General features: G+C 45.9%; 2 protein-coding genes and 1 long non-coding RNA gene across 3 annotated transcripts; all 3 read right to left on the reverse strand.

The window, feature by feature from the left end:
- Window positions 1–6,408: 6,408 nt before the first annotated feature.
- On the reverse strand, window positions 6,409–7,905 carry LOC101939339 (olfactory receptor 4M1-like). The gene has a single exon (XM_065566747.1). It carries the CDS (start codon window positions 7,359–7,361, stop codon window positions 6,423–6,425), a length of 939 nt encoding a protein of 312 aa, XP_065422819.1. The 5' UTR covers window positions 7,362–7,905; the 3' UTR covers window positions 6,409–6,422.
- A 5,551-nt stretch (window positions 7,906–13,456) lies between these two features.
- Window positions 13,457–20,203, reverse strand: LOC101937422 (olfactory receptor 4Q2-like). The gene is made up of 2 exons (XM_008176638.3): window positions 19,983–20,203; window positions 13,457–17,513 (listed from the first exon to the last, which is right to left on the reverse strand). Exon 2 carries the CDS (start codon window positions 17,471–17,473, stop codon window positions 16,529–16,531), a length of 945 nt encoding a protein of 314 aa, XP_008174860.2. The 5' UTR covers window positions 17,474–17,513; window positions 19,983–20,203; the 3' UTR covers window positions 13,457–16,528.
- A 16,179-nt stretch (window positions 20,204–36,382) lies between these two features.
- Window positions 36,383–39,907, reverse strand: LOC135975240 (uncharacterized). Its single transcript, XR_010592175.1, has 2 exons — window positions 39,350–39,907; window positions 36,383–38,032 (listed from the first exon to the last, which is right to left on the reverse strand). It is a non-coding gene; the product is annotated as an uncharacterized LOC135975240 (long non-coding RNA).
- Window positions 39,908–72,089: the final 32,182 nt, after the last annotated feature.

Genomic DNA, 72,089 nt, shown 5'->3' on the forward strand with positions numbered 1-72,089 from the left:
GTCATAACTATAAAGGGAAGGGTAACAGCTCTCCTGTGTACAGTACTATAAAATCCCTCCTGGCCAGAGACTCCAAAATCCTTTTACCTGTAAAGGGTTAAGAAGCTCAGGTAACCTGGCTGACACCTGACCCAAAGGACCTATAAGGGGACAAGATACTTTCAAATCTTGGGGGGGGGGGGGGGGAGGCTTTTGTTTGTGCTCTTTGTTTTGGGGGTTGTTCGCTTTTGGGACTAAGAGGGACCAGACATCAATCCAGGCTCTCCAAATCTTTCTGAACAAGTCTCTCATATTTCAAACTTGTAAGTAAACAGCCAGGCAAGGCGTGTTAATTTACCTTTGTTTTCTCAACTTGTAAATGTACCTTTTACTAGGATGTTTACCTCTGTTTGCTGTAACTTTGAACCTAAGGCTAGACGGGGGTCCTCTGGGCTCTTTAAGTTTGATTACCCTGTAAAGTTATTTTCCATCCTGATTTTACAGGGAAAATTTTTACCTTTTTCTTTAATCAAAAGCCTTCTTTTTAAGAACCTGATTGATTTTCCTTGTTTTTAGATCTAAGGGGGTTGGATCTCGATCCACCAGGAGTTGGTGGAAGGGAGGAGGGGGGATGGTTAATTTCTTCTTGTTTTAAGATCCAAGGGGTTTGGATCTGTATTCACCAGGGAATTGGTGAAGGTCTCTCAAGGCTACCCAGGGAAGGGAATTAGCTTTGGGAGTGGTGGCAGCGGACCAGATCTAAGCTGGTAGTTAAGCTTAGAAGTTTTCATGCAGGCCCCCATATTTGTACCCTAAAGTTCAGAGTGGGGAAGCAGCCTTGAAAGGAGTCATAGCAGGGTTGGGATAGCAGGGGGCTGTGGGTCGGGAGTGAGGGGCACTGTCAGAGTTGGGGTGGGGAGCCCAGGGCTGGGCTAGCAGGGGCTGTGGGTTGGCTTGAGGAGAGCTGGCAGAGCCAATGCGGGGGGTTTAGTGTAGGAGGGGGGTTCTGTCGGGCCTGATGGGTAGCCAGAACTGGAGAGGGAGGGCTGGTGGGGACAGAAGGAGACGGGAGGACAGACTGACACTCACCCTGCACTGCTTCCCACGGCCAGGTCCCATCTCCGTTCCCGCCTGCCTCATGGCCCAATTCTCTCATTCAAGCCCCTGCTATATTCCCTCTGGGGCCCCCATGGGAGCTCTGGGAGCCGGCCGAGGTGGGGAGTGGGAAGCGGGTGTAGCTCAGCATCTAGGGGTCCTCATTAGCTGGGACTGGAACTACATTGCTAGGCTGCAGAGCTGTTCCTCTCACTATCCCCATGTTTGCTCAGGTGGGAACTGAGTCCCTGTGACCGGGGTTCCAGGGGGCCAGGCTGAGATTGCTCAATTAGGGCAAACTGCAAAGAATGGGGCAGACAATCCCCAAAATTGGTGGTTATTCTAATACTTAGATTCACCAAGTTAGAAACAAATCAGCTTCTGTAATAGCTCACTGGTTACTCAGAAGACAGAAATAAGTTCCCTTAAAGCAACCCAGCCTTGGGTTCCCACCCAGACAGCCAAATCAAATATGATGAAGATTACTGAAAATCTTGTTCATTATATAAAAAGTTCTACCAATCCCAAAGGATCGGACACAGTACCCACCAAGTTAATGAATATCTTACCCAAATAAACACTTACAGCCAATTCTTATTAACTAAACTAAACTTTATTAAAAAGAAAAGAGAGAGAGAGAGTATTGGTTAAATGATCGTTATACATACAGACATGAGTAGAGTCCTTAGGTCAGTTTCATCGTAGAGGTGGTGAGCTTTAGAGATGCCAAAAAACTCTCCAAGATCAGAGGGGCAGTTCACACCTCATCAGGGCATGTATGGGACAAACCCAGCCCAGCCTCACAGGAACAAAGGACACTGGCCTAGGCAGCAACCAGAGATCTGTTTGACTCTTGAGTGAGTCACCCCCCTTCCTTTTGTCAGTTTGGACTGCGAGGAGGTAATGCTCACCTGACCCTAATGGGGGGGGGGGGGGGGGGGGCGGGGGGAGGGCAAAGCCAAGAGGGAAGAAAGGACATGATAACAGGGAGAGATGTTTGTCATGCTCTTCCTCTCTCTCTTCCACCTCCATCTACAGACATCACCACCAAGCGACTGAAGTGCTGATCAGAGGGGACAGCCTAGCTGAAGCCTGTGGTGAGGAGCATCAAAGTTTGTAAAAATACTGAAAGTGTTAAAATCAGCTTAGAATGCGTTTTGCTTTTATTTCATTTGACCAAATATGACTTGTTATGCTTTGACGTATAATCACTTAAAATCTATCTTTGTAGTTAATAAATTTGTTTTATTCTACCTGAAGCAGTGCATTTGGTTTGAAGCATGACAGAGACTCCCCTTGAGATAACAAGCCTGGTACATATCAATTTCTTTGTTAATTTGACGAACTCATATAAGCTTGCAGTGTCCAGTGGGCATAACTGGACACTGCAAGATGGAGGTTCCTAGGGTTGTGTCTGGGACCGGAGATATTGGTTAGTGTCATTTGGTCTCACAATCCAAGGAGCAGCTTACATGCCAGGAGTGGGGGTTCTCACAGCAGAGCAGGGGAAGGCTGGCTCCCAGAGTCAAGGATTGGGGTGACCTAGCAGATCACCGCTCCAGATAACAGCAGAGAGGAACATGACACCATCTTCAGTCATTTACAGGTTGTTAACTATACATTTCAAAGAGAAATACAAACAATGATATTACTACATTCACAGTTCATCTAAATGTTAACAGAATACAGTGATAGGAATTGTTTGGTTACATTGTCAACCACTGAGAAGATATAGGCAAACATAGACGGCTACCATCACTATCTTCTTCCAATTCTTTAACAATACAAGTTTACGTTCCAAAGCTCTAGTCTATCTAACATGGAATGGCCCTAATTACCACTTACATATTCTTTAATATGTCTCTAAAGGTTGAATCTGGGTCAATTAGACTGCTAGTTGTGTATCCCTTTCTGGCCCTGCATCACAGTCCTGCTGTCCCCAGATGGGGAAACTGAGGCATGGAGCGAGGGAGTAAAGTCACGGCACCCCAGGAATGGAACCCAGGAGTCCTGATTCCCCCACAGACAGATCACCACTCCCCATTATAACTATTAACCAGGGCACTCAGCTAAGTACAACTCATTGCCCCAAATCAAGCCAAAGGGGGAATTTGAACTGCGGGGGTGGGGGGAGGTCCAATTTCCTAGGGGAGCGCTCAACTCATGGGCTCTGAGCTATAATGACAGACACACTCAGACAGAGCAGGGCTCACCCCACCAGTAGGGGCAGCAGGGACACCCTCCCCCCGCAGCCAGCCATAAGCCCCCCACAAAACACGCCCAGGGACTGGCTGCAGAGACGAATGAGCCACAGCAATGCCTATCTGGAGGGTCCCACCCTGGCCAAGCTGTGAGCTACGGCTCCATAGCCACATCAGGACCAAGATGCTTCCACACACGCCCACCAGCAGACATTTCAGTGCCTTAGGAATGTTGCTGGTTGTTACACGTAGCTGCCTAAAGGGGTTAGGTGCCTCCCAGGTTCAGTTGCAGCTGAGTGGGGGAGGGAGGTGGAGTTGTCAGGATCTCATGTAGCCTAAATGTGAGAGGTAGGCTCCTAAGGTGGCGGCTGGGTGCTGGATCTAGACGCTAGTGCCCTCAGGAGACACCACAGCCCACAAGTTGGGGATGTTTGGGGTGAGATCCCCAGGGGTATCGAGGCTCTGTCTCCCCGCAGGCGGGCTTCACAAACTCAGCCAAAAAATCTCTAACAAAGGAGCTTCTACCAGCTGGTCAGGAGACCCCACAATGTCCTGGCCACCCACAAACCCCCTGGTCAGAGTTATCCAGGTGTGATCTAGAAGGAGAAATGTCCTGTATGGAGGAGGAGGACTGAAGATAGGTGGGACGCTCAGCATGGTGGAGGAGATACTGGGAGATGCAGAAGACCCCCAAGGGTGTTCCAGCAGGAATCAGGTATTCAAATTCCTTAGGAGGCTTCATAAACCCACCCTTGGGATCTCATTGCAAAAGCTGACAGCTCTGAGCAGTTAAGGAGAAGATCCCTGTCAGAAGGGAGCTGCTGGCCCCTGTCTATTACCTTTGGTTGTCCTGGTATTTGGAAATTGGAAAGTCCAGACCCCCACTGAGGTTATTGATCCATACTGGAACAGCTTCAACGGGAGACATTCCCACAGCAGGTTATCCCATTGCCCAGTGGTGTAACTGTGCTGCTATAAAGCAAGAGACCTGGCTTCCTATTCCTTCTTCACACCATGGAGATGGGGGTCTTGAGTCTGGGGCTTTCACATTTCATTTTGCGTAGAATGAATATTTCCATCTACCCTCCCACTCCACATGCCCCCCCCCCCACAAATTTCCAATTCACTTAGTATTTTATGGAATTTTTCAACTTGGTTTCGGTTGTCCCAATTTCAACCCCACCCCTGCTTTTTTCGAAACAGCCAGCAAACTGCAAAATCAGTGATTCACCCAGTTCAGTAGCCACAAGGAATACTGATGTGATTCGCCCTCCTTGAGTGCATAGTGCCCACAACAAGAACAACAAGAACAACCCAGTATTGATTTAGGTACGGTAAACACCTGGCTATGCAGCACCTGGCACAACGGGGCTCTGATCTTGGTTGGAGTCTGTGCAGCACCTGGCATAACAGGGGCTCTGATCTTTGGGTGCTTCTTTATGTGATACTCTAATAGAAATAAAGATTTCAATGGAACTTGGGCAGTTTACTCCAGCTGAGTATCTCTCACAGTGGTTTGCAAATTTTTTCATTTGTGAAACTCTGAAATACTTTGAATGGAGGTGATATAGTCTACAGACCTCCAGGGGTCCATGGACCACAGGTTGAAAACTACTGATCTATCATATCTGTGGGTGGTACAGTGAAAGCCATGTAAAGGAGATGGATGGGCCAATTGCATTACAGTTACTGGAACCTGGCCAGGCAAATTCCTTGGTGGCTTTGAAAATCTGACTCATGGGGGCAGAGTTAATGCTTTGAGTGCAACATTTTCCTGAACTGCATGTCTTTAGTTTTGCTGTCTTTATGTTCTCTTAATGTACAGTTGTGGGATGGAGTGTCCTATGCCATTAAGCAGGGAAATTGGAGAAGGAAAAATAGAAGAGGAAGCTACTTTGCTCTCTGGGGCTTTGAAATCTTGCTAGGAATTGGCACATAGGACAGAGTAAAGGTTACATTTGAAGGGATTTTTTTATTTGCTTAAAAATAGTTCCATATTGACAGTTCTCTCTCAGTCCACCTCATGCTCTTAATGAAATTCTCACGCACCCATATTCACAACTATGTAATTCCTCACAAGATACTCCAGAGATAATCTAGATTTACCCCACATAGAATAAATAATCAGTACACGGTTGCTCCATAAATACTACAGAGCTATTCCACGGATATGACAAAATTACTACATTGTTATTACTCTGTAGATACTACAGAGTTAAACAAAGTTACTATCTATATAATACTGATTTGCTACACAGTTCTTAAACAGATTTTATAAATTTAGTACATAGAGTCTATACAGTCAGTTCACATTTTTCGCTGAGGTACTACTTATGTACTATAGAATTGCTCCACAGATACTAAAGAATTACACAATGTATCATACAGGGTTAGTATATACTTATTCCATAGACATTACAAAGTTACTACTGAGTTGCTCCACACATAATACAGAGTTCATTCATAGATGCCACAGAGCCATTAAAATGTTACTCCATTGCTATTACAGGTTTACTCCATATATATGAAAGAATAAATCCTGAGGTACTACTGTATTTCTATATAGATACTACTGAATTACAGTTACCCAGCCAATAGTGTATGCTTACCTCACATTTACTACAGAATTACTCCCTGGCTTATACAGAGTTACTAAAAAGTTACTTGATAGATACTATAGACTTACTGCTGAGTTTCTCCACAGATACAGTAGAGTTACTCCATATGTAAAATAGAATTACTACAATGTTAGTTCACATATACTACACAGTTACTAAAAAGTTACTCCTTTGACATGGAAATTTAGTTTATAGGTATTACATCGTAAGTACATAGATATTAAAGAGTTACTACAAAATTGCTCCATAGATATCATAGAGTTACTCTGCAGACACTACAGAATTACTTCACAATTACTCCATAGATACGTGAGACTTGCTCCATCATTAGTCCATAGATCGAACCACATTACTCCAGTGTTACTCTAGTGTAATTCAATGCAGATTCTGGCTCGTCACATTGATAAAAATGTATAGATTCATCAGTTAAGAGCCCAGAGGAGACTGTTGGGATAATCTAATTTGACACATGCCAGAGAAATTCCCTGAAATAATTCCAAACCCTGCACTTCTGTATTTTGACTTCCTCCTATTTCCCGCTCCAGAGCCCATGTCTACTCAGCAACCTCTTCATTGCACTGATGATCTCTTTGTTCCTGAGTGTATAGATCATGGGGTTCATGAGCGGGAAGACAACAGTGTGGAACACGGCCACCACTTTGTCCAGGGGGAAGCTTCGGAAGGGCCGGCAGTAGATGTAGATGGCTGGGCCAAACATGATGAAGACGATGATGATGTGGGTGATGCAGGTAGAGGCCGCTTTGCTCATCTCCTTTGAGGGGTCACCCGCACGCAGCCGGACCAGCAGAGCCCCATAGGAGATGAGCAAGAGGAGGAAGCACATCAAGGTGGCCAGGCCACTGTTGAAGAACATGAAGAACTCCAGCATGTAAATGTCAGTGCATGCCAGCTTGATCACCTGGGTGATGTCACAGAAGAAATTGTCCAGCTCGTTGGGGCCACAGAACGGCAGCCGGATAATCAGCGCCACCTGCAGGATAGAGTGCGTGAAGCCTCCGGCCCAAGCAGCCCCAACCAGGGCACAGCAGACCTCCCTGCTCATCATGCTGGCATAGCGCAGGGGATAGCAGATGGCCACGTACCTATCAAAGGCCATGCCCATGAGCAGAAAAACTTCCGCCCCTCCTAGGAAGTGTAGGAAGAAGAGTTGGGCCATGCAGCCCCCATAGGAGATGTTCTTGTGATGGGAGAAGAAGTCAGCCAGCATCTTCGGGGGGGTGACGGAGCAGTAGCAGATGTCCAGAAAGGCCAGGTTGGCCAGGAAGAAATACATGGGGGAACCCAGGTGAGGGTCACCCTGGATGGCGAGGATGATGAGGATGTTGGCTGGGAGGATCATGGAGTAGAAGATGAGGAACAAGACAAAGAGGAAGAGCTGGATCTCCCGGGTCTGGGATAGCCCCAGCAGCACAAACTCCGTCACCCCTGTGCTGTTTCCACGCTCCATCCCTGTAACACACCCACATGGTACATTATCATTGCTACAATTGTTGACTCGAGCAGTTAGCCAAACATTCAGTGTTTAGTGGGAATTTCTGGTTGGGAGGGGAATTTGTTGACGGAGTCAGGAATTTCTTTGATGCAATCCTGCATATTTACAGAAAACATACAAGTACTGTTTCCCTGAGCACAGGAGGAACCAAACAACAGGAGAAAGTGTCTTTGATCACCACTCAAATCCTCTTTCAGCCGGCATCCTAGCCTGAAATTTTGCTCAGTCTCTCGGCTTCTTTCACCTTCAATCTCTCTGTCCAGCTCCTCATTCAAACACACCCCCTTACCCAAACAATACCCAGCAAAGCCATCCACCCACATAATTCCCATTCCTGGATGGACTAACATTTGCCTTTGTTTTCTCTCTCACACCTATCCTAAATGAGGGGCAGCACTTATTTCCCACCCATCGATACCTACAATCCAACACCGGACGTGGCCTTGCGATACACAGACATCCTGTACTAGGCTTGGAAGTTTGAGATTTTTATTGTCCAATGTCTGTTGATGTCGATTTCATCAAGCACACACACAAGCCAATGAAAAAAGATTTTCCATCAATAATAATGAAAATTTACAAAGGCAAAGGAAGAAAAATGCTGTGAAAGAACGTATTTGAATTTGACTTAAGGACATTTACTTTGTATATTTTCACATGTGATGTTGACCATTTGTATTTTAATAGTTATAAAGATTTAACATTTTGAATCTCAACATCTGCTGTCATGAAATAATTATTATCACCATTGTTTGATTCCCCCCTAATTTCCTGTGTGAAAATGTATATTGCTAAACATCCAAAAATGACTTCAAAATAAACATCACTATTATCTGTGTAGATTATAACAAAATAAAAATGGAATTCTGCTGAGTATGTATAACACAGGCCATAGGAGTTCACTGGATATGTTCTGGTTTGAATTAGAGCAGATCTTTGAGAAAAACAGCCCCTCTTGATTTAAAAATTGTCCCTGATGGAGAATCCCCCACATACCAACAAGATTTAACCCATCCAACACATAATTATAATTTATTAATTGTATTGGGGGCAGGCATTTCCATGAGTATCGCAAAACATTCTGGCAAAAAACTAGCACTAGCGGAATCAATGGAGCCCACGTTATATGGATTGATGGCTAGCGGACAGATCTTAACAAGTAGTCATCAATGGCAATTCCTCATCTGGTGGGTTGTTTCCAGTGGAGTTCTGCAGGGATCGGATCTTGGTCTGCGGCTATTCAACCTCTTTAACAGCAATAGGGAAGTGAATATAAAATCACTGGTGATCAAAGGCCGATGACACCACTATTGGGAGAGTGGTAAATAATGCTGAGGCTGGGGCAGTCACACGGACTGAGCCGGATCGCTTGCTGATCCGGCCCCATTCAAAAAACTGTTGGAGTACAGCCAAATTGAAAGTTATACATCATGCCTACAGAACGGGGGACTGTGTCCTGGCAATTAGGGACAGAGAAGGATTGACAGCTCAGCATGGACGAGCAATTCACCTTGATGTATTAAGAGGGCTGTGGTGAGCAGGAACCCAGCACTGTACTGGGCATTGGTGAGAGCGATACTGGAATCCTACGCCCAGCTCTGGGATGCACGTTTTTAAAAGGATGCTGGCAAATTGGAGGGGTGGGGGCATAGAGAGCCACAAAAATGATCTGAGGGCTGGAGAAAATGTCTGGCAGTGAGAGATGTAAAAGGCTCAATCCTTTTAGTGACTGAAAAAGAAGATTAAGAGGTGATTTGCTCACGCTGTATAAGGACCTTTCCAGGGAGAAAAGACCAGCCACTAAAGGGTTCTTTAATCTAGGAGAGAAAGGCAGAAGAAGAACTAATGGCTGGAGGTTAGTGGTGGATTGTCCATTTTTTGGTTTCTTCAGATCCAGACCTTTCTGGAAGATGCTTTAGTCAAACACAAGTGATGGGGTTCAATACGGGGGCAGTTGGGTGAAATCCACTGGCCTGGATTATACAGGAGTTCAGACTGGATGGTCTAGCGGTTGCTTCTGGCCTTTAAATTTATGAATCTAAGAATCAATGAATGTATGAATTATGGTAATGTTTAGGGGTTACTGAGGTCAGACCTCCAAATATGTCGGGCGCTGCATAGACCTGACCAAGGTCATGGCCCTCCCCATTATTTATGTATTCTATTATTTATGTATTTATAAATTCCTTTATGTATCTGTTCATTTATTTGTTCCTTCTCCGTTTCTCTCTACATTCGTTATTTACCTGTCCATTTATTTCTCTTATTTTCTGATTTATTCCTGATGGCCATCATGTCTGGCTTCCATCACCTCTGTAGTAGAAATGGAGCCTGAGACATAAGCCCTTTTATCAGAGGGCCAGTCTGAGGCCCGAGGCCTGAATTAAAGTAGTTGTCGAGCCTTGCTGACATAAAGCAAAGTTAGCAAAAGTCAGGCTGTGAGTAGACGTCAGACTATGCCTGTGTGCACACTCTCAGAACTTGGCAAGAACAGGGCTGATATTGCTGAAAAACACATTCCAAAGAAGTACTAGGCACAGGACACTCATGCAAACACACTGCAGAAGTGTGGTACCAGAACATCACGATACTAAGTATGGTACAAACACACCCTCCCAAAGATAACAAGAACACATTGACCCCTGCTAAAGGTAAGGTCAGGATGACAGGGTGATGGATAGAGATGTTTTGATTGAACCAAAATATACAAGGTAGAGGTAGTAACTAATGACGTCAGAGGGTTGTAATTGATGAGGGGCAATATGTTACTTGTTTGTATTAATGTATAAAATGGAGTCTCAGAGGGAGTGTCTGTGGCTGGCCTAGGGGGCAGTGGAAAGTCCCGCCAGTGAGTGAGCTGGTCCATCGTGATGGGCATACATGTGTTAGTGGTCCTGTAGAGTCTATGGGATACTAGGACCTGCTTCATTGACAATAAACATGGCCAGGTGCCTTTGCTACTAAATGGGTCTGTGGTTATCAGGCACTTCAATTGGAGCCTGCTGTAAGGGCGATCTGGCCACAGCCAGTGCAGCATGCAGAGAGAACTGATACACAGCCAGCATCTGACAATAGCATTGACAGCCAGACATTCTTTCATTTCTTCTTCCATTCGTTCATGGATCCCGCCATGCATTCATTCTTTTAATCACAGATTCATTGTTTCGTTTCTTAATTAAAACCTTCCTTCCCTTTAATTTATACCTTCCCCATTGATGTGTTTAGTATCTTTCTTTCTTTCCCTCCCTTCTTTGTTAGTTTAACCCCTCAATGAGGAGAAGTTCAGCACACACATACAGCCAGGCATCACGCTCGCCTTGCTAGCTTCTGCTTTAGCCATGTATTAATAAATGCCCTCACATATTTATCCCTCCATTGGCTCATTCATTCCCCAGTTACCCATTCACTGCATTGACTGAATCATATATACACACGGTGGCAGTTCAATGGGAACAGCAACCCTAAAAGCTCCCTGACATCCTCTGTCACACATGCTATGAAACCTGAACTACCCTCTTGAAGCAGCATACAAGTCTGTTAGCAGGGGTGGGGTGGGGGCGGGGGGGGGGGGGGGCTTTGGATTTGGATTGAGAGGCACTGGCAGACCTGTGGGGGGGGGCAGGGCTGGGCTAGCAGGGAGCTGTGGGTCAGGATTGAGAGGCACCGGCAGAGCTGTTGGGAGTGGTGGCAGGACTAGGATAGTAGGGGGCTGTGGGTTGGGAATGAGGTGCACCAGCAGAGCAGTGGGGCGGCAGGAGAGGGGGGAAGCCCTGGGCTTGGCTAGCAGGGGCTGTGGGTCAGGAGTGGGGGGCTCTGGCAGAGCTGGGAGGAGCCCAGGGCTGGGCTAGCAGGGGCTGTGGGTCAGGAGTGGGGGGCACAGGCAGAGCTGGGAAGAGCCCAGGGCTGGGCTAGCAGGGGCTGTGGGTTGGCTTGAGGAGCATTGGCAGAGCCGATGCGGGAGGTTTAGCATAGGAGGGTGGTTCTGTCGATCCTGAGGGGCAGCCAGAACTGGAGAGGGAGGGCTGGTGGGGACAGAACAAGAGGGGAGGACAGGCCGACACTCACCCTGCACTGCCTCCCACGGCCAGGTCCCATCTCTGTCCCCGCCTGCTTCATGGCCCAATCCCCTCATACAATCCCCTGCTATATCCCCTCTGGGGCCCCCATGGGAGTTCTGGGACACGAGCAATGATGGGAGGGAGAAGCAGGTGTAGCTCAGCACTCAGGGGTCTCATTAGCTGGGACTGAAAATACATTGCCACTCTGCAGAGCTGGGTCAGGTGGGGACTGGGGAAACTGAGGCACAGAGCAAGGGAGGGAAGTCACCGTGCCCCTGGAATGGAACCCAGGAGTCCCGAATCCCCCGCAGAGAGATCCCCCTGCCCCATTATAACTGTTAACCAGGGCACTCAGCTAAGTTCAAGTCATTGACCCAAATCAAGCAGAGGTGGGATTTGAACTGGGGGGTTTCCCACTTCCTAGGAGAGTGCTCAACCTCTGGGGCTCTCAGGTATAAGGACAGACGCACAGAGACAGAGCAGGGCACACACCACTAGCAGGGGGCAGCTGGGACACCCTCCCCGCAGCCAACCACAAAAATCTCCCCCCCCCCCCGAGCACACCCAGGGACAGGCTGCAGAGACGAAATAGCCAGAGCAATGCCTAGGTGGAGGCTCCCACCATGGCCGAGACATGAACTACGGTTCTGTAGCCGCATCAGGACCGAGACGCTTCCACACCCGCCCACCGGCGACATTTCAGCGCCTTGGGAATGTAGCTGGTTGTTACACGTAGCTGTATAGTGTGTTTAGGTGCCTCCCAGGTTAGCTGGCAGCTAATTGGGAGGGTTGTCAGGATCTCACGGGCCTAAATATGAGACGTGGGGCCTAAATATGAGACGGCTGGGTGCTAGATCTAGCCGCCGGTACCCTCAGGAGACACAACAGCCCACACGTTCGGGAGGATGTTTGAGGTGAGATCCCCATGGGAATTGAGGCTCCGTCTCCCCGTACGCTGACTTGTCAAAACTCAGCTGAAAAATCTCTAGCAAAGGAGCTTTTACCATCTGGCCAGGAGACCCTGCAGGGTCCCAGCCATCCACAAACTCGCTGGTCAGAGTCATCCGCGTATTATACACGAGGCACGACATCCAGCACTGAGGGAGAGGAGGTGCCTGGAGGAAAACAGGGTCTATTCATAGCACGGGGGTATCCCCTCAGCCCTGCTCCGGAGAAGCTGGTGTCCGGTGTGAATTCCTTTCACCTCAGAACAACACCGAGTGGGCAGAAAATCAACCAAGGGCTGAGTGAGGTGGGGAGAAAAACACCCAGAGACACAAACACCAGCTGAGCCTTGGAGCACTTGGACATTCAGCTGAGAGAACAGAACTTGGGGCTGACAGGATGACAATGCCCTGGCGGGTGGGGCTGGGTGGGCTGGGGGGAGGTCCCCAAACCACCATCCTGAGGGATGCGCTGTCTGGGATGATCTTGAACTTGGGGGATGAGAGGGGATGGAACTATGTGGTCTCCTTTCTTTGCAACAAATTCATTGTCCTGTCCCGAGTGCCTGTTATACAGCCTAGCCACCCCTACCTCTCCCCTCATCGTCCGCCAGCAGCAGGAGGTATGGGGTGTGAAAAGGGGGCTATACTGTATAACAGGCACTAGGGGCAGCAGAGGGTGGAGGTGTGAAGAGGCGGCTATACTGTATAATGGGCACTAGGGGCAGCAGAGGGTGGGGGTGGGGAAGGGGCGGTTATACTGTATAATGGGCACTAGGGGCAGCAGAGGGTGGGGGTCGGGATGGGGTGGCTATACTGTATAATGGGCACTAGGGGCAGCAGAGGGTGGGGGTGGCAAGGTGGCAGCTATATTCTAAAATGGGCACTAGGGGCAGCAGAGGGTGGGGGTAAGGAAGGGGCAGCTGTACTGTATAATGGGCACTTGGGGCAAGTGGTAAGGGGTGGGGAGGAGAAGGCTTTATGGTTTACGGGGGACTAGAAGCAGGAGAGAGAAGGAGAAAAACTGGCTAAAAGCTGTAGAAAGAAATTACAGATCCATACAACCCAACACATGTGATCCTACCCCCCATCCATCTCCTCCAGAGCAGGATCGTCCCTGAAGCCATGATATGCAGACCCCCATGTTTTGTCGCATCTGGCCCCATTCCCCATGGTAGTATAAAAAAAAAGGGGGGAAATACAGTCTGGCTGAAATTCCAGTGCACAACTGGTATTTAAAGAGCAGTTATCAATGCTGCACTGTCAAACAGGGAGGACATGTTAAGGGACCCTCCAGGGATTTTCATTAACATCTCAGATGAGGGAGCGGAGAAGATGCTTATAAAATCTGTGGATGACCTCAGGTTGTTAGGGGTTACCAGAGCATTGAAGGACAGGATTAGAATTCACATCGTCTTGAGCAATTGGAGAACTGCTCTGAAATCACTTAGGGGAAATTCAGTGAAGACAAGTGCAAATTAGTGCACTTAAGATGGTAAAATCAAATACATGACTACAAAATGGGGAATAACTGGGTAGGTGGTAGCATTGCTGTAAAGGAGCCATGGGTTATCCTGGCTCACAAACATGAGCCAAAAATAAGATGCAACTGAAAAGAAGGCTAATATTATTTTGGGGAGTATTAACAGGAACATTATCTGTAAGACATGGGAAGTCATTGTCCTGCTCTACTCAGCACTGGTGAGGCCACTGCTGGAGTACTGTATCCAGTTTTGGGCACCAAACCCTAAGAAAGATGTGGAGAAATTGGAAGAGTCCAGAGGAAGACAGAATTCTGGGATGGACCTTTGGTCTGACCAGTATGGCCGTTCTTATGTTCTTCTGTTCTCAATTCATGGCTGATCTCCTTCGCTGCTGAGGGCTGTGGAGTTTTGCAACCAGAACCCATCCGTGAAGTTGACAAAGCCACCTAGGGGATCTGAACACCTGATTCCCATTGGAACATGCTTGGGATCTTCTGCAGCTCCCTGGGACTGATCTTCCCACCTTGGTGTGTTTCACCTGGCTGGGTGGCAATCTCTTTGATCACCTCGTTAATACTGAACAGATACTTCTGTCGATACAGCTCCAGACAGAGGCAGCTCATAGTAAACTGAGGGGTGTGTTCTCTGGTCGGGGGATATACTGATTTCTTTGGGGTTGGGGGACATGGGAATCTTCACATCTTCCAAGGTTCAACAGCACCTTCTGTCTTTGGCTGTAGTGTCTCTAAAGTCTCTATGAACTGCGGTGGGATTTGGCATCCCAGCTCACTCTAGAGCCTTGGAAATGCCCAGCCTCTGGCTCTAACCTCTTCCCGTGGCTTGCGGCCACCACCCAGCTTCACTGGAGCTATTAGTGCTAGATTCCAGAGGGGGATTTAGGCTGAGTGTCGTAACACCCAAAATTTAGGCACACTGCTGTTGCACAAATGAGACCTTCAACTGCTTCAACAGTAGAGAAGCCCACCTTAGAATGTCCAAGAATCCAAGAGGTTAGGACGCTCACCTATTATGTGGGATCCCCAGATTCAACTATGCACTGGATCAGAGTGGGGCCTAGGGGTGAAGGGGGTTGGGTGGGGAGCTCGGGGCGGCAGTGAGGGTCTGGCGGTCCAAAATACAAGTTTGCCCAGGGTGCCATTTTCCCTAAGGCTGGCCCTGCCTGGGCACCATTGCTGCCTCAGTGCAGAACTGGGTGTCCGCTAAGGTCCAATCCAACTAGCTGAGATCATTTTGTGCAGATTCTTGCCACGGTTCCAGACGTGAGTGTGCACAAAAAAGAAAAATGGGAGAAATTTGACTGGCAGGTTCTTTTTTGCTCTATCTCTGGGATCCTTTGACCAAATGCTCCCCCAATTTGCATCCCTAATTCTATGAGAGATCCTGAAAAAACATGGCAATTTCCAAGACAATCCAAATAGGCAAGTGGATTTTAGGGCCCTTTGGAAAATTGCCTCTTATTAATGATGGAATCGCTAGAGCTTCTCCGTACCATTGAAGGGGAGAAGAGCTACGGGAATGATCTATGGCCTGGAGACCCAATGGCTGGTAGCTGGAATCAGCAAAGTCCAGGCTGGAAATAAGGTGCAAATCTTTAACAATGAACCAGGAGAGCAATTGACTTGGGGACATGATGGATTCTCCATCTCTTGGAGATTTTCCATGGAGATGGGGCACCTCTTTCCAAGAGGCTTGCTCCAGGTCAACTGCAATGAGTCACTGGATGTGATCATCAGGAGGTCAGACTTGATGATAACAATGATCCTTCCTGGGCCTTATCATCTATGCATCTAGGTAATTCTGTGCCCCAGTTTCTTTATCTGGCATTCCCCAGCTGTGAGAGTTTCCAAGAAGGCTGCCTCTTGGAGGACAAACATCTTGTTATTTGCTGAAAGCTTCCCCAGAAACCAGTGGCAATTTCTTGCTGGGTGTGTCAGTTCCTAACGATGTCCCAGGTGGTAGGGAATCATTATCTGTAATTAATACCCTAGGGGATGGAGCTGAATTGTGAAAACAGCCAGTGTCATTCCCCTGGGGTGTAAGGGCTGACAAGGCACTTCGGGTCCAGTGTTTGCTGCCAAAATCCATCCCAGGACCACGTTGCCAAGTTGCAATGTACCATCTTGGGGCAATGTCGTCCCCTAGCGACAGCATGGCGATATCAGAGACATCATAGTGCTGCAGCTAGGGGCTCTCCTTTAACTCAGTGGGCATGTGGAGAAGAAGATCTCAAGTTCTAATCCCAGGTCCCCCAGCAGGGAGGGCTGGGACTTAGGTGTTGTGGGCCTCTTTGTCCTGCAGGACATCGGATGGTTAATGCAGGCTGCATGTTACAGAGTCATCCAATAACCGCTAAAGACATTCCTGTTGTAAGAGAGTTGGAGGTCTAGTGGAAAGAGTGGAGGTGAGGGTCTGAGAGCCAGGATTCCTGGGTTCTACCCCCAGCTCTGGGAGAGGAGTGGGGTTTAGTGGATTAGAGTGGGGACGGGGCTGGGAGGCAGGACTCCTGGCTTCTATGGCTCCCCTGCCTTGTCCAGCCCATAGCTCCCCAAGATGGCTGCCTTGGCTGATCCATATCTCCCCAAGATGGCTGCCTGGTTCTCAGCTCTCCCTGCATCTCAGACTATTACCTTCCCCCCAGAAGTAATGCACCTTGTCCTCAGTCTACTCATGGCTGACTTCACCTCCTTGTTCCTGAGTGTGTAGATCAAGGGGTTGAGCATGGGGGTGATGATGTTGTACAGGACTGAGACCAGCTTGTCCACTGAGAAGATGGAGAAGGGCCGGGCGTAGATAAAGATGCAGGGCCCGAAGAATAAGGTCACCACAGTCAGGTGTGAGGCACAGGTGGAGAGCGCCTTGCGACGCCCTTCAGGGGAGCGAATCCTCATCAAGATGGTGGTGTAAGAGGCTACCAGGATAACGAAGCAACTGGTGGAGATTAGCCCACTGTTGGAGACCATGAGCAGCTCCACCACATAGGTGTCGGTGCAGGCCAGCTTGATCACTGGTGGGACATCGCAGAAGAAGTTGTCCACCCGGTTAGGCCCGCAGAAGGGCAGCCGCATGGTGAGGATGGTCTGGACCATGGAGTGGATGAACCCTCCCGCCCAGGAAGCCGCCACCAGCCAGCTGCATAGGGTCCGGTTCATGATGCTAGGGTAGTGGAGGGGCTTGCAGATGGCCACGTAGCGGTCGTAGGCCATGACGGTGAGCAGGAACATCTCGGCCGCCCCCACAAAGTGCAGGAAGAAGAGCTGGACCATGCAGGCCTGGTAGGAAATACTCCTCCTCTCAGACAGAAAGTCCAACAGCATCTTGGGGGCAGTGACGGTGGAGTAGCACAGGTCCAGGAAGGAGAGGTTGCCCAGCAGGAAATACATGGGAGTGCGGAGGCGGGGGTCTGAGCTGACTGTCGCCATAATGAGGGTATTACCCACCAGCGTGGAGACGTAGACCAAGAGGAACACAGCAAACAAGGCGGCCTGGGACTGTGGAGTCGGGGAAAGGGCTGCCAGGAGGAACTCCCCCACTGGAGTCTGGTTTCTCCACAGCTGCTCCATTGGGCCTGTGCAATCGAGTCTGAGGGACCTGGAGTGGGACCTGAGGAGAAATAAAGAGATAAATTCAAAGAACATTATTCACGCCTTCCTCCTGTTGCAGTCAATGGGCACAATCCCGAGTGGCTTCCTCAGACTTTATTTGAATGTTTCAATTTTCTAGGAGTCCGGGCAATAAGTGAGAGGAACAGGACATTTTTTGTAGTTGAGAAGCAATTTGATGTAATTGGCATTACTAGTGGTTATAAACTGTTCGGGAAGGATAGAGTAGGTGAAAGAAGCGTAAGGGGTGTCACTTCACATTAAAGACACTATTACTTGTTTTTGAGGTAACTGATAATTCAGAACCACAGAATCTTGAATTCAAGATCAACCCGCTAACTAACAAAGCGAGGCAGGGATATTGTTGGGGTCTGTTACAGAGCACTAAATCAAACCAGAGAACAGGACAAGTTCCTCTTTGAACACCTGCTCATAATATGTGGAAGGAAAAACTGTGTCATTTTGGGGGGGGGACTTTGAGCAGGGAGTTGTACATGAGTGGTCTTGTGCAGCCAGTTAAACATCATTGGATTTTTTCAAAATTATAAATGATGATTTTCTAACACAAAAACTATTGCATCCAGCATGGGGTAAATTGATTTTGGAACTCATTAGGCTGGATAAAGATGGAGTAATTACTAGATTGAAAGTTGGTGGTTGTGTAGAGAGCGGGGATCATGACATGATTATAATCAATATCAGCAAACAGAGGACAGTCCCAACCAGTAATATTACACATGGTGCTTCAAAAGGGGTAATTTCTAAACACAGAGAAAAATTGTGAGCAAAATTGTGGTCTAGATAATACTTTGTCCTGCAATGAGTGCAGAGGGCTGGACTAGTTGTCCTGTCGAGATCCCTTCCAGTCCTATGATTCTATGACTCTATGAAAACTGATTGGGCGGAAAAATGTAGTCAGAAAAATGTGAATGAAAATTGGGAGTTCTTTAAGAAGAGTTTATCAGATGGCCATAAGATTATGATTCTAAAAGCCCATTCTGGTTCAGTGTTGAAGTAAAGGTAGAAATAAAAAATAAAAAAAGCAATATATAAAAGGCAAAATAGATAGCAACCAATATAAATTAGACATTATGAATTGCAGGAAATTGATAAGGGAAGCTAAAGACATCAAGCGAATCTCCAAGGCTGGCAAGAATAAGGAGAATAAAAAGGAGCTTTTTAAGGAACAAAAGAAATCCTAGCAAAGGTATAGGCCCATTTCTATGTGGAGATGGTAAAATTGTTAATAATGATGCAGAAAAGGAAATATTCCTGCTCTATATTTGGAAAGAAGCAGGATGGTATATTCGTATCACATAAGGATGATGAAGTACTTTCCAGCCCATGAGTAACCAAGAAGGATGTTATACGACGTCTACTAGGGAATACACATTTTTAAATCTGCAGGCCTGGATAATTTGAACCTAAGAGTACAAAAAGAGTTGGCTGATGAGATGTCTGGCCCTCTGATGTTATTTTGAAACAAAGCTTGGAATACCAGGGAAATTCCAGGAGACTGGACTAGTGCTAATGTTATGCCAGTATTCAAAAAGTGAAGATCGAGGTATATGGAGGTTGGTTGGTCTGACATCAATCCTGTGAAAAATAACAGGAAAAGTGCTACAGGAGTCAATTGATAAAGAATTAAAATATGAGGTTATAATTAACAGCAGTCAACATGGAAAAATGGGGAGCAATGTAGCTGGGGGGGATCAATGTAGATAAATGGCGTTTACCCAGGTCCCATTTGGGGAATATGGAGTTTGGTTTCCCCAGGTTTTTTTTATCACTACACCTCTGAAAATAGGGCCTGCCAAACGAACCTGATTTCATTCTTGGATGAGGTGGCAAGTTTGGTTGACAAAAGTGCCTGCACAGATGTTATTGACAAAGAGTTCTGTAAGGGATTGGCTATCCCCACCCTGCAGGGGAGAGCGCCCACTAACTGCTGAATGGCGGGAGGTTCTGGGGCCGGACTCCCTCAATCACTCCTGCGGAAGTCATTCCACTTCACATTCCTTCCTCCCACAGTAGGAATAGAACCCAGGAGTCCTGACTCCCAGCCCCCCTTCTCTAACCCACAAAAACCCACTTCCCTTCCAGAATTGAGGCTAGAACCCAGGGGTCCTGATTCCCCTATCCTTTCACCCACTGCGCCTCACTCTCTGAGGCTGGAGCTCCATCTAGTTCTAACAGCTCCTGAAATTGTTCAAAATTCTCCTAACAAGACAGAGGTGGGGGAAAAAATCATGGCATTTAGTGAAAGCATTCTGCTGCCTTCTCATTCTGTTCTCAGTGCCCCATGCGGCACCCACCCACTTCATACTCTGCCCTACGGACCCCCTTTCGTGCCTAGCTGACAGGTCACCAGTTGTGCTGCCTCTTGTCTCTTTTGCCATGGGCTGTGACTCCGATATACATGGATCAGTCAATACCACGGGAGCTGATTTTAAAGAGTCTCATTCCTTACCTGAAATTCTGGTGGCCGTGGTCCAGGAGGAGGGGAGACAGAGAGAAAATTTCCAGTGGAAGAAGAACCGATGGGTCAGAGCTGGTTCAGCTTTCTTGGGAGATAGTTTTTCGGTTGCCTAATTAGCAGCCAATTTGTTAATGGCTGTCAGATAAAGAGAGTGACTTTAGAAAGGTAAAATAGCAGGTAACCTGCCTGGGTTGTAACTCTTTAAAAGTCTAGAACCTCTGTCATCAAAGGGCCTTGAGCGACTGAGAGTTTTAAAATCTGAATTAGTACTTGTCTCATCTATTGTGCTTTCCAGCCTGAGATCTCAAAGGACTTTACAAAGGCAGGTCGCTATCATTGTTGCTGAAGGGGAAACTGAGGCTCAGCGAAGACGCTTACCCAAATTCACCTTGCCTAGCCCACAAGATAACACCACTCAATGCAACTAAAATCCCTGCATCTTCAATCTGCCCGAGGAAGTTCAGAATAGGGTGAGAGACCCTGATATTCCCTGTCAGAGCTGGGAATAGAACCCAGGAGTCCTGATTCCCAGGCCCCATTGCTCTAGCCTGCTAGAGCCTGCCAAACTAGGGAAAGGAATCCAGGTATCCTGCTCGAACCCTAGACCCCACTCCCTTCTCAGCGTTAGGGATGAGACCCATGAGTCCTGACGCCCACCCTCACCTCTTCCCCTCCCTGATCCCCAACCACTAAATACCTGCTTCCCATCCACATGGAAATATCGCTATCTTAACATCTCTCTGAAGAAATTTTGAAGTCAAAAGAGATCCAGAGAGCCACTGGTCCTGTAATTTTCACACCAGCTGACTGGCAATTGACATAGGTAATTTAGGCTGTGATTTTTTGAGGGCACCCGAAGAGAACCCAAATTCCATTAAATGTCTTTGAGAACTGATTGCGTTGGAGATCCCAGCCTTATAGCAAGAGAAACCAGAGTTTGGGGGAACGTCTCAACCACTCCACAGGAAAATCTGCAATGGAGAGATGGCAAAACCCTCCCTGCAGTAGCATACAGCCTGGGGGTTAGGGCGTTAAGCTACAATACAAAAAAAAATAGCAGAAGATAGACGTGAACTTCTGATGTCCTGGACTAGTGGGTGTTCTGGCCTTTCGCCTATGAAAAACTTCAAAAGATCTTGGCATCATCCCAATGTGGAACTGGCAAAAGGTTGAAATCTTGAACAGTTTTGCAGGATGGGAAAAACATTTATGTTTTTGTAACTATTAATTTATTTCAGAAGTTTTAATGGGTTCATAAATCATTGCCATGTAAATATCAGAGACAAAGCAATAAATGGAGCTCCTGTTTAGTGGAGCATTACACAGGACTATAACCATCAGATCTCAATTTAACGGGGTGCTACCGTGCCATAGAGTGAACATCTTTACACTACCCATGGCATGTTGTTGCTGGTGATTTTATTAAATCGACTGAAATCTTTGATTATACTGGGAATATCTATCAAATGTTAACATTTAACAAAAAATAGACAGGTGTGCTGGGCTTTTTTTTGTGTGCAGATGAATGTACTTTGGCTCTGTATTGAATAAATGGTAACTAAACATCTAAGTATCGGCAGCAAACCATTCCTAACCCCAGTCAATGACTACTTAGCTTATACCTGGTGCAAAATCTGTATCCTTGCTACAGGAGCTGAGGATGTTCTCATTAGCGCTATGGAAGTCCAATCCCTTTTTAAACCAGCTACATTCCAGGTCTCAATGAGATCTAGTGGCCATGAGTTCCACCAGACAATTGTGCAGTGTGTGAGAAAGTATTTCCTTGGCTCGGCTTTAAATCTGCTACCTTCTTTCCCAGGCCACCTTGATCTTGTGTAAAGAACAGACAGAACAAAATGCGCCTACGTTAATTAAAAGGCAGCCCATTCAAAACGGATGGAAGGGAGTACTTTTTCCATGCAATGGATAATTTAGTCGGTGGGACTCATTGTCACAGGAAACCATTGAGACCAAGAACTTAGCAAGATGCCAAAAGGGATTGGACTTTACATGGAGATCAAGATTGTCCAGTTATAATAAACACTACCGAAAATGTTGGAAGGGAAGTTAAACCTCAAGCCTCAGGGCTAAAGCTGTTCTCTATTAGAGAACAGGATGAGATCTGTGGGTGGCAGATAATTCTACATCTGTTCCCGGGGTTCTGACATCTCCCGCTGAAGCTGACCAATGTCAGAGACAGGTTACTGGATTAAATTAGTCTTGTGTCTGATCTTTTCTGACAAATCCTATATCCCTATGATCTCACCCAACTGCTCATGGGTTCGAGGCGGTGGTAGTCAGGGCTCCAAGCACATACCCCACCCTGCCTTTTGGCCAGCATTCATAGAATCACAGAGCCTAAGGGTTAGATGGGACGTCCAGGGTCATGTAGTCTAACCCCCAGCCAAGAAGCAAGATCTGTTGTGTCTCAAATTGCCAAGTCTCTGCTATTTTGAGTCACTAATAAGTTAACACACTCAACCACAGCTCTAGGAAGCATGAATAATTGTTCCATCCCAGAAGTTTGCCATCTACTCACCTCTCCTGAAGTCTCCCTAGCTGATCACATTTTGAGGTGTTGGTGGTCGCTCGGTGCCCTACTCCATTAGCTCTGATGGCCCTTAGCCCCGCCACCGATCTATAAACTCTCATGCTAATGGGAAAGTACTGATGGATGCGCTCTGCTGGACCAGACGAAGGGAAATTGGCCCCCTAGGATTTGGGGAACAGCTGAGTTGGCATTTTAATTGCAATGGGGATTATTAAACAGTGTCAAAGCAGGATGCAATCCCCAGCAGCTCAAACCCAGCTAACTTTTAGAGGGCGGGCAGGAATCAGGCATGAAATGGCCAGATTGCAAAGCAGATGGGATTTGTGTGAGGGTGGGGGCGGGAGAGGGGGGTTAGGGTTTTCAAAGCTACCTAGGAGATTTGGACACACAGAGTCCATTGAAAAAGCATGGGAACTGAACATACAGCCCCTGCCCCCAAGTGGCTTTGCAAATCCTATCTTAATAGCCTAGTACCAGTTAACCGGGGGCGGGAGGGGGAGGCGAGGGAGGCTAGAACTGAGACACACATAAGGAAAGGGCTAGATCCACCAAGGGATTTAGGAGCCTACATCCAACATTGAACTTCCACTGAGATCCTCAAAACCTCCACTCAGCTGTCACCTACCCCTGGCGGTGCCTAAATTCCCTAGGCATCCAGGCTCAGATCCTCCAAGGTGTTAAGGCACCCAGTGCTAGGATACCTGGGCCTTAATTTTCTGCTGGTGAGGATATGCAAGCCAGCAATGTCCTGAAACTGGGTGTTCCCTACAGGGTACTTGTCTGGAAGCCCCAGCTTTGAATCCACACAGTGCCTAATATGGAGCAGGTCTGAACTCAGGTGACCTGGCCATTTGTGTCACAGGGCAGTGCCCCTAACCAGCGTGCTATGGAGCAGCCTGGCTTATAGCTTTCTCAGTCTCCCCTTTGTATGACATAATTAAGTGCTCATTGGGGCAAAGAGAGTGCATCTACACGGCACACTAAGCCCGGACTCTGAGTCAGGTTTGAGCCCAAGTCCCTCTTCTGTTCACACACAAATCAGTCTGACTCAGGTCAGCGAGCCCTCAGGACCGACTCCTAGGACTCTGCCGTGTGTGTGTGTGTGTGAGATCCCAAGTCCCGCAGCATCTCGGGTCCGAGCCTTGTCATTTTGCCATGTGGATGCGGCTTGAGTGGACAACCCGAGTCAGAAGCACTGCGCAGTGCAGCATGGACGCGTTCATAGGCACTGACTTGTGCTCCTGCCAGTGGGTGCTCGACCCCCTTCTGACTCCACCCCTCCCACTCCTGCCCCGCCCCCATTCCGACCCCTTCCCCAAAGTCCCTACCCCAACTCTGCACCCTCCCTGCCCCTATTCCAATCTTTTCCCCAAATCCCCACCCCGGCCTCTTCCCCGCTTCCTCCCCTGAGCGCGCCATGTTCCCGCTCCTCCCTGGAGCAGCCAAACAGACTTGGGTTTACAATGCAATATAGATGCATCCAGAGAGCCTAGGCCAGCGGTAACAGCTCCTGGGGGGAGATCCGTTTCCAGGTCCCTGCTCTGAATCAGGACATTTGAAAACACGCCCAGGGGAGGGCCCTGATCGCTAGGCAATCAGGTATAGCGGTGTGTGCTTTTTCCTCTGCTTTTTGTCCTGGAAAGGGCTGACCTGGCCTAGGTGCAGGAGCACTGGAACCTTGGTAGAAATGTGTGGGGAGGGGCATGAGGCCCCGTCTCCTGTGGCCCCACACCTTTGTGGCCTGGCCCCCCACTCCACCTCTTCCCTCAAGGCCCAGCCCCCTCCGTGTCCCCCTTGCTCCTCCATTTCTCCCTGAGACCCCACCCCCCCGGCCAGGGGCCGGCACCAGGAAGAGACTGATCAGCTCCCTGCCTGTGCCTCTCCATGCCTGCCCGAGGCTTGCAGTTTTTTTTTTGGGAGGGGGGGCAATGCAGCCCCCTGCCCCCAAACTACTCCGATGTTAAAAAGTGGGGGGCACCATAAAGGGAAACATGGCCCCCCTGGCCCTCCCTTTATGGTGCCCCTGCCTAGGCGCCCAACTCCAGGAGAGAGTTCACGGCTGTGAATCCCAAGCAGAAATAGGCCTCACCTCCTAGCCTGGATTTAGGCACCTAATTCCATCAGAGGGGCAGGGCTTAGGCCACACCCCTCTCCCCAGAATTTTCAATTGGCTAGCTGAGGCGACTCTCTGCGAGTGTGCTGGTTTCTGTGGATCCCGTTCTTAGGGACCTAACCCTCCAGGAGCCCAACTCGGGGCTGTGAATTGCACTGGGGTGATGACAGGTGATTGCCATGCCCATGTCCCTTTGCGGCTCGAGCCCAGAGTGACTTATACAGGGCTATGCACCAGGACATTGATAGGAAGGCGACCCAGCCATCCTGACCCCCGGTCAGACTTCACCTAACCTATGAGACATCATTTATCCCTCAGAGCTAGGCATGGAATCCAGATGTCCTGTCCACTGACTAGGAAAGGGGACTGGGAAGCAGAATTCTTGTATTGTGTATCCAGCTTCGGGAGGGGAGTGGGATCTAGGAGTTAGAGCAGGGTGGGCTGGAAACTAGGACTCCTAGGTTCTATCTAGGAAGGAAAGTGATATCTGATGGTTAGATCACTGGGACACAGGACTCCTGAGTTCTATTTTTAATGACCCTTCCATTCCACTGAGCGCCAATGGCCACTTGAACAGAAGCTGATGTTTGGGGAGATGGATTCCAAAGAGTTAGTACAAATCCCCACCTACCAGCCTGAGCTCTGTCTTTGTGTAGCAGTCTACTTCCCAGGGGGTGTTCGTGAAAGACATGCCATCCCATTTTGGCCTGTTACATTGTCTGGAATACGCTCTTTCCATGATGGGATATGGAATGTGTTGCCTCTGTGCTAGAAGCGCATGAGGGTGATTAACCAGCAGAACAAACTCTTCAGGGAAGCAGTGGATTTTCCATCTCTTGATGGCTTCAGATCCAGCCTGGAGGCCTTTCTGGAAGACAATTTAGTCAACACACAAGTCACTAGGCTCAATCCAGGGGTAACTGGGTGAAATTCGCTGGCCTGGGTTATCTAGGAGGTCACATTGGATGATCAAATGGCCCCTTCTGGCCTTAAACTATTTATATGCTGAGAACCATGTAATGGAAATGAATGAGTCTGGGACAACCTCAGCCCTGGTCCCGTTGGACAAGTGTCCCTTTTGGCAAACCCACCGCAACTGGCATTTATAGGACCCTTTGATGGCAGCCTCAGAAGAGAGGCCAACTGACAAGCCTGGATGGGGGAAGTGAATTCTCTTTGGATAAGGCGCTTGGCTGGGACACAGACATCAGTCCTTTTCTCAGCCACAGACTCCTCACCCTTGAGGCTCAGGGCAGTCAGCCTCCACTTGGAGCCTTTGGAAATCCCCAGCTGTAGGGCTCAATCCCTGAGGGGGGCTTAGACTCAGAATTGTGGTGCCTAACTGGTTTAGGTGCCCTGTGGAATTCACAGCCTTGAGTTAGACACCCTGCTCTCTATTCAATACTCCCCCCTGCCAAAACCAAGAGGTGTCTTGCCTTCCTTCCATAGCCTAGTGGTTAGAGCACATAGCTGGTGTGTGGGCAGCCAGAGTTCAAATCTCTCCTCTGCCTGATTTGGAGTAGGGATTTGATTCCAGGTTTACCATATCACAGGCCGATGCTTTGGGTATTCAGGGTGGTCCATCTGGTGGCCTGTGGGCTGATTTCCAAAAGCCTCCACCCCACCCAGCAGCAGCTGCTGGAGACACGTGGCAGTTGCAGACCCTTGTGGCGAAATACATTCTCTACAAAATGGCATCCTCCATGCAGCGTCACTTCACGCAAGGTCCTGCCGCAAGGAGGTAGCCATTTTGTAGCCCATGTGGAGGTGCCCCAAAACTAACATCCAGCCCACTGCACTGAGAAGATCAGACCACCCACTCATCCGGCGGAGGTGGCCCACTTTATATCACATAATTAAATATTCCTTGGGCCAGAAAGATGGGAAGAATAAATCTACAGTCAGGTGGGTAGTGCACTCATCTGGGCGTGGGTAGACATGGGCTCAGCTTCCTGTGATAATGGTCATTTACCATTTATAAAAGGTGGAAGTGATCAACAGAAGAGATTGAGAAGTGCCCATTTCAGAATACCCCATAGCCCACTGGTTAGGGATCTCACCTCAGATACAGGCTTACCTGGGTTTGAATTCCTGCTCCCCATTCGCTGTAGGGAGGATTTGAACCTGGGTCTCTCACATTATAGGAGATCATTCTCACTCCTGGTTAAAAGGTAGGGAACTGATTGGTTAGGCCCATGCCCACCTTTGGTTAGATGTTGAAAGATGTCTGGCTGCGTGTGTGTGTTCCCTCTGTGTGCCGTCCCAGCCCTGCACAGACAGCTGGCATGGAAGACCTTGAGCAAACCGTCCAATGACCACAAGATCTGGTGGGACGAAGGCACCCAGCCAGGTTTATTATCGACGAAGCACAGTACTAGTATCTCACAGACTACCGGACCACTAATATATATATGCCCGTAACAATGGACCAGCTCAGTGAACGGCAGGACTTTCCGTTCCTCCCTAGGCTAGACAAAGATACTCCCTCCGAGGTACATCTGTCTGGAAATTAAAAAAGATCCCAGAGAAAAAGAATCATCATGTCTGGAACACACCTCCAGATTGGGAGGGGGAGAGCAAACTCCTGGCATTTGCCAGCCCACCGCTCCGCCGATTAGCTATCTGTAAGAAAACTCAACAGCACAAAGCAAAGGGGAGGAATCAGAACCCCCTCCATACATTTCTTTGCATGACAGGCCAAATTTAAGCACCCACAAAGATAATAAAAGAGCACCACAAGGATTAATTACCCCAGGGGAGCAAGTACAGCCTATGGCTCCAATCAAAACACAGCTAAGGAAGTTCAGAAATGTTAACACGGAGGGTGAACCAGTAATGGGACTTAGAACAGAAACAACTGAAATTTACTGTCCCTTCACCCCCCAGGAAAAACAGGCACTACTGTCTGATTTACCCGAACTCAAGTGTGATAACAAGAATACTGAGTTCTGGGACAAGCTGGATGGCCTGACAGAAATACATGGCCTCCATAGGAAAGACGTTCACATCCTGGTCAAGTGCAAGTGCCCCAGGGATGTGTGAGAGAATCTAGATAATAAATGAAAGACAGGGCGCTAGGCTGAAGATCGTAACCCCAACCCAGCAGAAAGGAATCAAGCTGAAGAACCAGCAGGAATCCCAAACCCAGACGCAGGCACTGTAACAAAATTTAGGAATGCACTAGCTGTTGTTCTAAGAGCCCAAACCACTAACTGGGGGCTCTGCAGTCTGTGGTTCAGCAGAAGGGGGAGTCTGCCATGTCCTATGCTGAAAAGAAATAGAATGCATTCCGAGCTTATTCAGGTCTGGAGAATATAACATCCCGAGACCATGGTGTATTCCTACAAATCCAAAAGGAAGGGCTGTCTGCAGATCACCAAGCAGTCCTGGCATTAAGCATCTCAGTGGGAGAGACATACTCAGCAGTAATGAAATGGGCCACAGAAGTAGAAAACAGGAAAAAGAGGAAGGTAGCAGCAACCACACCCTCCGAAGAAATTGTAGCGGTTCATGCAGTCAAAACCACTATCTGCTTCACATGCAATAAGCCTGGACATCTGGCACGTGACTGTAAAAATAAAAATAAAATCAAAACATGCAGTAGTTGTAAAAGGAGCTCAGGGGAGTAATCAACCCCAGAGCTAGCTGCATTGAATGGGCCAAAGAGTCCAAACAAGAAAGATCATCTCAAAATATAGCCATAATTGCCAGTAATAAAGTAATAATACCAGAGTGGGGGGAAGTCCAGTAAAAGCCCTGTGTTCCCTTCACCCTGAAGTGTGGGCAACAGATAAACAAGATTGTGGGCTAGTAAACATGAAGCCTATATCTGTAGAAGGACCAACTCACAAAGCCCACAGGCAGTACCCAATTAAACCGGAAGCCTTAGAGGCAGTTAAAGATATAGTCACTAATTTAGAATCCAGAAGAGTGATTAGAAAAACCACCTCCACAACTAATTCCCCAATTTGGCCCATCAGGAAGCCAGACGGGACCTTGAGGTTAACTATAGACTACACCCACCTTAACCAGGTGACTCCAAAGGCACATCCTATTGTGGCAAGCCCTGCCACTATTTTTAATTTGCTAACACCAGAACATTCAGTATTTTCAGTCCTAGATGTAGCTAATAGATTTTGGAGTATTCCCCTTGCAAAAAAGAGTCAGAAGAAATTTGCATTTACAGTAGGAGACCAGCAGTACACTTGGACCCGAGTACCTCAGGGGTTCCATAATTCTCCCTCCATATTCCACAGGATAATGGCAGAAGTAATAGCACAAGTGCCTTTGGAAGGGAATACTGTGATACTGCAGTATATAAATGATTTGCTAATTGCCAGTTCAAATGAAAAGGACAATTTAAAAACCCTAAACAGACTGTTCATGTATCTTCGTGAGGCAAAATTTAAATTAAGCCCGAAGAAAGCCCAATTGCAACAGCAGCAAGTTTTATACCTAGGGCATAACATATCACTGGGAGAAAAGGCACTCACAATAGACAGAAAGCAAGCAATTCGAGAGTTAAAAAAACCACGGACAGTTAAGGAAGTCCGAAAAGTCCTGGGACTCCTTAATTTCTGTAGAACCTATATACCGGAGTACTCAGAGATGGTGGAACCAATTCAAAACCTCACTAGAGGAAAAAAGCCTGCAAATAAGTTAGTAATATAAGGCACAAAGCAAAAGGCGGCATTTATAAAAATAAAACAGGCTTTAGCCTCCGCCCCCAGCCTGGGCTTACGGGATATAAGAAAGTCGTTCCACCTTTACTGTAGCCATAGTGGGACCCAGTATTCGTCTGTACTAACAGCGTCCAGTAGCATCCCTGTTTACCATAAGACCCCCTGTATCCCAGGGATTACCGGAGTGCGTAGCAGCTCTAGATTGTGCTACGTGGGCTGTGAAAGCTTGTGAATCATACACTCTCACAGGGAAATTAGTGCTTCATACACCCCATACACTTCTTGATCTCCTCAACACCGGGCGACTAAGATCTGTAACAGATGCCCACAGGAGTCAGTGGGAATCAACATTGTGCTTGCAATGCAATGATCCTAACTACTCCATAGTAAGAGACAAAAAAATAAATGTAACCGAATGTCTGAACATAGAGGGAGAGGTACACGAATGTCTTATAGATGGAGAAGAGGAAATGTTGGGAAGAATTAAAGAAGAGCCATTACAGAATCCAGATATAGTTTTGTATGTAGATGGATCAAGAAAGTATGAAAATGGAGTGCCACACACCGGATGGGCAGTAGTACTCAGTAATGAGACAGTGATAGCGTCAGGTCAGATAGAAAAATCAAAGTCAGCACAAGAAGTGGAGCTAACAGCCCTCACAGAAGCTTTGAGAGTGGGGGAAGGCAAGAAGCTCACTGTATATACAGACAGCAGATATGCATTTGGAGTAGTGCATGACTACATGGACGTGTGGTCACGCAGAAGTTTTATAACAACAACTGGCAAGCAAATTAATAATATAGAAACAGTTCAAAGACTAACAAAAGCTGCCAAACTACCATCAGAACTAGCAGTAGTAAAAATAACAGCCCACAATAAAATCTCAAGTAAGGAACAAAAAGGAAATTATTGGGCAAATAAATGTGCCAAAGAAATTGCACAAGCAAGTCCTATTAAGATTTGTGCAGCTAGAGTGCCAGAAGAGAAAGTGAATTTAAAAAAGCTATATGCAACCATAAGCCCAAAAGAAAAACGTAAAAGGAAAAAACAAAGATGTGTATATAAAAAATCACCTCTAGTATGGGCCAGGGGGGAAGGAGCTGGTAGCCCCGGAGTGCATACGGGCTCTACTGCTCCATGCCATCCACTCTCCAGCTCATCTGGAGTGGAGACAAATGAGGGCCACCTTAAAATACTAGTAGTGGCCAGCCATGAAAAAAGATGCTTTACAATTTCTCAAAAGATGTGTAACATGTGCACAAGTGAATGTGGGTAGAAGGAAAAAAGTGCCTCTAAATCACCAACCACGGCCAGAGGGACCATGGCAAAATTTGCAAATTGATTTTACTAGATCCTTGCCACAAAGCAGAGGGTACACTTACATTTTGGTAATTATTAACACTTTTACCCGATGGTCATTCCCAACCAAGAATTGTACTGCTACAACAGTAGCTCGAATCCTAGCAGAAGAAATAATACCCAGATGGGGTTTGCCACTGTCAATAGACTCTGACCAAGGAACTCACTTTACAGGGCAAGTAATGAAGGAGGCATGCAAGGCACTAGGAATAAAGCAAAGATTCCATATACCATACCACCCTGAAAGCTCGGGAATGGTGGAAAGAACGAACAGAACAATGAAAACAGCCTTAACAAAAGCAGTACTGGATACAGGAGAAGGGTGGGCTTCGTATGCTTCCTGCGGTATTGTCTCAAATTAGGGGCAGCCCAAATAGGCTGACTCAACTAACACCCTTTGAGCTAATGACAGGAAGAGCAATGAGAATTCCTAGCACTGTGATCCTCCCTGTGGGGGGGGTCAGAGCTTTTTTGCAGACAGGCTGCAAAACTACATCAAGGCATTGGACAGAGAGAGTTGAAGGATTTATACAACCAAGTAAAAGAAAATCAAACCCAGCTGGATGATAATAGCAGTCTAGACAAACCTGCATTTAAAGATGGGGATTTGGTAATGTGTCGCATTTACCCAGAGGTTAAAGGAATTTTAAAGCCAAGATGGCAAGGCCCTATGAGGGTCCTTCTGACTACTAATACATGTGCAAAAATTGGGGGAAAATTGAGAACATTTTAACGTCACCAAAATCAGTTAAAATTGTTTAAACCAGTATCTGTCAATACTAACAATATTTCCACAAGTGTCTCCACAGGTGAACAACAAGAGGTGAAAGAGAAAGGACTGAAGGGTGACCAGGACAACCAGGGCGACCATGGGGAGGCTTCTGCTGTGGCTCCTGCTGTCCCTGTGGTGCATGAGGAAGGACGCAAGTCGTGTGCCATGTGTGAAGGGGACTACAAAGTCTTGGGCTATCCCTCATTTGAACACAATTACAGGGCATATTGCCACGATGGCTTGGGAGGAAACACACAGACCTCGATACTGGAATTTGTGTGGGATTTTGTGGGAAAGAAACCAAACACTCATGAAAGATTATGTGCCAATTGTACTGACATGGTACCAGTGGAGGTTGGGCCTGCTGAATCAGGATGGGGCTTACCACTTAAAGCACGGACGGAGGTAACCCCAAAGGCACGGCACACATTTGTTAAACGATGGCTCAAATTAGAATGTCCACGACTGGTAACAATTAACCGGGTTATCAGAGACAGAGTGGAACCACCCGATTGTGTCATGCCCTGAACAAATCCCTGTTCCAAAACCAGAATTAATAATAATAGGACCAGTCCTACCGGTCCTCACCTCGGTGGTATTCCACACTTACAGGGTCGAGGTGCGTATTCCTTTAAAGGAAGTAAACAGACAATGTGCAAAGATCAGGCCTCGAATGAGTAGAAACATTACTAGCCTAACAAACCAAATTGGTGAGCGCTTAACTAGACAGAAGAGAGGATTACTAAATACCCTTGAAGGATGGTGACCTCCCTACCAGTATGGAGGAGGGATCATGTTATTAAAATAGAAGGTCGCTGGGATAGCATTGTATCCTAGTGAAGGTTGCACCAACTCTGATAAGGAAATTCTGTGTACATGCCCATATAATGTTCTAACGAATCTGTCTAGGTTCGAAGTGGCCATTACTGAGAAACTGGCGCACATGGAGCTGGTCCAGATGAATGGTACCTACTGGTGTGTGACTGCCCAGAACCACTCCATCGAGCTAAATGGAAAGTCCTGCCCCTCGAGACATCCATCCGTGTGCATGACAGTCCCCTGAAGGTCAACCCTGACTGTTGACGGGACGCGGCTCCACCGTACTCCGCCAATGATGGGTAACCTAACATGGGATCCGGAATGGCACTACGGCAGTAAGTATCTAGAGGAGGGTCTACAGGCCCTGCAGGCGAAGATCGAGGAGTTGGTGGCCGAAGCCCAGAGGCATATTGGAGAAGGCCGTCTGAGGTACACTCAGATAGGGGAAACCGTGGACCAGGCCGATGTGAAGTACTCAAAGGCAAGAAACCAGGCAGTGGAGGTTAAAGCAATGATTATGGGCAATGCCATCTCAGGTGACAAGGTCCCCTGGGGATGGATCTAAGTGCTATTTTGTCAAGTTATGTAGAGATTGTCTATCCTAACATTCCTGATGGTACTGGTGCTTTATCGGCGACTCCGCAGTAGGCTGGGTACATTAAAATTAGTATATTTGACCTGGCGGGTTAGGGAACCCTAGGGTCAAGAGGAGGGACTGAAGGGTTAAAATCCATGTGCATGTTATATAACAACCTGGTATATGAATTATGCCAGCTCTTTTTCAGACCCAGAGTCCAGAGTTTGGTCTGGAGACCAGAGGCCTAGCTAATAGTGATCAGCTACGAGAAAGCTGGGGTAAACAAAATAACATTGCCTTTGCTAAGGTATGCTTGGTCAGTAGAAATGCCAGATGTTAAGGCAATAACTGAATAATTATGTTTCATCCAATGTTTCAAATTGAACAAAGAATCCCTGTTCCTATTGTGTTTCTCCTGAAGGGAAAACAGTCTTCCCACAGATCCAACCTTGAGTTTATGAAAAATTGGCACATGTCACTATAATGATATGGCATCCTTCCACCTCCCTTCTGAGGGACCAATGCCCTGCCTTAAGACATAAAGGAGACAATCTCTATTTCCATATGCTTTCACTGTTTCTTTGCTTTAACCCCTAGGAATGTATCTGGTGGACAATCAAAGGAGTTGCTCCGTTCCTATGGACCCCAAATCAGAATTCAACATATGTATTTTATACTAATAACATTTTATTAAAGTATTAATCAAATGTTAACTTGCTAACTTGAGACCATGGGTGGAGACATTGTGTAACCTTTTAACCATTGGCTATTGTGCTATCTTGTCTTGCTGCAAAACCTATCCCGGGGTGTGGAACTGCCTACCACGTCACCTTCACCCGCCCATGGAAAATCTATATATTTTATTGTAATCAATTGATTGACAGTGTCTCTGAGCTTAATAAGCCAGGTGACACTCCGCCAGCGCTGTGTGTAATAAACCCCTATGCTTTGACCTCTACACGGTGTGGATTTATGTCCTTCACTTGGTACACAGAGAAACTATTGCAAATCGGGTCTGCTGTACAAAAGGAGAAACTGTGGTACTCCGACTCGTAAATTTCAATAATCTGTCCCCACCAGGGGGTTGGGAAATTTTCTTTATTTTTCAGACACTCTACAGGCAAGCTGGTGCCAGAGGAAGGGCAACTCAAAACACCATGGGTCTACTGTCACAATGAAAATTGTGTTGTGTGTTTTGTGTTGTTTGTCTTGTTATTTTGGTGGCTACAGTACAAGGAGGGTTAACACACATACCAGCACAGATCAATGCATGGTATGACCTGCCTGGGAAGCCCGGTCTACCTAAGCTGGGAAATACCAATGGGAATTAAGGCCCAGTCTGCTGCTATTGGGCACAGAGAACACAGGGTGGGAATGGGGTCATTGCACGTAAATAAAAAAAGGTACAAATTGGGGAGGGGGGGTGAAAAGGAGGACGTATAAATTATGTTACAGGCATCTTACAGGTGAACCTACAAAGGGAAGACCAAGGATCCCCTGGCCTGGAATGGAGCGATTGGTGTTGCTAATCACAATTGCCTTTGCAGGATTAATTTTCGCAACCCTCATGACAATCTCATCAGGGAGATGTCGGGACTATTTTACTGACTGTCAGGCCTTCGTCCGATATCCAAAATCCAGTCAAGAGCAATCAAGTAACCTCCCGTGTTCTGCTACCTTATTACCATGAAATGAAACGTGGGACTCTAAGGACATTTTCTGGGCCAACCCACAGACTCTGGTGGGATGGAGAACAGTGACACTACTGGTAATTTGTCTGGGAATGGGACTAGGTTATTGGCCCTTAAGAAGAAGACCCAGGTGGCCGTGCAAACAGAACAAGAATGGCTATGGGAAAAGCAGAAATGGAGAGGTCCCACCAGACTGGGGGGGAGGAGGGATGGCAGCAGTATCAATAGGAGGACTGGGTGGAGGATCACTGGGGTTGGGTGCAGTCAGATTTTAACCTTACCCAAAATCAGAGGGGAGTCATCTGGGTTAGGGAGGGGGAAAACATTTCCATCCCATGTATGTGGGTGTGTTGCAGGGTAGCAGAGACTAGGTTCACGTTAATCCCCAAACCCAAACCCCAGCAGGGGAACTGGACCTGGATCAACAGCATGCCAGGAAGGTAACCAGGTAATCGCCCTTAATGCAACACCCATCAGGACAGAGGTGCACCTCATCCCGCAGGATTGGGATATTGGGCGAGCAGTTCCACAGTGCATACCCTATAGCAAGGCCTCTATGTCCCTGCTCAAGTGGTCAATGGAGCCAGCAAAAACGGGACTTGGGAAACTGTCTATGGAGTGGGTATAACACAGTAAGTGACCTAGAAATTGACACTCGATGGTCAGAATTGGCAAAACTGACTAAATCTATGGGAGTAATTGGAGGGAATGCCCACCAATTAATGCTCTGCAAACCATGGCACTAATTCATAGAATCATAGACTATCAGGGTAGAAGGGACCTCAGGAGGTTCATCTAGTCCAACCCCCTGGTCAAAGCAGGACCAATCCCCAGACCCCTAAACAGCCCTCTCAAGGATTGAATTTACAACCCTGGGTTTAGTAGGCCAATGGTCAAAGCACTGAGCTATCCCTCCCACAATTGTTACAGACCTAACTCAAATATTATTGGTGTTTACCGATGGGGTGGTAAGTGCATCTGAGAGGGCAGAGTGGGGCGCAGCATGTGCCTCGGCACAGGCAGTGCTTATGGTACACCTCCACCACATCTTGCAAGCTGAACTGAAGGGTACATGGTCTCCTTTACTTAACCCAATGGTAAACACCCGGTTCCCCTTACAGTGGACCAACACTTGGACCATCAGTTTGGGGTCCTGCTCACCTCAGTGGTGCATACTTTATGCCAGGGGAGTGGGAATAGTGGCCCTCGATACAGGGCATTCCACTGGCACAGGGCCAGGTAGACGTCTGTCAGCTCCAGTGGGCAACCAACCAGATTGTGTTCCAATTCACATGGGAAAATAGTACTAGATACATATGGGACCTTGGGGAGCAGACTCAACCCCTGGGGAGGGATAGGGAAATTTGGTGAAATCGCTAAGATTTTCGTGGTACCTATCTCTGCCCTTTGTGACCATGATAAGGATACTACCTAGCTCTTGTGTAGTGCTTTCCATCCATAGGTCTCAAAGGACTTTATAAAGGAGGTCAGTAGCATTATCCCCATTGTTCACATGGGGAAACTGAGGCACAGAGAGATGCAGCAACTGGCGCAAGGTCATCCAGCAGGCCAGTAGCGGAGCTGGAATTAGAACCCAGGTGTCTTGCATCCCTGTGTACTATCCATTAGGCCACACGGCCTCCCACACTCCAACAGTGTAAGTTAACTCCCCCTGGCTAGTATTGCTGATGTGAGGGCTGGGCTCAGAGTAGTCCAACCCACCTGCTCAAGGCATTGTAATCAGCTTTCAGTTGTTCCAAGAATTTGACTATGTGTGTTGTTCCTTGAGTGAGATCATTCAAGCCAAACCAAACCAGTGAGACAAGTTTTGAGTTTCAGAGTGCCTTTATTTTTAAATGCCTTGCACATAAAAATATTAAAGTAAATGCTAAAGCAAATCTAGTGCATGTGAAAAACAGCTGAGTCATGTTTGCTAGGTAAACCTTGTATTTAAAATATTTAACTTGAGCAGATTATTGGCAATCTCTCGGATTTTCTTCCTGAACACAAATCACTGTGGTTACCTCAAACTTCTACCTACATTTCAAAAACTTACTTGGCCATCGGAAGATATTTTAATGATGAGTGGTCACCCTATGGCCATTGTTTAACTAGATATGGACAGAGTTTTAATCATCCTTAATTTTAATTTCTCTTTGTTTTACATTTCTGCTGTTCTGAAATTGAGAGAAGCGGGTTATGAGGTTGTGTTGTACCTTTTCCCTTATAGATTACACAACTATTAGAAATCAGAAATCTGTAGTTCCTTAAGATGAAAGTTTTGAGACCCCTTGAGGTGAAAGGTTGGAGATCCTTTGACGATGAAGGTATTGAGACCTCTTGAAGTGGAGAATTGGAAAACCCTTGAGGTGAAGGGTTGGAGATCTCTTTCGGTGAAGAACTGGAGACCTCGTGAAATGAAGGACTGGAGATCTCTGACACTTCAGTTCTCACACCTGAGTTGTAAGACTTACACATCTGAACCCTGTGTCACATGTTTACACATACCTCAGGAAATCTCATCCAGCAGAGCTGTAGTGCTGCTACAGATCTGGCACTTTGCACTCAGAGCTCTCTCTCCCTCCCCACCGCCTCGGCATCCAGACACCATTCTCATGGGAGGGGAAAGAGGAAGAGAGAACTAAAGAGCCCAACAGTTCAAGGTGGCTCCACTGCCATTTCCTCCTCCCTTCCTGTGAACAACAGGACAGGACAGCTCCTCCACTTTGCCCTCCCTGGAGCTCCAGCCTGGCAGAGGAGGGTGAGGAGCCCCTGGAGCCACCCTCCCCAGCCTGGAATGGGGGAGGGGAGCCCACTACAGCCCTCCTAGCCTGGGAGAGGAAGCCAAGAACTGGAGGGGAGGCTGGAGGAGCAGAACTGCTGGGGATGCATGTCCTTCCTTATTTTCCACTTTGGTTTTTGTGCATTTAGTAGATTGCAGTTGCTGTGTAGTCATGGTTTGGTATTGTTACTGGTATATGCATCAGTTACCAGTCTTTCTGTGGTGTCATATTAAAATACAGAAAAACTCACACCCTTGGACAACTTGATATTTCTGATATCTCTGGAGGTGATGGATTGGAGGTCCCTTGACGTAAAGGACTGGCGGTCCCTTGAGGTAACAGATTTGAGGTCTCCTGAGGTGAAGTGTTGACCATTACTATTCCTTCTTGGTCAGCTGAGCCTTCTCTTGAAATGTTACAAACTCTATCTATTATACCAGATATCTTTTCATTGTCAATAGATATCGAAATTGTTTCCGGGTCAGCTAAGTATTCATCATTTAGGCGTTTCTTAAATAATTGCCAGATAGCCTCTTTCTTCCGTTTTAAAATATACTCATGAGCTTTTTGCTCTAGTAGAATCCTGCTTTCAGCTTCATCCACTGTTATCTTTTTTCTGTCGCCCTTCTTGCAGCAGCACATGCATATTGAACCAATACCGACAAGAGCCAATATGCCAACGAGACCCGTGACCTTTGAAAAAAAGAACAGTATGTTAAAACCTGTTATTTGCATTAGACTTTTTTTCTATAACTCTTTTATATCCCACCAGAAGGGTCTAGAGGACAAATCCTTTTATTTATATTTAGCTACAATGATCATCATAGAGTTGAGGCCAGAAGGGACCATTAGGTTTGGCTTCCTTATCTGCATAAACAGGGGAATCTCGAAAAGGAGTAGAGAGGTTATTATACCTCTGTATGTGGCACTGGTGCGACCGCTCCTGTTATCTTATGTCCAGTTCTGGTGCCCACAATTCAAGAAGAATGTTGATAAATGATTAAGGGATTGGAAAACCTGCCTTATAGTGAGAGATTCAAGGAGCTCACTCTATTTAGCTTATCAAGGAGAAGATTAAGGAGTGACTTGATCACACTTGTAAGTACCTACCTGGGGAACAAATATTTCATAATGGGCTCTTCAATCTAGAAAGCTAAAGCCTAACAAAATCTAAAGGCCAGAAATAGAAGACAGAGAAATTCAGACTGGAAATAAGGCATTTTAACTCCCCTGGAATATGTAAACAGGAGCTGACAAAGAGGGCCCACCCCGATCCTCAAAGGTGCCAGAATACATTTAACAATCTCTTTACAGAGTTGTTGTAGCTGCGTTGGTTCCAGGATATTAGAGAGGAAAGGTGGGTGGGGGAATATCTTTTATTGGACCAAGTTCTGCTAATGAAAGAGAGACAAGCTTTTGGGCTACACAGATGTGAAGAAGAGCTCTGTGTAAACTTGAACGCTTGTCTCTCTCACCAACAGAAGTTGATCAAATAAAAGACATTACCTCACACACCTTGTCTCTTTGAGAATCTGGACCTACATTACTTCAAGGACTCAAACATCTGGGATTGCCACAGGAGAAGAAAAACCACTAACTTCCCTTTATTTATCGAGATATTTCCCATCCACACAGGAAAAGAAAACTAGTGAAAAAGAATTCCGTACATTTTGTTACACCAGTGAAATGAATTCAGATAATTGCACTCATTGTCTAGCTTCCACCTCTCAAACATGTTTTTTGTAATGAGTAATCTTATGTATATTGTTTATTCCTTGCCTGAGTTCTACAATCAAGGATGCACATCCCTTTAGAAAGCTGAAGAAATAATGAAACCTCGGCTCACATTGTATAGCAACTGGTGGCAGATCCTAGCTTCCTCTAATTTTTTAATAAAAACTATTTTTCCTGCATAATATAAAACACAAGTGGCAAAATTCTAGAGCAACTCAAGAAAACTGGCTGAATGAAAGCAAAATTATTTCCTCATTCAAGGCAGGTGGATCTTACCTGGAAAATCTGATAAGCAGTAATTGATTGACGTGGGTTTTCTCCTGTGATGTTCTCCCGGAAGCAGTCAGCATATCTTCCATCCAGAAGAAGGATCACTATCCACAACAGAGCAGGGAAAACAGCCTTTAAAATAATGCAACAGCAGCCACAGTCACACTTGCACTTGTCTGTACAGCATTTTTTGTCAAAGTCGCAGAAATCGTTTGCTCTATAACAATGGCATAGACACCCTGGCTGGAAAATTATGCCTAATATAAACAAAGTCAGAGCTGGTATAATGAAATAGACCAGGCTGTAACAAACTCTCCACGTCAGGTTTTCTGGGCATTTAAACTCAGATTCCATTATCTTTTCAAGCACTACCAAAATGAGTGAGCATAACGACATTGATATAAGAGTAAAATGTTTTTTCCATATTCCAATGAAGATGCTGCCAATTGTCATTTTCACCTCTGATGAGATTGTCCCCAGCTCAAAGTCTGAAGTGAAGTGAAGTGAAGTCTGAAGTCTGAGTGAGTAAATTCAGATATGTGAACGATTACGGACCATAAGAATGAAAGTGAAACTAGTGTTTTCCCAGAATGGCTCATGTTCACTGTTCCACTGTGATATTGCCTTAGATACACAATTGTTGGCTTATGTGTTAACAAACTGCATAGCTTCAATTTCCAAAGCAGTCGGATTTCAAACAATTCAAGGATCAGGGGATCAGAAATCTAATTCTAGTTCTTCACTACAGTTTATCACTAACTTCTCAGTGGAGATCATTTTTTCTGCAATAAACAGATCATTCCTTTATAGGTGTAAATATGAGGTTTCTGAAACTTACATTAAATCAATCAGTAGAGCATTATGTCTCAAAAGAAAGAAGATAACCTTAGCTAAAAGCCCATTATGGTTGAGTGGTTGATTGAATGCAGCAATAGAAAAAATGCAATATATAACAAATGTAAAAAGGGGAAGTAAGCACAATCAATATAAATTAAAAATTATAATGTGTAGAACACTGATAAGGAAAGCTAAAGACATCAGGGAAAACTACGCAGATGGCAGGGCTAGAGAAAATAAGGACTTTTTTAAGTATATTAGGAACAGAAGAAATCCTAACAAATATTTCTGTTCTGAATTTGGAAAGAAGTAGGATAATGTTTTTGTGAGGATGCTGAACTACTTTCCAGTCCTTTAGTAATGAAGGATGATGCTAAAATTATTTAGAAAAACTGGATGAGCACAAGTCCATGGGGCCGGATGCGCTGCATCCGAGGGTGCTAAAGGAGTTGGCGGATGTGATTGCAGAGCCATTGGCCATTATCTTTGAAAAGTCATGGCGATCGGGGGAGGTCCCGGATGACTGGAAAAAGGCTAATGTAGTGCCCATCTTTAAAAAAGGGAAGAAGGAAGATCCGGGGAACTACAGGCCAGTCAGCTTCACCTCAGTCCCTGGAAAAATCATGGAGCAGGTCCTCAAGGAATCAATTCTGAAGCACTTTGAGGAGAGGAAAGGAACAGTCAGCATGGATTCACCAAGGGCAAGTCATGCCTGACTAACCAAATTGCCTTCTATGAGGAGATAACTGACTCTGTGGATGAGGGGAAAGCAGTGGACACGTTATTCCTTGACTTTAGGAAAGTTTTTGATACGGTCTCCCACAGTATTCTTGCCAGCAAGTTAAAGAAGTATGGATTGGATGAATGGACTATAAGGTGGATAGAAAGCTGGCTAGATCGTCGGGCTCAACGGGTAGTGGTCAATGGCTCCATGTCTAGTTGGCAGCCGGTTTCAAGCGGAGTGCCCCAAGGGTCGGTCCCGGGGCAGGTTTTGTTCAATATCTTCATTAATGATCTGGAGGATGACGTGGACTGCACTCTCAGCAAGTTTGCAGATGACACTAAACTGCAAAGTCCTGCACTTAGGACGGAAGAATCCCATTCACTGTTACAGACTAGGGACCGAGTGGCTAGGCAGCAGTTCTGCAGAAAAGGACCTAGGGGTTACCATGGATGAGAAGCTGTATATGAGTCAACAGTGTGCCCTTGTTCCCAAGAAGGCTAACAGCATTTTGGGCTGTATAAATAGGGGTGTTGCCAGCAGATCAAGGGACATGATCGTTCCCCTCTATTCGACATTGGTGAGGCCTCATCTGGGGTACTGTGTCCAGTTTTGGGCCCCACACTACAAGAAGGATGTGGAAAAATCGGGAAAGAGTCCAGCGGAGGGCAACAAAAATGATTAGGGGGTTGGAGCACATGGGTTATGAGGAGAGGCTGAGGGAATTGGGATTGTTTAGTCTGCAGAAGAGAAGAATGAGGGGGGATTTGATAGCTGTTTTCAACTACCTGAAAGGGGGTACCAAAGAGGATGGATCTAGACTGTTCTCAGTGATTTAGACTGGATATTAGGAAAAACTTTTTTACTAGGAGGATGGTGAAGCACTGGAATGGGTTACCTACGGAGGTGGTGGAATCTCCTTCCTTAGAGGTTTTTAATGTCAAGCTTGACAAAGCCCTGGATAGGATGATTTAGTTGGGATTAGGTCCTTCTTTGAGCAGGGGGTTGGACTAGATGACCTCCTGAGGTCCCTTCCAACCCTGATATTCTATGATTCTATGATTCTAAACAATATCTAATAGTGATGAATATTTTTAAATCAGCAGGCTTGGATAACTTGCATCCAAGAGCCCTAAAAGAGTTGGTTAAGGAAGTCTCTGGCTCAACGATGTTAATTTTAATAAATCTTGGAATCCAAGGGAAATTCCAGAAGACTCGAAGACTGCTAATATTGTGCCAATATTAAAAAATGGAAAGTGAGATGACCTAGTTAAACAGGCTGGTTAGCCGAACATTGATCCCTGGAAAAGATGATACCGCAATTGATAAAGAATTAAATTATTGGAATATAATTAGTGGCAGTGAAGATAGGTTTATGAAAATAGGTCTCTTTGGTCTAGCAATTCAAATTCAAATAAGGCACCCATTTCCAGTGGATCACCATTGGATAACTCTTAAGGGAAGTGGTGAACTTTGCATCTCATGCGGCTTCCAATCCACACTGGCTGCCTTTCTGGGACATGCTTTAACCAATCACAAATCATGGGGCTCAGTACAGGGTAACTGGGTGAAATACTCTCTCCTGCCTCCCAGGAAAATACCCTAACCTTTGGGCTAGGTTGGGGCTGACCTCATTCAGTTGTTCCTGTAGAAGCTGTTCCATTTGTATAAATAATTAAATAGGTAGCCAGGCAGTAATTGACTGTATAGACCAGTGGTTAGGGCAGTCCCCTGTTAGGTGAAAGCCCATGGCCAAGTCCCTGCCGTGACAGCTGGTTAATTATTTATCCACAGAGGAACAGATACAAGAGGAGAGATGGAGAGGGCACCGTCCCAGCATGCCACCTAGCCTGGTGGTTAGTGCACTCAGCAGCAATGTAGGAGAGCCTCATTGACTTGGCTGCTTTGTGCAGGTCTTCCAGGCAGCAGTGGCAGAAGAAAAATCAACTGGAAAAATATTGGAAGCTGATGCAATGATAGGAGTGGGAGCTGCTCAGGGCTGGAAGTGAAACATTGCACTTTACACTGGCTTGGTTTCCACCTGAAAGCATCCCTTTAAAGGTTCAAATGGTCTACTTTGTTCTAAGCTCAACTGGCAAATGTTATAATCAATGATAACGAGAACAGGCATTTCTGAGATTGTCAGCCCTTTGATGGGGGGCTATGTCTATGCTCTGTGTTTGTGCAACACCCAGCACAATGAGATCCTAGCCAGGGACAGGGATGTTTAGATGCTACCACAGAACACACAATAAATCAAAATAAAAGGCCTGGAAAAATAAAACAAATACAGCAAAAAATCCATCATGACAGGCCTCTCATTAAAAAGTATCAAAGCTCTTATACAATGTAAATGAAGTCTCAACTTCCATTTTACAGTTGAGGAAAATGAGGTACAGAATAGCAAAAAGGTTAGAAAGGAACCTGACTCCATGTGTCGCTCTCTCCCACTAAACCACGCCGTCTAACCTCTTTGCACACACTACTGGGAAGTCATTTTAAGTGAACACAACATACTTTAGGCCTACCCCGCCCTCCTGTATGCTGAGCAGAATGGTTTTATTTTTGCCAGGGCTGGTAAATTTTCATGCTTAATCCTCACACTGAAATCTCTCGCCTGCATGAGCCAAAACTCTCAGTCAAAAACAATATTGCAGTCCCTTAGTGTCACAGTTCTGAAAACAAGACAATCATAAAATCATAGAATATCAGGGTTGGAAGGGACCTCAGGAGGTCATCTAGTCCAACCCCCTGCTCAAAGCAGGACCAATCCCCAGGAAATGAAAAGTTACAGGGATCAGCTACTTCTGTCCCAAACTTAGGCCTCTTCTACACATTGTGTGTGTCTTGATATAACTATGCCAGTTGTGGGGGTGATTTTTTTTTCCTGCTAAAGTTATACCAGTATAAACCCTTAGTGTGAAGTCAGTTTTACTGGTATAAAGAGCCGTAATCTCCTGCCAGTATGGGACTAGGTGTACTTAGGCTTGGAAAAATTTTGACTGGTAAATGTTGGTGAAAGCTAATTTTACCACGCACGCACATGAACCCTGAAAAACATATTTCCATCGATAACAATCAAAACTTACAGGTAAGGAAAGAAAGAAAAGTGCTGCTTGAGAACATGTTAGATTCCCACGTCCATGTGTATAAAACCTGTTGTGAAAAACGCTGCATACAGCATGGATTTACAGGTCTGCTAAAACTGACTTGAAATCTTTAGCTTTTTTAATTTTAGCACCAAAAATCGTTATCATCTGACCTCCCCCATGATTTCCTGCCACTATGGTGATTTAAATAGATCACAAGTTTAAAAATGCTAAAAGGCATAATTCTGCACAATTGTGAAAATGTAAACTGATAAAAATTAAAAATTTGCTGACAAAAACCCATCGATATTATCTGCCAATGTTATAAAAAATGAAAATTGAATGCTGCCAAGCCCAGCTATGCTGGTATAACTGCATCCACGCTAGCTAGGCTGTACTGGATAGTTATACACAACTTACGTGTGTAATAAACCCTTAGCGTCACTGTCATAACTATAAAGGGAAGGGTAACAGCCCTCCTGTGTACAGTACTATAAAATCCCTCCTGGCCAGAGACTCCAAAATCCTTTTCCCTGTAAAGGGTTAAGAAGCTCAGGTAACCTGGCTGACACCTGACCCAAAGGACCAATAAGGGGACAAGATACTTTCAAATCTGGGGGGGGGGGGGGAGACTTTTGTTTGTGCTCTTTGTTTTGGGGGTTGTTCGCTCTTGGGACTGAGAGGGACCAGACATCAATCCAGGTTCTCCAAATCTTTCTGAATAAGTCTCTCATATTTCAGACTTGTAAGTAAACAGCCAGGCAAGGCGTGTTAGTTTATCTTTGTTTGCTCAACTTGTAAATGTACCTTTTACTAGAGTGTTTATCTCTGTTTGCTGTAACTTTGAACCTAAGACTAGAGGGGGGTCCTTTGAGCTCTTTAAGTTTGATTACCCTGTAAAGTTATTTTCCATCCTGATTTTACAGAGATGATTTTTACCTTTTTCTTTAATTAAAAGCCTTCTTTTTAAGAACCTGATTGATTTTTCCTTGTTTTTAGATCCAAGGGGGTTGGATCTGTATTCACCAGGAGTTGGTAGGAGGAAGGAGGGGGGATGGTTAATTTCTCCTTGTTTTAAGATCCAAGGGGTTTGGATCTGTATTCACCAGGGAATTGGTGAAAGGTTTCTCAAGGCTTCCTAGGGAAGGGAATCCATTTGGGAATGGTGGCAGCGGACCAGATCTAAGCTGGTAGTTAAGCTTAGAAGTTTTCATGCAGGCCCCCACATTTATACCCTAAAGTTCAGAGTGGGGAAGCAGCATTGACATGGTGGCAGAGTGGTGGGATCATTTTAAACCAAAAGCCAGTAAGATTTTTTTCCCTCCTTTCTAGCTGCTTGGAAACCAGAGCTGAAGGTAGATGTATATCTTATCTCGCCTTGCCTGAAGGCAGAGGTGTTAAGTTTTTTTTTAACAAGGGTCTTTGTTAAGAGAAGGGTTCAATCAGTGAGCAAACAGCTGGTAAAAGGAATTTACAAGCTGAATTGTTTTTTCTTTCTTTCTACCTCTCGGGGATAGCTAGTTAGAAAGTCTCTGTTACCTCAGCAGCAGCTTAAGCTGAGTGCATCCCAGTTTCAGTCAACTGCAGAGGGGTGTGGCCCAGCACAAGAAAACAGGAAAATGACTACCAAAGAAGTAGCTAACAAACTAGAACTGGCCAGACTAGAAGTAGAAGAAAATGAAAAAAAAAATCAGAGACTGCTTCAATTAAAAAAACTCGAGCAAGAAGCTGAAAAGAAAGCCAAAGAGGAGGCCCATGAAAGAGAAGAGAAAGCCAAAGAGGAGGCCCACAAGAGAGCTATGGAACTGAAAGAAAAAGAGATGGAGGAGAGGGAAAAAGAGAGGAATCATGAACTTGATATATCAAGGGCTAGGCCAGATATACCAGCCAATCCTAGCAACCCCTCTCCAGGTACCACTTCCCATCCCAGAAAATTCCCCACCTACAAGGCAGATGATGATACTGAGGCCTTCTTAGAAAATTTTGAAAGGGCCTGCCTTGGATACAGCATCACTACAGACCAGTACATGGTAGAGCTGAGGCCGCAGCTCAGTGGACCCTTAGCAGAGGTGGCGGCTGAAATGCCTAAGGAACACATGAACAGTTATGAACTTTTTAAAAACAAGACCAAACTCAGAATGGGGCTAACACCCGAGCATGCCCGTCGGCGGTTCAGAGCCCTAAGGTGGAAACCAGACGTGTCATTTACCCGACATGCCTACCACATTGACAAAAATTGTGATGCCTGGATATCAGGAGCAAATGTTAAATCTTTGGAAGATCTGGTTTCCCTAGTAAAAATGGAGCAGTTTTTAGAGGGTGTTCCTGAGGAAATAGAAAGGTACATCCTAGATAGGAAGCCCAAAACTGTAACTGAGGCGGGGGAGATTGGAGCCAAATGGGTGGAGGTGGCAGAAAGGAAAAAAACTAGTAGCAGTTGGAGCGAATATCAGAAGGGGCAAGCTGAAACAAAACCTTACCACCGGGGACAACCCAAGGCCCCACCCACATCCCAAGGGAAACCCCAGACGCCTTCTCACCCCACCACACCAGTCTCCACCAACCAACATCGCCCCGGTGATACCTTAGCAGGGCGATGTTTTAAATGTAATGAACTGGGACATATAAAGGCTCACTGCCCCAAGAACCCCAACTGATTACAGTTCATTACACCCCAATCACACCAAAGATCCCCAGACCCAGATGCCTCTCTCATACCTTTGGAGCGAAGGGAAACCTTGAGAGTGGGTGGAAAGAAGGTTATCGCTTGCAGGGACACTGGGGCACAAGTGTCAACTATCCACCAATCCCTAGTGGACCCCAAACTCATCAACCCGGAGGCTCCAGTGACAATTCAACCCTTCATGTCACAGTCTGTAACCTTGCCTACAGCCAAGTTGCATGTTTAGTACAAGGGCTGGTCAGGAATGTGGACTTTTGCAATCTATGACAATTATCCCATCCCCATGCTGCTGGGGGAAGACTTGGCCAACCAGGTGAAGCTAGCCAAGAGGGTGGGAATAGTCACCCGCAGCCAGGCTAAGCAAGCTTTCACCCCCATCCCTGTTCCTGAGCCGTCCACCAGGGCCCCATCTGTGTTACCAGAGACCCAAACAAAGGTGGTGGAACCGGATCCCCTGCCAACGACTGCAACAGCCATAGTGGATTCAATCCCAGAGACCCAGCCAAAGCCAGTCCCAGAACCGGAACTGGCAATGCAACCAGCACCAGAACCATTGCCAGCACTGAGTCCAGCGCCAGAGGGCACCAGCGAGCCTGAACTGGCAGAAGCAGCAGATAACCCTACCCAAGAGGCTCAGCCAGAGCCTGAAATACCACATAGTGCACCAGCGGACAGCGGTTCACAGTCAATGGAAACAGCCCCAGCACCTGAATTGCTTCCAGAGGGACCAAGCCCCAGTCCACAGTCCAAGGAGGAACTGATGTCTCCAGCATCAAGGGAACAGTTCCAGGCCGAGCAGAAAGCAGATGACAGCCTTCAGAAAGCTTGGGCGGTGGCACAGAGCACCCCACCACCTCTGAGCTCTTCTAACCGATCCCGGTTTGTTGTAGAACAAGGACTTTTATACAAGGAGACTCTTTCTGGTGGGCACCAGGAAGACTGGCATCCTCAAAGACAGTTGGTAGTTCCCACTAAGTATCGGGTAAAGCTCTTGAGCTTAGCCCATGATCATCCCAGTGGCCATTCTGGGGTGAACAGAACCAAAGACTGGTTGGGGTAGTCCTTCCACTGGGAGGGAATGGGCAAGGATGTTGCTAATTATGTCCGGTCTTGTGAGGTGTGCCAACGAGTGGGAAAGCCCCAAGACCAGGTTAAAACCCCTCTCCAGCCACTACCCATAATCGAGGTCCCATTTCAGCAAGTAGCTGTGGATATTCTGGGTCCTTTCCCAAAGAAGACACCCAGAGGAAAGCAGTACATACTGACTTTCATGGATTTTGCTACCCGATGGCCGGAAGCAGTACCCTTAAGCAACACCCGGGCTAAAAGTGTGTGCCAGGCATTAGCAGACATTTTTGCCAGGGTAGGTTGGCCCTCCCACATCCTTACAGATTCGGGAACTAATTTCCTGGCAGGGACCATGAAAAAGCTGTGGGAAGCTCATGGGGTGAATCACTTGGTTGCCACCCCTTACCACCATGAAATCAATGGCCTGGTGGAGAGGTTTAATGGAACCTTGGGGGCCATGATACGTAAATTCGTAAATGAACATTCCAATGATTGGGACCTAGTATTGCAGCAGTTGCTTTTTGCCTACAGGGCTGTACCACAGCCCAGTTTAGGGTTTTCACCATTTGAACTTGTCTATGGCCGCGAGGTTAAGGGGCCATTACAGTTGGTGAAGCAGCAATGAGAGGGGTTTACGCCTTCTCCAGGAACTAACGTTCTAGACTTTGTAAGCAACCTACAAAGCACCCTCCGACACTCTTTAGCCCTTGCTAAAGGATGCTCAGGAAGATCAAAAGGCCTGGTATGATAAACATTCCAGAGAACGGTCCTTCAAAGTAGGAGACAGAGTCATGGTCTTAAAGCCGCTCCAGGCCCATAAAATGGAAGCGTCGTGGGAAGGACCATTCACGGTCCAGGAACGCCTAGGGGCTGTTAACTATCTCATAGCCTCCCCCACCTCCAACATAAAGCCTAAGGTATACCATGTTAATTCTCTTAAGCCCTTTTATTCCAGAGAATTAAACGTTTGCCAGTTTACAGCCCAGGAAACAGATGACGCGGAGTGGCCTGAAGGTGACTACTACGAAGGAAAAAGGGATGGTGGCGTGGAAGAGGTGACTCTCTCTGCGACCCTTGGATGTCTGCAGCGACAGCAGATCAAGGAGCTGTGCACAAGCTTTGCACCAATTTTCTCAGCCACTCCAGGACGGACTGAACGGGCATACCACTCCATTGACACAGGTAATGCTCACCCAATTAGAACCCCACCCTACCGGGAGTCACCTCATGCCCAAACTGCTATACAAAGGGAGATCCAGGACATGCTACAGATGGGTATAATCCGCCCCTCTAACAGTGCATGGGCATCTCCAGTGCTTCTAGTTCCCAAACCAGATGGGGAAGTACGCTTTTGCGTGGACTACCATAAGCTAAATGCTGTAACTCGTCCTGACAACTATCCAATGCCACGCACAGATGAGCTATTGGAGAAATTGGGACATGCCCAATTCATCTCTACTTTAGACTTAACCAAAGGGTACTGGCAAGTACCACTAGATGAACCCGCAAAGGAAAGGTCAGCCTTCGTCACCCAGGCAGGGGTGTATGAATTCAATGTACTCCCTTTCTGGTTGCGAAATGCACCCGCCAACTTGCAAAGACTTGTAGATGGTCTCCTAGCGGGATTGGGAGAATCTGCAGTTGCCTACCTCGATGATGTGGCCATTTTTTCTGATTCTTGGACAGAACACCTGGAGAACCTGGGAAAAGTCTTAGAGTGCAACCGGCAGGCAGGACTAACTGTTAAGGCTAAAAAGTGTCATATAGGCCAAAACAGAGTGACTTACCTGGGGCACCAGGTGGGTCAAGGAACTATAAATCCCCTACAGGCCAAAGTGGATGCTATCCAAAAGTGGCCGGTTCCAAAGTCAAAGAAACAGGTCCAATCCTTCTTAGGCTTGGCCGGATATTATAGGCGATTTGTACCACACTACAGCCAAATCGCCACCCCGCTGACAGACCTAACCAGAAAGAAACAGCCAAATGCAGTTCAGTGGACTGATGAGTGTCAAAAGGCCTTTAACCAGCTTAAGGCGACACTCATGTCTGACCCTGTGCTAAGGGTCCCAGACTTTGACAAACTGTTTCTAGTAACCACAGATGCGTCCGAGCGGGGCGTGGGAGCAATTTTAATGCAGGAAGGACCGGATCAAGAATTCCATCCTTTCATGTTTCTCAGCAAGAAACTGTCTGAGAGGGAAAGTCCCTGGTCAATCAGCGAAAAGGAATGCTACGCCATTGTGTACGCGCTGGAAAAGCTACGCCCATATGTTTGGGGACGGCGTTTCCAACTACAAACAGACCATGCTGCGCTACAGTGGCTTCATACTGCCAAGGGGAATAACAAAAAACTTCTTCGGTGGAGTTTAGCTCTCCAAGATTTCTGCTGGACTCTCTCCAATTTATCCACACCCTTTCTGTATTGGGGGGCCCAAAACTGGACACAATACTCCAGATGTGGCCTCACCAGTGCCGAATACAGGGGAATAATCACTTCCCTCGATCTGCTGGCAATGCTCCTACGAATGCAGCCCAATATGCTGTTAGCCTTCTTGGCAACAAGGGCACACTGCTGACTCATATCCAGCTTCTTGTCCACTGTAATCCTCAGGTCTTTTTCTGCAGAACTGCTTCTTAGCCAGTTGGTCCCCAGCCTGCAGGGCTGGCTCTAGGCACCAGCAAAAGAAGCAGGTGCTTTGGGCGACACATTTGCAGGGGGCAGCATTTGGGCCATCCTTTTTTTTTAACTCACTTCCTCCTCCTCTCCAGAAGCAGAGCCACAGAGCAGCTGGGTATCCAGCCTGGGAGCTGAGAACCCACAGGACCCTGGGAGCTGTAGTTCCTTGCCTAGCTCCCTGCCTATAGAGCCAGCCCTGGAGCAGGGAAAGAGCTACGGTTCCCAGCATTCCCTTGGCAGCTATCAACAGGAAAGGGAGGGGTAGGGAGTGAGGTAGCTGAGACCTCATGCTGCAGCTTGTTGTGAGTTGAAAGGGGTGGCCCTGTGAATGGGGAACAACTTATGCCCAAGGAGTAGAAGGCTTTGGCCCAGATATCCCCTTCAGAAGACTTCCCCAGACTGGATTAGGGATACTGGTGTGACCTCACCTTGCAGTCCCCAAAGAAGGAATTGGGTGGACTAAATGGATAGTGCCCCTCTCTATCTGAAGCCTAGCAAGGGAGGTATGTAGACCCCACTAGAATTTAAAATGAAAAGTAAGGGAGGGGAGGCTCTACTAGACTAGGCAGCTTTAGATACAGTACCAGGCACGTAGGAGGATTTCCACTTCTGAGCCATGGAAGCGGAAATTGACTTTTCCTTCCAGATTTAGTTAATATTCAGAAAGGGAATCTAGCACCTGCCTTCCGGATTTGAACACCCTCAAAATTCAGGAGTGCTCAAGCTCAATTCGGGCAGCTGTTACTTCATTTCTCCCAGATCAAATATACTGATCCACTGTAACTTGCTGTAGAAAAAGTAGGATAAAATTGAGCAAGAAATGCTTCCCAGTGGTTTGCTTTTTCTTTTTTCTTTTTAGTTTTATTTGTTTAAAAGGAAGACAGTGATATTGCATTGGCAAATTCCCCATAGAAAGAAAGGAACAAAAGAATAATAAAGGCTCCTCAAGGTTTCCTCATTTATGTAGGACAGTCTTATACTATGCATCCAGATATCCTCCAGTCACACAAGCTGAAAATTGTTCCACTTTACTGCAATTCTGTAAACATATGGGAACCAATCCTGTCTGTGTTCTGTGCACATCCAAAATTCCTGCTGAATGACCCGCCCTGGGAGCGAGTTACCAGTGACCCAGGGCTAGGACAGCAGGAGGGTGCAGGTTGGGGGGAGAGCCCAGGGCTAGGGTGGGGGGAGGGCACTAGTGGGGGGAAAAGGGGGGAGCCCAGCGCTGGGGCGGCAGGGGGTGTGGGTGTGGGGGGGGAGAACCCAGGGCTGGGGCAGCATGGAGGTTGGGAGGGGGAGCCCAGGGCTGGGGTGGGGGGCAGCCAACATTTTTTTTGCTGGGGGCAGCAAAAAAACCTAGAGCCGGCCCTGCCAGCCTGTAGTGGTGCTTGGGATTCTTCCATCCTAAGTGCAGGATTCTGCACTTGTCCTTGTTGAAACTCATCAGATTTCTTTTGGACCAATCCTCCAATTTGTCTAGGTCACTCTGGACCCTATCCCTACCCTCCAGCATATCTACCTCCCCCACCGGTTAAGTGTCATTTGCAAACTTTATGTTTTGAAATATTTATGAATATAATGGCTACTGATTGTATGATTAGGGGGCTGGAGCACATGGCTTATGAGGAGAAGCTGAGGGAACTGGGCTTATTTAGTCAGCAGAAGAGAAGAGTGAGGGGGGATTTGATAGCAGCCTTCAACTACCTGAAGGGGGGTTCCAAAGAGGATGGAGCTCGGCTGTTCTCAGTGGTGGCAGATGACAGAACAAGGAGCAATGGTCTCAAGTTGCAGTGGAGGAGGTCTAGGTTGGATATTAGGAAACACTATTTCACTAGGGGGGTGGTGAAGCCCTGGGATGGGTTCCCTAGGGAGGTGGTGGAATCTCCTTCCTTAGAGGTTTTTAAGGCCTGGCTTGACAAAGCCCTGGCTGGGATGTTTTAGTTGGGGATTGGTCCTGCTTTGAGCAGGGGGTTGGACTAGATGACCTCCTGAGGGCTCTTCCAACCCTAATCTTCTATGACTCTATGATCTTGGGGCTCACTCCTTGGGATGTGGTCGAGGTAAATGGGTGGTACAGCTATGCTTCTGCAGGGTGTAGCTGAGCTTCTGCCACAATAAACCCAGCCATAACTGAAGACTCCAGTCTCCGTGTGTTTCTGTGTGTCCGTTGGTCATGTCTGAAGACAGACGATACCCCAACAGTTTAGTTAATAAGAATTGTCTGTGCATGTGTATTTGGGTAAGATCTGAACTATTTAGTGACCTGGTGGGTGATGAGTCTGATCCTTTGGGACTGGTAGAACTTTTTATATGATGAACAAGAGTTTCAGTAATCCTCACCATATTTGCTTGGCTGTCTGGGAGGAAGCCCAAAGCTGGGTTGCTATAAGGGAACTGAGTTTTTGGCTTCTGGGTAACAAGTAGGGCTTGTTGTGGGAGCTGTTTTTATTGTTGGCTTGGTAAATCCAAGTATTGGAATAACCACCAGTTTGGGGGATTGTCTGCCCCATTCTTTGCAGTTTGCCCTAATTGAGCAACCCCAGTGCGGCCCTGCAGGACCCCAGTGACACATATATACAGCATTACCCTAGTGTTCGCCTCACAACTGAGACAGGCTTTGAAATCAATCAAGATGCTGTTCCAAAAGCCGTGGATGGTGGCTCTGGGAGTGCTATGTCACTGTCCCAGTCAGTAGTGGAGAAAAAGGCTGGGCTTGATTGGTGAAAAATGGACTCATGAAAGAGGTAATACAGCTCAAGGACATTGCCTTTGGATATTCCAGTTTCACAGTGCAGGGAAATACCTGTCCAGGAAACTTAGCTGGATTTTGTCTACATATAACCAGTACAATCCAGATGGGAACTCACGCTTTCCAGCCGACATGTGATGGGGGCACACTCTCTCAGGTCATTACTCCTCCTGACAATCTAAGCATCCTATTAACTAGTCTGTTTCCACCCATTATGAAATGACACCTACAAATACATGAGCAAGTGGCATGCACAATGGAAGCTTTGGTTCCCATAGTCAATCTTATTTGCCAATAAACGCAGGGTATCCAAAGGGTTCAAGAGCAGGTGACCACACCTTGATGAGCCATTACAGAGGAAATCACTTTCCATCCTCTAGTACAGGGGTGTCAAACTCAATTGCACAGGGGGCCAAAACTCAAAACTCGCGGGCCGAACAGTATAACCATTTATTTAACAGACTAAATATTTATGTTTTTTAACCATTAATATGAACCAAAATACAGGATATCATTCCAAAATAAATACATTTCAACTTAAAATATTTTGCTCTTCATAAAAAAATATCCTGTCAATACAATACATTCAAAATCTGTACATGCTGGAATATTAAAAAATCTGAAAATATAAATAAAAAATTGAATTTAAAGCAAAAGTATAATCATAACAAATCATAACATTCCATTTTCTTGTCCTATTTAGTCAGAGCCTGATACTTGGAGTCTTTTCTTTGCAACAAGTTCGTTTATGTTTGGGGTTAGGTTCTGTGTTGTGAAGATTCTCAGGATCGATTGCAGGTGTTCATCAGTGAGGCGACTCCTGTGTGACGTTTTGTTAATTTTCATCACAGAGAACAGCTGCTCGCACAGATATGTGCTGCCAAACATGGACAGGATTCGAGCCGCATGTTGGCGGAGCTGCGGCATCGCTTCAGGAATGAAGCGAGTGAACTGTGCTGGCCCCGCAGTGTCGTACTTTGCCTTCAGTGTCCCGTTACATTGCAGTTCTATCAGCTCCATCTGCATTTCTACAGGTGCGGTTTCCACATCGACTGCAAATGGGTTGCGAAGCAGCTCGAAGTTACTTTTCTGTGCCTCAAAGTCACTGAAGCGCCTTGCGAACTCAGTGCGCAGCGCGCTGAGTTTTTCAGCAAAGGTGGCATTTGGGAAAACTGTGGCACTTTCTTGGTTCCGTATTACTTGGCAACAGGGAAAGTGAGACAAGTTGCATTGGTGCATTTGTGTCTCCCATAAGCGCAGCTTCACTTGAAATGCCTTCACTGCATCATGCATATCGGTTATTATGTGCTCCCGTCCCTGGAGTTGAAGGTTTAAAGCGCTAAGATGCGACGTTATGTCAGCCAGGAACGCCAACTCACATTTCCACTTTTCATCCCGCAGAACTGTGCAGTCTTTCCCCTTACTGTCCATGAACTGGCAGATTTCCTCTCGCAGCTCAAAGTGTCTTTTGAGAACTTTTCCCCGACTTAGCCACCGAACCTCCGTATGATATGGCATATCGCCAAACTCGCTATCTATTTCCCGCAGAAAAGACTGGAATTGGCGGTGATTTAAACCGTGGGCTCTGATAAAGTTGACGGTTTGTGTTACAGTGTTCATCACATGATCCATTTTTAGGACTTTAGCACTCAGCGATTCCTGGTGTATGATGCAGTGATACACTGTCAACTCACCGGCACAGTTCTCCTCCCGCATCTTTGAGCGCATCCTTCCCACCAGTCCATTTTTTTCACCACACATAGCAGGTGCGCCATCTGTTGTAAGTCCAACGAGTTTTTCCCACGGCAGTTTCATGTCGGTTACACTTTGAAATACATTTCCAAAGATGTCTTCTCCTTTCGTTGTCCCGTGCATCGATTTAATGTCCAGTATTTCCTCTGTTACGCACAAATTGGAATCCACACCACGGATAAATATCGCCAGCTGTGCAGTGTCAGTCGCGTCAGTAGTTTCATCCACGGCAAGGGAGTATGCAACAAAATCTTTTGCTCTTTCAATCAACTGTGTTTTCAAATCAGTCGCCATCTCACAAACCCGATTAGCAACAGTGTTTCTGCTGAGGCTTACATTTGCAAACGCTCGCGTTTTATCTGGACAAAGGACGTCGCACACTTTCATCATACAATTCTTTACGAATTCCCCCTCGGTAAACGGCCGTCCTGATTTGGCGATCTCTTCGGCCACAATGAAACTTGCTTTCACAGCAGCTTCACTTTGTGATTTTGCTTTGGTGAAAAACGTCTGCTGGGATGTCAAATTCTTCTTCAACTCCTCTACCTTTTGTAGCTTCTGTCCTGCGCTCAGGTTTTTGAATTTGTTCTCATGTTTCGTCTCGTAGTGCCGTCTTAGGTTATACTCCTTCATTACAGCGATATTACTCCCGCAAAGGAGACACACTGGTTTACCTGCAATTTCAGTAAACATATACTCATTCTCCCACCGGCTTTGAAAGCCTCGGTTTTCAGAATCAAGTTTTCTCTTGGCCATTGTTGGGGTCTAGCTTTGATTTGATATTAGCGTTGTATACATCAACAGACCGCGAACTTGAACCGCGGCTTGCCGTTGGCGGCAATTGCACTGCATCATGGGATTTGTAGTGTGTGTTATTGGGGCGTCATATCACAGGGCCATTAAAAACAGATATATAAAACGATTTCGCGGGCCGGATATAGTTGTATGGCGGGCCGGATGTGGCCCGCGGGCCTTGAGTTTGACACATGTGCTCTAGTAAGAATACTCGTGATTGTGCTGACGGTAACAGTAATTGCTCTAATTGAACTGTGCTGGTGTACGCGTTATCCAATAAAAAGGGGAAAATTACAAGAGCAGATTGGACGAGAAATGGACTAGCTTTGGCCATTAATAAACCTGTGCTGATGGATGGTAGTTAGGGAGTTATGTTGTACCAAGTCTTTATTACTTGTGTAGTCTTTGGTATAGATGCATTTTAGCTATTTTTACTTTATCCTTATATTATGCAATATTTTGTTATCCTATTATTTAGCATAATTATATATATCTGTATTTACATATTAAGGAGGGGATAATAGGATAATGGAAAGGGATGTTTTGTTCGAACTAGCAGGTACAAGGAGAAGGGTGGTAACTAACAATGTCAGGAGTGTAAAACGTAACTTGTTTGTATCAATGTATAAAAGGAGAAGTCTTAGGAGGGGCATTTTTGTCCAGCCAACGAGGCAGAATCCTGGTGCGCTGACAGAGCTGGTACCATTGTCGCGGGCATACCTGTGTTAGTGTATCTGTAGCCCCTATGGGACACTAGGACCATGCTTTGTCGACAATACACCTGGCTGAATGCCTTTGCCACTCAACCGAGCCTGTGGTCTTTCTTTCTGAGTGGCATTGAGGTCTGCTGGATCAGCACGCTGCATTCTCTGCTCGCGCAGCTAACACTGGAGCTCCAAGAACAGCAGCACTGATTGTCCATAACACTCTATCAGCCTTGACAGCATTGCAATGACATCTGCAGCACTTAACAACAGGGCTCAGTGGGAAGTGAAACACTCTATGGATTGGATGCACCCAGTTCAGGGTCACGCCAGAAGGGGACCCAGATTCTCTTCCACTGAAGCTCCACAAACCTGGCAAACCAGTGGCTTTCTTATACTAGATGATCCTTGTGGTCCCTTGTAACCCTCTGGTTCTATGATTCTTGCACTGTGGGATGAATTAGAATAACAAATAAGCGGAAGAGGTGACGCAAAAGCAGGTTAACTTATCTTGCAGATCGGAGCTCTTAGGAGCCCTCCTTGTTCACAGTAGGACATACTTTAGATAACAACCCAAGATCGACCAATGAGGAACGCAAGGGTTTAAGCACCAGGGTTTTGAATTAGTTAAACTGAGTAAAAATTACCCCAGTTATCTCTACCTTCCTAAACACACCCAGGATAGAAAATAAGGCTCAGATATAACAATGTGGTATTGTTTGCATATTCACCATGTCATATTTGTAATGTGATATTGTTTACATATTCACCATGTCATATTTGTAATGTGGTATTGTTTGCATATTCAACATGTCATATTTGCAATGTGATATTGTTTACATATTCACCATGTCATATTTCTGTCTCTTATCTCCAGTACTGTCAAGGAAGTTTATATCTTAGGTTCCAAGGCTGCCATTTACCCAATTCCACACCTAAATTGTATCCTGTCCTTTGGACTTTAAACTTGAGATCCATTCAGTTTAAAAGCAAGAAGAGTGAAAAAATAAGTTCCACACCCAAGTCCTCCTTGCCAGTTTCTTGTGGTTAAACAATCACATTTATTGTTGTATGTGATGAAACTCTGTTCTTTCTCCCTCAGAGTAGATTCAGACAATCATGGGAAAACGACTAACCATTCAGTCAGTGATACGATGTGACGAAGTGGGGGATTTTCTTGTTTTTTTCTTATTTTCGGTGGGGTTTCAATGGTTTGCATGTGGAGGGGGTGGGACTCAGTTTCCCTGGGTGTTACTGGTTTAACGAGGTGAGGGGAGAGGGAGTTTGTTGTTACAGAGGACCAGAGAGGGAACTTGGGACCCCAGCCAACGTCCTGGAGGATGGATACCCCAGCGACCGGTGACCTGAGACCCCTACCCGGAGACCCAGCTCAGGAGTTGCAGCCGGTTCTGGCCAGCGGGAGGACAATGGGCTGCAGAGTGAGGACCCAGTGACCTAACCAGCCGGTTCCAGCCAGAGGACAGAAGCGAGGAGAGGAGGCCCCAGTTTACGGCCCTGTTTACCTGGAGAGAAGACAATGGACAGAGGCGGGGCTTGGGACCGGGGATAGCAGATGCCCAGCGGGGAAGCAGGGGGGCTCTGGGCTGGAGAGGGGGAGCAGGCAGAGCCCACCTGGATGCAGAGAGACTGGGATGTGCCGGGCTGAGGGAGGCCAGGCCTGAGGCCCTGAGAGTTTCCTGTGCTGTGTTCAACTCTCAATAAACCCTCCTGTTTTATGCTGGCTGAGGGTCACTCCGGTCTAGAGAACAGGATTGCATCAACCCCTTCAGGATGCGAGTGGACTCCCTGAGGGGGCCCATGGCGAGAGACAGACATGCTAAGGCTCAGAGAAGTGCGGCTCCAGGAGGTGGAGGGTCCTGACCCCGAGAGAGAATGGACCCCTGAGAAGGGCTGTCGCACTGAAAGGGGCACCCCCCACGGACTGCACAGGGCCAGGAGTGGGCACGATCTGTGAGTCCGTGACACACACTAACAAAAATGCACAAAATAAGATATACCTTTAAAAAGCCCACCCCCCCCTTTATCTCTGTCATTCTAGGAAGCTTTGATTTTACTTGCAACAACAGAATTTTAAGCACACAAACATATGCTAATTCAGCTAATGGCATCACAGATGTGACGCTAAGGGTTTTTTACACATGTAAGTTGTGTATAACTATCCAGTACAGCCTAGCTAGCGTGGGTGCAGGTATACCAGCATAGCTGGGCTTGGCAGCCTTCAATTTTCATTTTTTTATAACATTGGCAGATAATATTGATGGTTTTTTGTCAGCAAATTTTTAATTTTTATCAGTTTACATTTTCACAATTCTGCAGAATTATGGCTTTTAAGCATTTTAAAACTTGTGATCTATTTAAATTGCCATAGTGGCAGGAAATCATGGGGGAAGTCAGATGATAACTATTTAATGGTGCTAAAATTCAAAAAGCTAAAGATTTCTAAGCCAGTTGTTTTAGCAGAGCTGTAAATCCATGCTGTATGCAGCATTTTTCACAACATGTTTTATACACATGAACATGGGAGTCTAACATGTTCTCAAGCAGCACTTTTCTTCTTTGCCTAGTTGTAAGTTTTGATTATTATCGATGGAAATACGTTTTTCAGGGTTCGTGTGTGTGCGTGGTAAAATCAGCCAACATTTACCAATCAAAATTGAATTTTTCCAAGCCTAAATACACCTATTCCCATACTGGCAGGAGATTACAGCTCTTTATACCAGTAAAACTGAGTTCATACTAAGGGTTCATACTGATATAAGTATAGCAGGAAAAAAAATCACCCCCACAACTGGCATAGTTATATCAGGACACACACTGTGTAGAAGAGGCCTAAGTTTGGGACAGAAGTAGCTGACCCCTGTAACTTTTCATTTCCTGGCTCGCATTGTCGTGTTTTCAGAACTGCGACACTAGGGGATTGCAATATTGTTTTTAATGGAGAGTTTTGGCTCTATGAAGCAGAGCCCTGGTATTGCTAGCAAGCCGGTCAGAGCTCATCTCATCCAGGTGAGAGATTTCAGCATGGGGATTAAGCATGAAAATTTACCAGCCCTGGCAAAAATAAAACCATTCTGCTCAGCATACAGGAGGGCGGGGTAGGCCTAAAGTAGGTTGTGTTCACTTAAAATGATTTCCCAGTAGTTTGTGCAGAGAGGTTAGATGGCACAGTTTAGTGGTAGAGCGCGACACATGGAGTCAGGTTCCATTCTAACCTTTTTGCTTTTCTGTACCTCATTTTCCTCAACTGTAAAATGGAAGTTGAGACTTCATTTAGGTTGTATAAGAGCTTTGATACTTTCTAATGAGAGGCCTGTCACGAGGGATTTTTTGCTGTATTTGTTTTATTTTTCCAGGCCTTTTATTATGATTTATTGTGTGTTCTGTGGTAGCCTCTAAACATCCCTGTCCCGGGCTAGGGTCTCATTGTGCTGGGTGTTGCACAAACCAAGCCAGTGTAAAGTGCAATGTTTCACCCCCACCCCGAGCAGCCCCCCTCCTATCATTTCATCAGCTTCCGATTTTTTTCCAGATGACTTTTCTTCTGCCGCTGCTGCCTGGAAGACCCGCACAAAGCAGCCAAGTCAATGAGGCTCTCCTACATTGCTGCTGAGTGCGCTAACCACCAGGCTAGGTGGCATGCTGGGACGGTGCCCTCTCCATCTCTCCTCTCATATCTGTTCCACTGTGTATAAATTATTAACCAGCTGTCACAGCAGGGACCTGGCCATGGGCTGTCACCTAACAGGGGACTGCCCTAACCACTGGTCTATAGTCAATTACTGCCTGGCCACTTATTCAATTATTTATACAAATGGAACAGCTTCTACAGGAACAACTGAATGAGGTCAGCCCCAAACTAGCCCAATGGTTATGGTATTTTCATGGGAGGCAGGAGAGAGGATTTCACCCAGTTACCCTGTACTAAGCCCCATGATTTGTGTTTGGTTAAAGCATATCCCAGAACGGCAGCCAGTGTGGATTGGAAGCCACATGAGATGCAAAATTCACCACTTCCCTTGAGAGTTATCCAATGGTTATCCTTATTTCAATTTGAATTGCTAGATCAAAGAGGCCTATTTTCATAAAACCATCTTCACTGCCATTAATTATATTCCAATCATTTAATTCTTTATCAATTGCTATATCATCTCTTCCAGGGATCAATGTTAGATTAACCAGCCTATTTAACTAGGTCATCTCACTTACCATTTTTTAATATTGGCACAATATTAGCAGTCTTCTAGTCTTCTGGAATTTCCCTTGGATTCCAAGATTTATTAACATCACTGAGCCAAAGGCCTCCTTAGCTAACTCTTCTAGGACACTTGGGTGCAAGCTATCCAAGCCTGCTGATTTAAAAATGTTTATCACTATTAGATATTGTTTAGTATCCTCCTTCATTACTAAAGGACTGGAAAGTAGTTCAGCATCCTCACAAAAACATTATCCTACTTCTTTCCAAATTCAGAACAGAAATATTTGTTATGATTTCTTCTGTTCCTAATATACTTTAAAAAGTCCTTATTTCCTCTAGCCCTGCCATCTGTGTAGTTTTCCCTGATGTCTTTAGCTTTCTTTATAGTTGGGGAGAGGTCCTGCTTTGAGCAGGGAATTAGACTAGATGACCTCCTGAGGTCCCTTCCAACCCTGATATTCTATGATTCCTTATCAGTGTTCTACACATCATAATTTTTAATTTATGTTGATTGTGCTTACTTCCCCTTTTTACATTTGTTATATATTGCATTTTTTCGATTGCTGCATTCAATCCACCACTCAACCATAATGGGCTTTTAGCTAAGGTTATCTTCTTTCTTTTGAGACATAATGCTCTATTGATTGATTTAATGTAAGTTTCAGAAACCTCATATTTTACACCTATAAAGGAATGATTTGTTTATTGCAGAAAAAATCTTCTCCACTAAGAAGTTAGGAATAAACTGTAACGAAGAACTAGAATTAGATTTCTGATCCCCTAGTTGAACTATTTGAAATCTGACTGCTTTGGAAATTGTAGTTATGCAGTTTGTTAATACACAAGCCAACAATTGTGTATCTAAGGTGGGATCACAGTGGAACAGCTGAGCATGAGCTATTTTGGGAAAGCACTACTTTCACTTTCATTCTTACTCAAGGTTCCTAATCGTTCACATATTTGAATGTACTCACTCAGTCTTCAGACTTCATTATATCCTTTGAGCTGGGGACAATCTCATCAGAGGGGAAAATGGCAATTGGCAGAAACTTCATTGAAATATGGAAAAAATATTTTACTCTTATATCGACATCGTTATACTCACTTATTTTGGTAGTGCTTGAAAAGATACTGGAATCTGAGTTTAAATGCCCAGAAGATCTGGGGTGGAGACGTTGTTACAGCAGCTTATATTTCATTATGCCATTTCTGACTTTGCTTATATTAGGCATAATTTTCCAGACAGCATGTCTACATCCTTCTGATAGAGAAAACAAAGTCTATGAATATGACAACAAATGCAAATGTTTTGTTTACTGTCCAGACAAGTGCAAGTTTAAAAGCGTCTGTTTCATTTTTTTAAAGGCTTTTTTCCCTGCTCTGTTGTGGATAGTGATCCTTCTTCTGGATGGAAGATATGCTGACTGCTTCCAGGAGAACATCACAGGAGAAAACCCACATCAATCCACCTGCCTTGAGAGATGAAATAGTGTTGCTTTCATCCAACCAGTTTTCTTGAGTGGCTCTAGAATTTAGCCACTTGTGTTTTATATTATGCAGGAAAAATAGTTTCTATTAAAAAATTAGAGGAAGCTAGGATCTGCCACCAGTTGCTATACAATGTGAGCCGAGGTTTCATTATTTCTTCAGCTTTCTAAAGGAATGTCCATCCTTGATTGTAGAACTCAGGCAAAGAATAAACAATATACATAAGATTACTCATGACAAAAAAACATGTTTGAGAGGTGGAAGCTAGACAATGAGTGCAATTATCTGAATTTGTTAGCTCCTGTTTGCATATTCCAGGGGAGTTAAAATGCCTTATTTCCAGTCTGAATTTCTCTGTCTTCAATTTCTGGCCTTTGGATTTTGTTAGGCTTTTGCCTGCTAGATTGAAGAGCCCATCATGAAATATTTGTTCCCCAGGTAGGTACTTACAAGTGTGATCAAGTCACTCCTTAATCTTCTCTTTGATAAGCTAAATAGAGTGAGCTCCTTGAGTCTCTCACTATAAGGCATGTTTTCCAATCCCTTAATCATTTATCAACATTCTTCTTGAATTGTGAGCACCAGAACTGGACATAAGATAATAGGAGCGATCGCACCAGTGCCAGATACAGAGGTATAATAACCTCTCTACTCCTACTCGAGATTCCCGTTTATGCAGATAAGGAAGGCAAAGCTAATGGTCCCTTCTGGCCTCAACTCTATGATATCATTGTAGCTAAATATAAATAAAAGGATTTGTCCTCTAGACCCTTCTGGTGGGATATAACAATTTTTAACATATTGATTTTTTTCAAAGATTTCGGGACTCAGTGTCATATTGGCTGTTGTCTTTATCGGTTTTGTACACTGGTGTTGCATGTGCTGCAACAAGAAGGGCGACAGAAAAAAGATAACAGTGGATGAAGCTGAAAGCAGGATTCTACTAGAGCAAAAAGCTCATGAGTATATTTTAAAACGGAAGAAAGAGGCTATCTGGCAATTATTTAAGAAATGCCTAAATGATGAATACTTAGCTGACCCGGAAACAATTTTGTTATCTATTGACAAGGAAAAGATATCTGGTATAATAGATAGAGTTTGTAACATTTCAAGAGAAGGTTCAGCTGACCAAGGAGCAATAGAAGTGGTCAGCACTTCACCTCAAGGGACCTCCAGTCTCTCATCTCAAGGGACCTCCAGTCCTTTATGTTAATGGACCTCCAATCTGTCACCTCAAGAGATACCAGAAAAGTCAAGTTGTCCAAGGGTGTGAGTTTTTCTGTATTTTAATATGACACCACAGAAAGATTGGTAACTGATTAATATACGAGTAATAACACCAAACCATGACTACACAGCAACTGCAATCTACTAATTGAACAAAAACCAAAGTGGAAAATAAGGAAGGACATGGATTCCCAGCAGTTCTGCTCCTCCAACCTCCCCCTGCAGTTCTTGGATTCCTCTCCCAGGCTGGGGGGCTGTAGTGGGTTCCCCTCCCGCATTCCAGGCTGGGGAGGGTGGCTCCAGGGGCTCTTCACCCTCCTCTGCCAGGCTGGAGCTCCAGGAAGGGCAAAGCGGAGGAGCTGTCCTGTCCTGTTGTTCACAGGAGGGGAGGAGGAAATGGCAGTGGAGCCATCTTGAATTGTTGGGCTCTTAAGGTCCCTCTTCCTCCTTCCCCTCCCATGAGAATGGTGTCTGGATGCCGAGGGGGTGGGGAGGGGCAGAGAGCTCTGACTGCAAAGTGCCAGATCCACAGCAGCACTCCAACTCTGCTGGATGAGATTTCCTGAGGTATGTGTAAACATGTGACACAGGGTTCAGATGTGTAAGTCTTACAACTCAGGTGTGAGAACTGAAGTGCCAGAGATCTCCAGTCCTTCATTTCACGAGGTCTCCAGTTCTTCACCGAAAGAGATCTCCAACCCTTCACCTCAAGGGTTTTCCAATTCTCCACTTCAAGAGGTCTCAATACCTTCATCGTCAAAGGATCTCCAACCTTTCACCTCAAGGGGTCTCAAAACTTTCATCTTAAGGAACTACAGATTTCTGATTTCTAATACTCGTGTAATCTATAAGGGAAAAGCTACAACACAACCTCATAACCTGCTTCTCTCAATTTCAGACAGCAGAAATGGAAAACAAAGAGAAATTAAAATTAAGGATGATTAAAACTCTGTCCATATCTAGTTAAACAATGGCCATACGGTGACCGCTCATCATTAAAATGTCTTCCGATGGCCAAGTAAGTTTTTGAAACGTACTTAGAAGTTTGAGGTAATCACAGTGATTTCTGTTCAGGAAGAAAATCCGAGAGACTGCCAATAATCCGCTCAAGATGCCTGCAGCTGTTAAATAGTTCAAATACAAGCAAATGTGGCTCAGCTGTTTTTCACATGCATTAGAAACTCAACACTTGTCTCACTGGTTTGGTTTGGCTTGAATGATCTCACTCAAGGAACAACACACATAGTCAAATTCATGGAATAACCGAAAGCTGATTACAAGGCCTTGAGCAGGTGGGTTGGACTAGTCTGAGCCCAGCCCTTACATCAGCTATACTGGCCAGGGGGACTTAACTTACACTGCTGGAGTGTGGGAGGCCGTGTGGCCTAATGGATAGTGCACTGGGATGCAAGACACCTGGGTTCTAATTCCAGCTCCGCAACTGGCCTGCTGGATGACCTTGGGCAATTTGCTGCATCTCTCTCCTCAGTTTCCCCATGTGCACAATGGGGATAATGCTACTGACCTCCTTTATAAAGTCCTTTGAGACCCATGGATGGAAAGCACTACACAAGAGCTAGATTTTATCCTTATCACAGTAGGAATTGGTTTTCCTGTGCCACAGAAATCTTAGAGATTTCACTACATTTCCCCATCAGGCGAAATCTTGAAATTTTTCTCCAACCAAAAATCTGGGAGAAATTATTGCTTCACGTCAATTAAAATGTATCAGTCATTTCAAAACATTTTGTTTCAATTTTAACCATTTTAAACCTTTTTTCTATTATAGTTAGCTTCCATTTAGAAATGAACCTGAATTGCCTGAAAATGTCAAATTCCAGTTTCTCTGTCATATACACTTGTCACGGAGTGTGGGAGAGTCAGGGCCCTGCACCCCCCACTTCCTGCAATTCACCGTGACTCTCAGCCAGCCAGTAAAAAGAAGGTTTATTTAGACAACAGGAACACAGTCCAAAACAGGTCTTGCCGATACAGACAACAGGACCCCCCCTTTAGTTAGGTCCATCTGGGGGCCCTGGGGAGGCCACAGCCCTGTTGGTCGGGGTGGCCCTCTGCATTTTCCAGCCAGCTCCCAAACTGAAACTCCCTCCAGCCTCTCACTCAGCCTCTCCCCGGCTCTTCTCCCAGCCTTTGTGTCCTTTGTCCAGTTTCCCGGGCAGAGGTGTTACCTGGCCTCCAACCCCTGTCCTGGGTTCTCGTGTTACATGCTCAAGTGTCCTCCCTTCCCCAATGCCAGCAGTCCCAGCCAAACTCCCCTGCAACCTTCCCAGGTCAATACTCCCCACTCAGTATTCAAATAACACATCAAGAACATTCCCACTTCTTCACAACACTGGTCTATATTTGTATGCCACACCCACTCAGTGTGTGGCTCTGTCACCCCATGGTGGTGGCATGATCACCTAGACATTGATGAGAGCACTACAACCTAGGTTAAGAGTCTTTTAGCTCAGGTTGTAATGGCCCCTGTGCTAGGATCCAGACAGATGGAAAGACTGTGTTACATATTAATAGATGTGTAGATTTCCCAGTCACATAGGCCACTGGCCATCTGTTTCTCTTCTCTGATTGGATGAGTGTAGCTCCAAGAAGCACTGTTCTGCCATGAATACTCAGTGATGACATCGAAATTCACTTTCCCTACATGTTCCTCTCTAGAATGGAAGATAATCTCACAGGGCAATCAGATTCAAAACTCAGAGGATTTCCCTCTGCGCAAAACTTTAAAGTTACAAAAAGAAAACCAGGAATCCAGTCCCTCTCAGCACAGAGAAAATCACAAGCCAAAATAAAAGTAAGCTAAAGCATTCCCTTGCTAGTACTTACTAATTCTAATGGATTTGGATTGCTTGCTTTCTTGATCTGTCTCCGGCAAGCACCCAGAACAGACAGAACAAAGCCTCCTCCCCCACCCCAAGTTTGAAAGTATCCTGTCCCCTTATTGGTCCTTTTGGTTAGGTGCCAGCCAGGTTACCTGAGCTTCTTAACCTTTTACAGGTAAAAGGATTTTGTGCCTCTGGCCAGGAGGGATTTTAGAGTACTGTATACAGGAAGGTTGTTACTCTTCCCTTTATATTTATTACAGCCCCCATTTAGCTGGGCACTGCACAGACCCTGACTGAGCTCAGGGCCCCATTGTTACATGCATTGCACAGACCCCGACCGAGATCAGGGAGCCCTTTTTTGTGAAAAGTTTCAGTTTAAATAAATCCACATTTTTTGAGAGAAATATTACTAATAGAACGTGTAGTTTTAGAAAAAAAAAACGTGCAGGCATTTAGAGTCTGAAAAATCACTGTATTATTTTTTAAATAAAATGGTATGGGTTGATTTTTTAAAATGTATGTTTATTGGAAGTATTGTACAATTTTTTTTCCTATGCCTGGTTAAAAACTAGGTTAGTTTGCTGTATTTTTTACACTTTGGTTTTATTGTGAAAAAGTTTGCTTGTGCTGCACCCATGTGGTGTAAGCAGAAATTGCGCTTGTTTACATTTTTAGCTGTTTTTCAGCTGATTATGTGTAAAGGTTTTGAAATATACATATGCAGGGATTTAAAAACTAATTTTGCTTGCTGTTGTTAGGAAAAACACATACAGGTTTATGTTTAAAAGCATCTTATTATGAGTGTTGGCAGATTTATCAAGTGTTATTCTACAAGAAGAAAGATCAAAGGAGAGGTCTTTCAAAAGGGCCAAGAAAACTTCCTCTAAAGCAGCTGCAGTTTCCAAGGGTGGGAACAAAGAAACCATTTCCCCTGGTTCTGAACAGCCCAGCACATCCAGAGCTTTTATTATACAGAACGACCGGTCGTTAAAAAGGGCACACTTCCCTGTAGCAGTTGGAGTATCCGGGGATGTGAGTAAGCAACACAAAGAGGCCAAAACCTCCAATTCTGAACAGCCCAAAGCCTCCACTGCACATAAGAAACCAACTTTAAAAAGGGCAAACAAACCCATAACCACGGCAATATCCAGGGGTGGGCGTGAGCTGGGCCAAAGATTCAACCCCTCTGATTCTGATCAGCCCAGAGCCATTGCTACAAATAACAATCCAACTGCTGGTTTTGTTGCATCAATTGCTGTTTGTAATGAGCTGTTTAGTACTTGTACATCTCTTAGGCGTTTAATAGATAAAAAGGGAGGCTTTAGACCAGAGGTTCCCAAACTTATTTGGCCTACCGCCCCCTTTTCAGAAAAAAAATTACTCAGCGCCTTCCTGGAAATCTACCTTCTTTAAGCGAACAAACAGAAAGATAGGTTTCAGAGTAGCAGCCGTGTTAGTCTGTATCCGCAAAAAGAACAGGAGTTCTTGTGGCACCTTAGAGACTAACAAATTTATTAGAGCATAAGCTTTCGTGGACTACAGCCCACTTCTTCGGATGCATATATGCTTTAGTCCATGAAAGCTTATGCTCTAATAAATTTGTTAGTCTCTAAGGTGCCACAAGTACTCCTGTTCTTTAAACAGAAAGATGTAGTGACAAATTTGCGTTTTGAAGGATATAAATCCACACCGTGTAGAGGTCAAAGCATAGGGGTTTATTACACACAGCGCTGGCGGAGTGTCACCTGGCTTATTAGGCTCAGAGACACTGTCAATCAATTGATTACAATGAAATATATAGATTTTCCATGGGCGGGGGAAGGTGACGGGGTAGGCAGTTCCACACCCCGGAATAGGTTTTGCAGCAAGACAAGATAGCACAATAGCCAATGGTTAAAAGGTTACACAATGTCTCCGCCCATGGTCTCAAGTTAGCAAATTAACATTTGATTAATACTTTGATAAAATGTTATTAGTATAAAATATATATGTTGAATTCTGATTTGGGGTCCATAGGAACGGAGTAACTCCTTTGATTGTCCGACAGGTACATGTCTAGGGGATAAAGCAAAGAAACAGTGAAAACATATGAAAATAGAGATTGTCTCCTTTATGTCTTAAGGCAGGGCATTGGTCCCTTGGAAGGGAGGTGGAAGGGTGCCATATCATTATAGTGACATGTGCCAATATTTCATAAACTCAAGGTTGGATCTGTGGGAAGGCTGTTTTCCCTTCAGGAGAAACACAATAGGAACAGGGATCCTTTGTTCAATTTGAAACATTGGATGAAACATAATTATTCAGTTATTGCTTCAACATCTGGCATTTCTACTGACCAAGCAGATCTTAGTAAAGGCAATGTTATTTTGTTTACCCCAGCTTTCTCTTAGCTGATCACTATTAGTTAGGCCTCTGGTCTCCAGACCAAACTCTGGACTTCGGGTCTGAAAAAGAGCTGGCACAATCCATATATACCAGGTTGTTATATAACACGCACATGGATTTTAACGCTTCAGTCCCTCCTCTTGACCCTAGGGTTCCCTAACCCGCCAGGTCAAATATACCAATTTTAATGTACTCAGCCTACTGCGGAGTCGCCGATAAAGCACCAGTACCATCAGGAATGTTAGGATAGACAATCCCCACATAACTTGACAAAATAACACCCAGATCCATCCCCAGGGGACCTTGTCACCTGAGATGGCATCGCCCATAATCATTGCTTTAACCTCCACTGCCTGGTTCCTTGCCTTTGAGTACTTCACATCGGCCTGGTCCACGGTTTCTCCTATCTGAGTGTACCTCAGACGGCCTTCCCCAATATGCCTCTGGGCCTCGGCCACCAACTCCTCGATCTTCGCCTGCAGGGCCTGTAGACCCTCCTCTAGATACTTACTGCCGTAGTGCCATTCCGGATCCCATGTTAGGTTACCCATCATTGGCGGAGTACGGTGGAGCCGCGTCCCGTCAACAGTCAGGGTTGACCTTCGGGGGACCGTCATGCACACGGATGGATGTCTCGAGGGGCAGGGCTTTCCATTTAGCTCGATGGAGTGGTTCTGGGCAGTCACACACCAGTAGGTACCGTTCATCTGGACCAGCTCCGTGTGCGCCAGTTTCTCAGTAATGGCCACTTCGAACCTAGACAGATTCGTTAGAACATTATATGGGCATGTACACAGAATTTCCTTATCAGAATGGGTGCAACATTCACTAGGATACAATGCTCTCCCAGCGACCTCAGTGTATGCAACACCTTCTATTTTAATAACATGACCCCTCCTCCATACTGGCAGGGAGGTCACCATCCTGCAAGGGTATCTAGTAATCCTCTCTTCTGTTTAGCTAAGCGCTGACCAATTTGGTTTGTTAGGCTAGTAATGTTTTTACTTATTCGAGGTCTGACCTTTGCACATTGTCTGTTTATTTCCTCTAAAGGAATACGCTCCTCGACCCTGTAAGTGTGGAATACCACCGAGGTGAGGACCGGTAGGACTGGTCCTATTATTATTTATTCTGGTTTTGGAACAGGGATTTGTTCAGGGCATGACACACAGTCGGGTGGTTCCACTCTGTCTCTGATAACCCAGTTAATTGTTATCAGTCGTGGACATTCTAATTTGAGCCATCGTTTAACAAATGTGTGTCATGCCTTTGGGGTTACCTCCGTTCGTGTTTTAAGTGGTAAGCCCCATCCTGATTCAGCAGGCCCAACTTCTACTGGTACCATGTCAGTATAATTGGCACATAATCTTTCATGAGTGTTTGGTTTCTTTCCCACAAAGTCCCACACAAATTCCAGTATCGAGGTCTGTGTGTTTCCTCCCAAGCCATCGTGGCAATATGCCATGTCATTGTGCTCAAATGAGGGATAGCCCAAGACTTTGTAGTCCCCTTCACACATGGCACACGACTTGCGTCCTTCCTCATGCATCACAGGGACAGCAGGAGCCACAGCAGAAGCCTCCCCATGGTCGCTCTGGTTGTCCTGGTCACCCGTCAGTCCTTCCTATTCTACCTCTTGTTGTTCACCTGTGGAGACACTTGTGGAAATATTGTTAGTATTGACAGATACTGATTTAAACAATTTTAACTGATTTTGGTGACGCCAAAATGTTCCCAATTTTCCCCCAATCTTTGCACATGTATTAGTTGTCAGAAGGACCCTCATAGGGCCTTGCCATCTTGGCTTTAAAATTCCTTTAACCTCTGGGTAAATGCGACACATTACCAAATCCCCAACTTTAAATGCAGGTTTGTCCAGACTGCTATTATCATCCAGCTGGGTTTGATTTTCCTTCACCTGATTGTATAAATCCTTCAACTCTCTGTCCAATGCCTTGATGTAGTTTTGCAGCCTGTCTGCAAAAAGCCCTGACTCCCCCGCAGGGAGGATCACAGTGCTAGGCATTCTCATTGCTCTTCCTGTCATTAGCTCAAAGGGTGTCAATTGAGTCAGCCTATTTGGGCTGCCTCTAATTCGGTACAATACAGCAGGAAGCATACGAGCCCACCCTTCTCCTGTATCCAGTACTGCTTTTGTTAAGGCTGTTTTCATTGTTCTATTCATTGTTTCCACCATTCCCGAGCTTTCAGGGTGGTATGGTATATGGAATCTTTGCTTTATTCCCAGTGCCTTGCATGCCTCCTTCATTACTCGCCCTGTAAAGTGAGTTCCTTGGTCAGAGTCTATTGACAGTGGTAAACCCCATCTGGGTATTATTTCTTCTGCTAGGATTCGAGCTACTGTTGTAGCAGTACAATTCTTGGTTGGGAATGACCATCGGGTAAAAGTGTCAATAATTACCAAAATGTAAGTGTACCCTCTGCTTTGTGGCAAGGGTCCAGTAAAATCAATTTGCAAATTTTGCCATGGTCCCTCTGGTCGTGGTTGGTGATTTAGAGGCACCTTTTTCCTTCTATCCACATTCACTTGTGCACATGTCACACATCTTTTGAGAAATTGTAAAGCATCTTTTTTCATGGCTGGCCACCACCAGTATTCCAGGGCGGCCCTCATTTGTCTCCACCCCAGATGAGCTGGAGAGTGGATGGCATGGAGCAGTAGAGCCCGTATGCACTCCGGGGCTACCAGCTCCTTCCCCCCTGGCCCATACCAGAGGTGATTTTTATATACACAGCCTTGTTTTTCCAATTTACTTTTTTCTTCTGGGCTTATGGTTGCATATAGTTTTCTTAAATTCACTTCCTCTTCTGGCACTCTAGCTGCACAAATCTTAATAGGACTTGCTTGTGCAATTTCTTTGGCACGTTTATCTGCCCAATAATTTCCTTTTTGTTCCTCACTTGAGATCTTACTGTGGGCTTTTATCTTTACTACTGCTAGTTCTGATGGTAGTTTGGCAGCTTTTGTTAGTCTTTGAACTGCTTCCATATTATTAATCGGCTTGCCAGTTGTTGTTATAAAACCTCTGCGTGACCACACGTCCATGTAGTCATGCACGACTCCAAATGCATATCTGCTGTCTGTATATACAGTGAGCTTCTTGCCTTCCCCCACTCTTAAAGCTTCTGTGAGGGCTGTTAGCTCCGCTTCTTGTGCTGACTTTGATCCTTCCATCTGACCTGACGCTATCACCGTCCCATTACTGAGTACCACTGCCCATCCGGTGTGTGGCACTCCATTTTCATACTTTCTTGATCCATCTACATACAAAACTATATCTGGATTCTCTAATGGCTCTTCTTTAATTCTTCCTAACACTTCCTCTTCTCTATCTATAAGACATTCGTGTACCTCTCCCTCTATGTTCAGACATTTGGCTACATTCATTCCCTTGTCTCTTACTATGGAGAAGTTAGGGTTTTGCAAGCACAATGTTGATTCCCACTGACTCCTGCGGGCATCTGTTACAGATCTTAGTCGCCCG

This window comes from Chrysemys picta, chromosome 13 (genome assembly GCF_011386835.1).
Source record: "Chrysemys picta bellii isolate R12L10 chromosome 13, ASM1138683v2, whole genome shotgun sequence".
Taxonomy (NCBI): Eukaryota; Metazoa; Chordata; order Testudines; family Emydidae; genus Chrysemys; species Chrysemys picta.

Coding starts and splice junctions, on each gene's coding strand:
- LOC101939339 (XM_065566747.1), bottom strand. CDS start 7,361: ATGGAGCGTGGAAACAGCACAGGGGTGACGGAGTTTGTGCTGCTGGGG.
- LOC101937422 (XM_008176638.3), bottom strand. CDS start 17,473: ATGGAGCAGCTGTGGAGAAACCAGACTCCAGTGGGGGAGTTCCTCCTG.